This window comes from Salmo salar, chromosome ssa01 (assembly GCF_905237065.1).
Source record: "Salmo salar chromosome ssa01, Ssal_v3.1, whole genome shotgun sequence".
Classification (NCBI taxonomy): domain Eukaryota; kingdom Metazoa; phylum Chordata; class Actinopteri; order Salmoniformes; family Salmonidae; genus Salmo; species Salmo salar.
The window spans coordinates 76903267-76975355 of record NC_059442.1 but is presented as its reverse complement, the minus strand read 5'-3'; the positions used below and the strand labels follow the sequence as shown (position 1 = coordinate 76975355).

Genomic DNA, 72089 nt, shown 5'->3' with positions numbered 1-72089 from the left:
TCCACTTCGCTCACCCTCAACACTGGGGCCCCACAAGGGTGCGTGCTCAGCCCCCTCCTGTACTCCCTGTTCACCCATGACTGCGTGGCCACGCACGCCTCCAACTCAATCATCAAGTTTGCAGACGACACAACAGTATAGGGCTTGATTACCAACAACGACGAGACAGTCTACAGGGAGGAGGTGAGGGCACTCAGAGTGTGGTGTCAGGAAACAACCTCTCACTCAACGTTAACAAAACAAAGGAGATGATCGTGGACTTCAGGAAACAGAAGAGGGAGCACCACCCTATCCACATCAATGGGACAGTAGTGGAGAAGGTGGAACATTTTAATTTCCTCTTGGTACACATCACAGACAAACTGAAATCATCCACCCACACAGACAGTGTGGTGAAGAAGGCACAACAGCTCCCCTTCAACCTCAGGAGGCTGAAGAAATTTGGCTTGTCACCTAAAACCCTGACAAACTTTTACAGATGCACAATCGAGAGCATCCTGTCGGGCTGTATCACCGCCTGGTACTGCAACTGCACCACCCTCAACCGCAAGGCTCTCCAGAGGATGGTGCGGGCTGCACAACGCATTACACGGGATGCAAACTACCTGCCGTCCAAGACACCTACAGCACCCAATGTCACAGGAAGGCCAAAAAGATCAGCAACGACAACAGCCACCTGAGCCACTGCCTGTTCACCACGTTACCATCCAGAAGGTGAGGTCAGTACAGGTGCATCAAAGCTGGGACCAAGAGACTGAAAAACAGCTTCTATCTCAAGGCCATCAAACTGCTAAATAGCAATCACTAACTCAGAGAGGCTGCTGCCTACATATCACTCATATCACTGGCCACTTTAATAAATGGATCACTCTTCACTTTAAACAATGCCACTTTAATAATGTTTACATATCTTACATTACTCATCTCATATGTATATACTGTACCTTATACCATCTATTGCACCATGCCTATGCCACTCATCCATATATGTATATGTACATTGTCACGTCCTGACCAGTATAAGGTTAATTGGTATTGTAGTTTGGTCAGGACGTGGCAGAGGGTATTCGTTTTATGTGGTTCGGGGTGGTGTGTTTTGTTGAAGGGGCATTTGGTTTAAGTATTCCGGGGTTTTTGGGCACTGTTTGGTTTTCAGGTATTCTATGATTTTGTCTAGTATGTCTGTTTCTATGTTTGGTTAATTGGGGTTGGGACTCTCAGTTGAAGACAGGTGTTGTCTATCTGCCTTTGATTGAGAGTCCCATATATGAGGGTGTGTTTGTGTTTGTTATTTGTGGGTGATTATTCTGTGTTTAGTCTTGTGCCTTACCAGACTGTTTTTGTTGATCGTTCGTTCTTTGTTATTTTGGTGTTCATTTTGTATTTATTAAAAAAGCAAGATGAGCATACACATACCTGCTGCGTTTTGGTCCTTCACCGACGACAACCGTGACATACATATTCTTATTCCTCCCTTAAGATTTGTGTGTAGTAGGTAGTTGTTGGGAAATTGTTCGATTACTTGTTAGATATTACTGCACTGTCGGAACTAGAAGCACCAAGTATTTCGCTACACTCGCATTAACATCTGCTAACCATGTGTATGTGACCAATAACATTTGATTTGATTTGAATTTGATTTGATTTGAATGAGGGCGTGCTTGGCCTTCCCTTTCCTGTAGTCCACAATCAGCTCCTTTGTCTTGCTGACTTTGAGGGAGAGGTTGTTGTCCTGGCACCACACTGCCAGGTGTCTGACCCCCTGACCCCCTCCCTATACAGTGGGAGGGAAAAGTATTTGATCCCCTGCTGATTTTGTACGTTTGCCCACTTACAAAGAAATGATCAGTCTATAATTTTAATGGTAGGTTTATTTGAACAGTGAGAGACAGAATAACAACAACAAAAAATCCAGAAAAACGCATGTCAAAAATGTTATAAAATGATTTGCATTTTAATGAGGGAAATAAGTATTTGACCCCTCTGCAAAACATGACTTAGTACTTGGTGGCAAAACCCTTGTTGGCAATCACAGAGGTCAGACATTTCTTGTAGTTGGCCACCAGGTTTGCACACATCTCAGGAGGGATTTTGTCCCACTCCTCTTTGCAGATCTTCTCCAAGTCATTAAGGTTTTGAGGCTGACGTTTGGCAACTCGACCTTCAGCTCCCTCCACAGATTTTCTATGGGATTAAGGTCTGGAGACTGGCTAGGCCACTCCAGGACCTTAATGTGCTTCTTCTTGAGCCACTCCTTTGTTGCCTTGGCCGTGTGTTTTGGGTCATTGTCATGCTGGAATACCCATTTTCAATGCCCTGGCTGAGGGAAGGAGGTTCTCACCCAAGATTTGACGGTACATGGCCCCGTCCATCGTCCCTTTGATGCGGTGAAGTTGTCCTGTCCCCTTAGCAGAAAAACAACCCCAAAGCATAATGTTTCCACCTCCATGTTTGACGGTGGAGATGGTGTTCTTGGGGTCATAGGCAGCGCTCCACCTCCTCCAAACACGGCGAGTTGAGTTAATGTCAAAGAGCTCCATTTTGGTCTCATCTGACCACAACACGTTCACCAGATGTCCTCTGAGTCATTCAGATGTTCATTGACAAACTTCAGACGGGCAAGTATATGTATTCTTGAGCAGGGGGACCTTGCGGGCGCTGCAGGATTTCAGTCCTTCACGGCGTAGTGTGTTACCAATTGTTTTCTTGGTGACTATGGTCCCAGCTGCCTTGAGATCATTGACAAGATCCTCCCATGTAGTTCTGGGCTGATTCCTCACCATTCTCATGATCATTGCAACTCCACAAGGTGAGATCTTGCAAGGAGCCCCAGTCCGAGGGATAGTGACAGTTCTTTTGTGTCTCTTCCATTTGCGAATAATCACACCAAATGTTGTCACTTTCTCACCAAGCTGCTTGGCGATGGTCTTGTAGCCCATTCCAGCCTTGTGTAGGTCTACAATCTTGTCCCTGACATCCTTGGAGAGCTCTTTGGTCTTAGCCATGGTGGAGAGTTTGGAATCTGATTGATTGATTGCTTCTGTGGACAGGTGTCTTTTTTACAGGTAACAAGCTGCGGTTAGGAGCACTCCCTTTAAGAGTGTGCTCCTAATCTCAGCTCGTTACCTGTATAAAAAACACCTGGGAGCTAAGCACGCACCCCTGAGGGGCCCCTGTGCTGAGGGTCAACATGGCAGATGTGTTGTTACCTACCATCACCACCTGAGTGTGGTTTGTCAAGAAGTCCAGGATCCAGTTTACAGAGGGAAGTGTTCAGTCCCAGGGTCCTTAGCTTAGTGATTAGCTTGGAGGGCACTATGGTGTTGAACACTGAGCTGTAGTCTGTGAACAGCATTCTCACATATGTGCTCCTCATGTCCAGGTGGGAGAGGACAGTGTGGAGTGTAGTAGAGATTGCATCATCTGTGGATTTGTTGGGGAGGTATGTTCATTTTTTTGAAACATTTTTTATTTCACCTTTATTTAACTAGGTAGGCCAGTTGAGAACAAGTTCTCAAGTTTTCATTTTCAACTGCAACCTGGCCAAGATTAAGCATGTGAATTGAAGTGGGTCCAGGGTGTCTGGGATGATGGTGTTGATGTGAGAAATTACCAACATTTCAAAGCATTTCATGGCTACAGATGTGAGTGTTACGGGGCAATAGTCATTTAGACAGGTTACCTTGACATTCTTGGGCACAGGGACTATGGTGGTCTGCTTGAAACATGTAGGTATTACAACCACGGTCAGGGAAAGGAGTGAAAATGACACATTCTGTTAATCCGTCTGGCCTTGTGAATGTTTACCTGTTTAAAGGTCTTACTCACATTGGCTTTGGAGGGCGTGATCACACAGTCGTACGGAACAGCTGGTGCTCTCATGTATGGTTCAGTGTTGCTTGCCTCGAAGCATAGAAGGAATTTAAGCTGCTTGGTTGGTCAGAGTCACTGGGCAGCCTGCTGCTGGGTTTCCCTTTGTAATCCATGATAGATTGCAAGCACTGCCTCATTGGACTAGCGTCAGAGCTGGGGTAGTAGCATTTGATTTTAGTCCTGTATTGATGTCTATGAAGCCGGTGACTGATATGATGAACTCCTCAACGCCATTGGATAAATCCTGGAACATAATACAGTCTGTGCTAGCAAAACAGTAGCTTAGCATGCGCTTCATCGGGCCACTTCTGTATTGAGCACGTCACTGGTACTTCCAGTTTCAGTTTTTGCTTGTAAGTAGGAATCAGGAGTATAGAGCTATGGACAGATTTGCCAAATGGAGGACGAGGGAGATCTTTATATGTGTTTATGTGTGTGGAGTAAAGGTGATTTAGAGTATGGTCGCCTCTAGTTGCACAGGTCACATGCTGGTAGAAATGAGGTAAGACTGATTTCAGTTTCCTTGCATTAAAATTGCCGACCACCCTATTAGTTCCGCCGCTGATTGAGCATGTTTGCTTATGGCGCTATACAGCTCGATGAGTGTGGTCTTAGTGTCAGCATCGGTTTCTGATGGTGAATAAACAGCTACGAAAAATATAGATGACACACGCACATACACACACATAGACGGACACATACACAGACGGACAGACGGACGCACAAGCACTCACATGTACACACACGGAAAATGACATATCCACACACTAACATGTAGACACACACACACACACACACACACACACACACACACACACACACACACACACACACACACACACACACACACACACACACACACACACACACACACACACACACACACACACACAGACACTTTCTCTCTCTTTCTCTCCCCATCTCCACTGATTAGGGACTGAAAGGGGCCTGACAGGAAAGAGTACAGGCATTATATCAATTAGTGTTCTCACAGTGACACAACACCCCCTTCGCTGTCATGGCCTCACGGGTCAAAGTTGACGACAATCATAGAGGTCACTCCTAATGACCTCCCACTGTGTGTCTTTGTGTGTGTGTGTGTGTGTGCATGTGTTTATTTGTGTGTGTGTGTGCATTTGTTTCTGTGTGTGTTTATTTGTTTGTGTGTGTGTGTGTGTATGTGTGTGTGTGTTTGTGCGTGTTTATTTGTGTGTATGTGTTTGTTTGTGTGTGTGTGTGTGTTTATTTGTGTGTGTGTATGTGTGTGTGTGTGTGTGTTTATTTGTGCGTATTTCTCTCTCTAGATTGGACCTTTCAATCTCCCTTCTCTTCCTATCCACCTTGACATGGAATATGACTTTGTCTGCGGCCAGCAACCAAGCTGGAACATACTTGTGTGTGTGTGTGTATACATGCGTGTGCTTGTTTTCTGACTCTTGTGTCTGGATTGGAATACATTTACTATCCTTTCCCTGGGCCTTTCAAATTGGCTTTGTTATACATCCAGGACTCAATGCAAACACAGTCATCTCTCTCTAGATCAAGTTGTAATACAAGTTTGCTGTGTGTGTGTGTGTGTGTGTGTGTGTGTGTGTGTGTGTGTGTGTGTGTGTGTGTGTGTGTGTGTGTGTGTGTGTGTGTGTGTGTGTGTGTGTGTGTGTGTGTGTGTTTGTAGACAGACACAAGCAGAAAGAAAGGCTCTAATCAACTGTGAAAAATGTTCCCCTTATCACTGCACATCAATAAAGGCATAACGGACCTATTCTCATGCTGTGTGTATGTGTGTGTTTGTGTGGGTAGGTGTGTGCGTGCACATGTGTGTGTGCGTGTGAGTTTGCGTGTGCTTCAGACCTGGGTAGAAAATACACTGCTCAAAAAAATAAAGGGAACACTTAAACAACACAATGTAACTCCAAGTCAATCACACTTCTGTGAAATCAAACTGTCCACTTAGGAAGCAACACTGATTGACAATAAATTTCACATGCTGTTGTGCAAATGGAATAGACAGCAGGTGGAAATTACAGGCAATTAGCAAGACACCCCCAATAAAGGAGTGGTTCTGCAGGTGGTGACCACAGACCACTTCTCAGTTCCTATGCTTCCTGGCTGATGTTTTGGTCACTTTTGAATGCTGGCGGTGCTTTCACTCTAGTGGTAGCATGAGACGGAGTCTACAACCCACACAAGTGGCTCAGGTAGTGCAGCTCATCCAGGATGGCACATCAATGTGAGCTGTGGCAAGAAGGTTTGCTGTGTCTGTCAGTGTAGTGTCCAGAGCATGGAGGTGCTACCAGGAGACAGGCCAGTACATCAGGAAACATGGAGGAGGCCGTAGGAGGGCAACAACCCAGCAGCAGGACCGCTACCTCAGCCTTTGTGCAAGGAGGAGCAGGAGGAGCACTGCCGGAGCCCTGCAAAATGACCTCCAGCAGGCCACAAATGTGCATGTGTCTGCTCAAACGGTCAGAAACAGACTCCATGAGGGTGGTATGAGGGCGGGTATGAGGTGGGGGTTGTGCTTACAGCCCAACACCGTGCAGGATGTTTGGCATTTGCCAGAGAACACCAAGATTGGCAAATTCGCCACGGGCGCCCTGTGCTCTTCACAGATGAAAGCAGGTTCACACTGAGCACATGTGACAGACGTGACAGAGTCTGGAGACGCCGTGGAGAACGTTCTGCTGCCTGCAACATCTTCCAGCATGACCGGTTTGGCGGTGGGTCAGTCATGGTGTGGGGTGGCATTTCTTTGGGGGGCCGCACAGCCCTCCATGTGCTCGCCAGAGGTAGCCTGACTGCCATTAGGTACCGAGATGAGATCCCCAGACCCCTTGTGAGACCATATGCTGGTGCGGTTGGCCCTGGGTTCCTCCTAATGCAAGACAATGCTAGACCTCATGTGGCTGGAGTGTATCAGCAGTTCCTGCAAGAGGAAGGCATTGATGCTATGGACTGGCCCGCCCGTTCCCCAGACCTGAATCAAATTGAGCACATCTGGGACATCATGTCTCGCTCCATCCACCAACGCCACGTTACACCACAGACTGTCCAGGAGTTGGCGGATGCTTTAGTCCAGGTCTGGGAGGAGATCCCTCAGGAGACCATCCGCCACCTCATCAGGAGCATGCCCAGGTGTTGTAGGGAGGTCATATAGGCACGTAGAGGCCACACACACTACTGAGCCTCATTTTAACTTGTTTTAAGGACATTACATCAAAGTTGGATCAGCCTGTAGTGTGGTTTTCCACTTTAATTTTGAGTGTGACTCCAAATCCAGACCTCCATGGGTTGATAAATTGGATTTCCATTGATTATTTTTGTGTGATTTTGTTGTCAGCACATTCAACTATGTAAAGAAAAAAGTATTTAATAAGATTATTTCATTCATTCAGACCTAGGATGTGTTGTTTTAGTGTTTCCTTAATTTTTTTGAGCAGTGTATTTGTATTTTTTAGTTTATTTGAAAACATCACATTTTCAAATACTCAAGGTAGTCAAAAGGTAGTGGAACGTGTAGAGAATCCACTGAAAGCAAGTATTTCCTTTGATATTCATATACACGTCTCTGAAAAACAAATAATATTTGAAAGCAGAAATAATGGCATTTTAATGAATTGGTCCTCTTTCTTTAAAATATTTTAACGTATTTTGAATACCTCTCAGAAAAACATTATATATTTATTTGATGACTGCGAAATATTTGATGAAGAACCCAAAAACTACAACAATTAGTTTAGGTATTCTAGATACATGATCATTATCACATGGTTTATATGGCTTTCAGGTAGGAATCTTAATATATAGCCTATAATTAAATAGTTCATGATTGAAGAAAATAAAACATGGCAAACATTCACATTTATCAATCGAAATAATGGAAAGGGATACAAATGTAAATCAATCAGGCATGTAGGTACATCTAGGCAATTGTTCGTGAGGGACATGGACTCATCTCAACATTGGAGTTGGAACACTTGTCTAAAATACATTTTGTTAAGGAGTGAAACATAAGGTACAGTAACACTTGACATCAAGTTCATATAATGTACATATACAATATACCATATATGTAGTAACCTTGTGATTACTACAATAGCAACATGGTTATTAAATAAGACTTTAGATATTGGTTTATAATTGTAAAATAAGGGAGTTATTACACAAGTGGAATAAGGTACAATCACTAATCTTGTGCACAGTAGTTTCAAAATCTCTCGGCTCATTGCTATGCAATTTAATTACCCAAGTATTATGTATTATGCATACTAATACAATTCTGCTCTAAAAGTAATTAGGCACAATAACTGTTACTGAGAACACTAACAGTAACCGTTAAAATATAGCTATTAAGTGTTTAAGGGAACTAAATATAAAACTTCCTTCTTGACAGCCAAGGTGGGTCGAAAATCATGTTCATTTGTCTTATTAAACCATCCCTTTAAATATGGTTTATTGTGTGTTTGAAATAAGAACACTCAGATAGACAAAGAAGTTCTAAATTGTTTTTGTCGAGCATCCAACTCCCTGTCTGCAATGTTTGTAAATTTCTTTGAATTTCTCTGCAGTATTTTCAGGTATCATAAAATGTATTACAGTGGCATGTTGAAAGAGGCATACAGTAGTTTAGTGTCAAAACTTATTTATACTTATCTGTAAAAATATCATTGGTTGATTGGTTTGACTTGATTATCGACACCCACGCGATCGCTGTTCAGGAGAAAGGAAATATACATAATATTCAGATAGAAATGTATTGTGTCGATCAAATTTGATCTCCTGTTAGATAGATTGGAATAGTACAGGAGATTGTGTTTGGTTTCTTCATTATATCTGCAACATGCAGATCCTGAGTCTTTTGTTTTGTTTGTTTTAACCCTATCCAAATCCTCAACCCTTATCGTAACCATTCAGAATTAATGCCTAAACTTAACTGTCAAAATTGAATGATTATCCCCCGTCTGAACAAACTTTGAATACTGAAGTCAAACCATTTCAGTGTGAGATCTTGTTGGGAAAGCAGGGTGGAGGACAACAGCCAGGCTTGACAGTCTGACAGAAGCTGATGGAGGATCTGAATTAGTTTGATATTGGCCATGTCTCTCTGTGTGTTTGTGTGTGTGTGTGTGTGTGTGTGTGTGTGTGTGTGTGTGTGTGTGTGTGTGTGTGTGTGTGTGTGTGTGTGTGTGTGTGTGTGTGTGTGTGTGTGTGTGTGTGTGTGTGTGTGTCTACGTGCGTGTGGATATGCATCCTTGTGAGTGTGTGTCTTTGTGTGTATGCACGTGCACATGTGCTTGTGTGCATGTGTGTGTCAAGGGGACCAGGGGACAAAGCTGGCTCCTGTCTGTGTCCTGGGTCCCTCATCAGGCCCTCATTAGTCACGCTAAGTGACCTTTAAGGAGGTGAAGATAGACAGGAGATGGGACACAGCCAGAAAGTCTATCTCCCTCTCCTTCTCCCGCTCTCTCTTGTCCCTCTCCCTTGCTAGCTCTCTGTCTGTCTGTCTGTCTGTCTGTCTGTCTGTCTGTCTGTCTGTCTGTCTGTCTGTCTGTCTGTCTGTCTGTCTGTCTGTCTGTCTGTCTGTCTGTCTGTCTGTCTGTCTGTCTGTCTGTCTGTCTGTCTGTCTGTCTGTCTGTCTGTCTGTCTGTCTGTCTGTCTGTCTCTGTCTGTCTGTCCCTCTCTCTCAATCCCTTCTCTCTCTCTTTTCTCTATCCTGTCTGTCTGTCTCTCTCACTCTCACTCTTTCTCTCCCCCCTCTCCCTCCCTTCTCTCTCTTTCTCCCTCTCTTTATCGCTCTCTCCTCCGTCACTCTCTGTCTCTTCCTCCCCTCCTGGGTGGTTCAGTGGTTCCAGAGACGGTTCAACAGAGGAAGGTTTTTATATCTCATACAAATACAGTACAGCATTGTCTAAGAATGCATTTGGAGAAAGTGTGAACTATGAACTAATTTGACATCCTTTTATACCGTTTTGACATCAACCCTATTATAAAGATCTGAAAGATATTTCACTATACTCAGAATAGAGTGTTTGTTATTGGATGTGTATTTGTGTGTTCGCTTTAGTGTGTCAGAAATGCAGCCTCTGTCTGTTGGAATCATATCTCTCTCTCCCTTTTTCCTTCTCTCGCTTTCCCTCTCTCTCTCTTTATTTATTTATTTCTCTCTCTATCTCGCACTCTGTATCTCTCTCTCTCTCTCTCTCTCTCTCTCTCTCCCTCCCTCCCCTTGACCCGGGTAGCAGCTCCAGCCCGGGGGGACTAGTCTCTGTGTGTAGCCTGATTAGAGGCAGTGTGGGCTGGGGAGAGCTGGGCGGTGTGCTGGGCTGTCTGGAGCTCCTCCAGACATATTCAGACCTGCTACTGAGGAGACAGGCTGGAACGTGGGAGGAAACGCACACACACACACACACACACACACACACACACACACACACACACACACACACACACACACACACACACACACACACACACACACACACACACACACACACACACACACACACACACACACACACAAGGACCGGAGAAGGAGGACACCCACGCGATCGCTAGCGCTGCCTGGAGAAAGGGCACTTAGAAAAGGTGACTTAGCCCTCTGAGACAGAGGCTGTTGTGTGTGCGCGTGTGTGTGGTCCCTTGTTTTACTATCTTATCCCTTCTTAGACTTGAGTTAGTATTAGAAAGAGAAGCAAACAAAAATGCCTAAAAGTTCCATAGAGTAAACAATGTTAGATAGTGAATGCCAAAATCACAAATATCTTTTGGTTTGAAAATAAATGCCACCATTAAGATAGTTATCTTTATAAAAATGTCAACTATATTTTATTTATTTACTTTTGCAAAACAATAAAAAGTGGTTCAGTAACAGAACTACTTACAGTTTTAAAGGGTTAAAAACATAACAGCCTAAGTTAAATTAATCTTTTCATGAATTCAGGTGCTATGTCTGTATTTATGATTCCTGGTGTACCGTACCATAAAATATAATTCAAGCAAATTATAACAAATTCATCGTTTTAAAGTTGAACGCTGTCACTTTACAGCCCTTTTACGACTGGAATTGTCATATGGTATGTAATGTGACATTTCTTCTAACAAAAAGTACTCTCTGGTCTATATTACACTCAATTCCCAAATGAACCGATATGTTCTCACAATATATTTTAATACATAGGTAAATACCTGTTAACTAGAGAGCCGTAAAATCAAGCGTTACTAAAAAGTGACATATTTCAATAGTGATAGTGAAACATAGTGAGAACCAGAGAGTTCACCACCCAATGGGTAGTTGTATTCCTTAATATGAGTCTCTCTCTCTCTGGCCTCTCTTCTTTTTCTTTCTGTTCTCAGATTTAGTATCCTTCTCTCTCTATCTCTTTCTGAGGAGTAGGCCTATGGTCCCAATGCAGGCTGCTCTGTACGATAGTCAGTGGCAGCATCAATCCATCAATCCATCCATCCATATCTTCTTCTTCTTTCTAGGAATTCATACATCCATCTTCTTTTGGATTTTTTTCATATCAACAACCTATTATTATATTTTTTTCATTGAATTAACTTTTTCATTCTTATCTACACAAAATGAGAAACAAAACAAGGAATGGGAACACATTACTTGAATATTCCATAATATTTCTGTGTAGGCCTGCAAAATTCCGATAACTTTCCCAAAATTCCTTGTTTTTCTAGAAATCCTGGTTGAAAAATTCCTGGAATCAGGAGGGAATAGAAAGGACATGTGGATATCCTCCAATCAGGTTTTAGGAAAAACCTTGGAATTTTGCAACGTCTGTGTTTTCAGGAAAAACTTGATCCAGCTCAGTCATGATTTGAGCGTATGACAGAACATTCAAATAAGGTGTCATCAGTAGCTAACTAACTTTCTATATCCACTCTGGACAGACAGGTAGCTTGTCTATTTCAGTGTCTACTGAAGACACAAACGGCTTGCTAAGGGCACAACCTTTAACTCAAACTTTACACATGCATTTTCTCTTACCTCTTTTTCTCAAAAGCATAAACTCTCCCTTTCGTCTATTAATACATCTTGAAGCTTGCTTTACTCGAATGTCTGCATTCTTTCGAAGAATTTCAAAATCATTCAAAGCACCAAAAGCATTGTCCTTACTGCAATCTGTGCAAGTCTTACCATACTTTTTACTAACCCCCTCTGCTAACGTCATAATGATAAGGGGACATCTGTAAAATATACATGTGATTGTTTTATTTATAGGATCTAACAATCTAATAGTGTCTTGGAGGATCCCGTCACCTTGTGTCTGTGATAAAAGCTGACTCCAATATGGCGGGTTAGTAACACCACCACCTCTGTATCAAAAATCTGTAGTAACCATCTCAAAAACAGGAAAGTCTGGGTTTCTTTGGGGCTCTCAGGTCAGGTATAAAATAGTGCTACTGTAGGGTAGTGACTAGGGTAGGGGCTAGAGAAAGGGTAGGGGGTAGAGAAAGTGCTACTGTAGGGTAGTGACTAGGGTAGGGGCTAGAGAAACAGTAGGGGCTAGAGAAAGGGTAGAGGATAGAGAAAGGGTAGGGGGTAGAGAAAGAGTAGGGGATAGAGAAAGTGCTACTGTAGGGTAGGGCCTAGGGTAGGGGAAGAGAAAGAGTAGGGGATAGAGAAAGAGTAGGGGATAGAGAAAGTGCTACTGTAGGGTAGGGCCTGAGGTAGGGGATAGAGAAAGGGTAGGGGGAAGAGAAAGAGTAGGGGATAGAGAAAGTGCTACTGTAGGGTAGGGCCTGAGGTAGGGGATAGAGAAAGGGTAGGGGGAAGAGAAAGAGTAGGGGATAGAGAAAGTGCTACTGTAGGGTAGGGCCTGAGGTAGGGGTAGAGAAATGGGGATAGAGAAAGTGCTACTGTAGTAGGGCCTGAGGTAGGGGATAGAGAAAGAGTAGGGGATAGAGAAAGAGTAGGGGATAGAGAAAGTGCTACTGTAGGGTAGGGCCTGAGGTAGGGGATAGAGAAAGGGTAGGGGGAAGAGAAAGAGTAGGGGATAGAGAAAGTGCTACTGTAGGGTAGGGCCTGAGGTAGGGGATAGAGAAAGGGTAGGGGGAAGAGAAAGGGTAGGAGGTAGAGAAAAAGTAGGGGACTGAGAAAGCGCTAATGTAGGGTAGGGCCTAGGGTAGGGGCTAGAGAAAGGGTAGGGTGTGGAGAAAGTGCTACTGTAGGGTAGGGGTTAGGGTAGGGAATAGTGAAAGTGCTACTGTAGGATAGGGATGAGAGAAAGGGTAGGGGATAGAGAAAGTACTACTGTAGGGTAGGGTTAGGGTAGGGACAGAGAAAGGGTAGGGGGGAGAGAAAGTGCAACTGTAGGGTAGGGTAGGGTGTAGGGGTTAGAGAAAGGGTAGGGGCTAGGGAGTGAGTGAGTTATCACAATAGTCTACAGAGGGTGGGTGGATAGCACAAAGGAGTTTGGGCCACAAAAAGGTTCAATGTTTCAACTAGTGGCCTGGAGGGGTCTGGAGGGTCTGGAGGGGTCTGGAGGGTCTGGAGGGGTCTAGAGGGTCTGGAGGGGTCTGGAGGGTCTGGAGGGGTCTGGAGGGTCTGGAGGAGTCTAGAGGGTCTGGAGGGGTCTGGAGGGTGTAAGGTCTGGAGGGGTCTGGGGGTCTGGAGGGGTCTGAGGATCTGGAGGGGTCTGGAGGGGTCTGGAGGGTCTGGAGGAGTCTAGAGGGTCTGGAGGGGTCTGGAGGGTCTGGAGGGTCTGGAGGGGTCTAGAGGGTCTGGAGGGGTCTAGAGGGTCTGGAGGGTCTGGAGGGGTCTGGAGGGTTTGGCGGGTCTAGAGGGTCTGGAGGGGTCTAGAGGGTCTGGAGGGGTCTGGAGGGATCTAGAGGGGTCTAGAGGGGTCTGGAGGGTCTGGAGGGGTCTGGAGGGGTCTAGAGGGTCTGGAGGGGTCTGGAGGGTCTGGAGGGGTCTGGAGGGGTCTAGAGGGTCTGGAGGGGTCTAGAGGGTCTGGAGGAGTCTGGAGGGGGTCTAGAGGGGTCTGGAGGGGTCTAGAGGGTCTGGAGGGGTCTGGAGGGGTCTAGAGGGTCTGGAGGGGTCTAGAGGGTCTGGAAGGGTCTGGAGGGGTCTAGAGGGGTCTAGAGGGTCTGGAGGGGTCTGGAGGGTCTGGAGGAGTCTAGAGGGTCTGGAGGGGTCTGGAGGGGTGTAGAGGGTCTGGAGGGTTCTGGGGGGTCTGGAGGGGTCTATAGGGTCTGGAGGGGTGTAGAGGGTCTGGAGGGGTCTGGGGGGGTCTGGAGGGGTCTAGAGGGTCTGGAGGGGTCTGGAGGGGTCTGGAGGGTCTAGAGGGTCTGGAGGGGTCTAGAGGGTCTGGAGGGGTCTGGAGGGGTCTAGAGGGTCTGGAGGGGTCTGGAGGGGTCTGGAGGGGTCTAGAGGGTCTGGAGGGGTCTAGAGGGTCTGCAGGGTCTGGAGGGGTCTGGAGGGGTCTAGAGGGTCTGGAGGAGTCTGGAGGGGTCTGGAGGGGTCTAGAGGGTCTGGAGGGTCTGGAGGGGTCTGGAGGGGTCTAGAGGGGTCTGGAGGGGTCTGGAGGGTCTGGAGGGGTCTAGAGGGTCTGGAGGGGCCTGGAGGTTCTGGAGGGGTCTGGAGGGGTCTAGAGGGTCTGGAGGGTCTGGAGGGGTCTAGAGGGTCTGGAGGGTCTGGAGGGACTGGAGGGTCTAGAGGGTCTGGAGGGGTCTAGAGGGTCTGGAGGGGTCTAGAGGGTCTGGAGGGGTCTGGAGGGTCTGGAGGGGTCTGGAGGGATCCAGAGGTTCTAGAGGGTCTGGAGGGGTCTAGATGGTCTGGAGGGGTCTGGAGGGGTCTAGAGGGTCTGGAGGGGTCTGGAGGGGTCTAGAGGGTCTGGAGGGGTCTAGAGGGTCTGGAGGGGTCTGGAGGGGTCTAGAGGGTCTGGAGGGGTCTAGAGGGTCTGGAGGGGTCTGGAGGGGTCTAGAGGGTCTGGAGGGGTCTGGAGGGTCTGGAGGGGTCTAGAGGGTCTGGAGGGGTCTGGAGGGGTCTAGAGGGTCTGGAGGGGTCTGGAGGGTCTGGAGGGGTCTAGAGGGGTCTGGAGGGGTCTGGAGGGGTCTAGAGGGTCTGGAGGGGTCTGGAGGGGTCTGGAGGGTTATGGAGGGTCTGGAGGGGTCTAGAGGGTCTGGAGGGGTCTAGAGGGGTCCGGAGGGTCTGGAGGGGTCTGGAGCCGAGGGGCATGGAGGGTGTTTTCTAGAGCATGGTAGGATATGTGGGAGACTGAGGTGAGACTGGGCGAGACTTGGGAGAAAGACTGGGGAGACTTGGGTGAGACTGAGGGATAGATAGCCAGGTGAGAAGTAGCCTGAGTGCCAGTCTGTTTCTGCTATCATGCCCAACTCCCTGTCACTCATTGTCATTTTGGCTTGACAAGGACAGAAATGGAGTTCGCAAGAGCACCAAGAGATCTGGGACCAGACTAGATGGGAATACTAATCCGATACTAATAGGATATGAGAGGTATTTGTGAGATATGAACAGTGGCGTAGTGGAGGGTATACCCAGGTATACACCGTAAACCCCCAAAAATGTCAATGGAAGTATACTCACTTCTTAATCCCCCGCGGGCACTGCGTAAACTCACTTCTTAACGATTGTACTTCTAGTGTAATGGCGGTATACATCGGATCAATTATGTAGTACAATAAAGAAATCATGCACAAAGTATCCTTCACAAACGCAAAGCACATGAAATACATTACATGACCAAAAGTATGTGGACACCTGCTCGTCAAACATCTCATTCCAAAATCATGTGCATTAATATGGAGTTGGTCCCCCCTTTGCTGCTATAACAGCCTCCACTCTTCTGGGAAGGCTTTCCACTAGATGTTGGAACATTGCTGCTGGGACTTCCTTCCATTAAGTCACAAGAGTATTAATGAGGTTGGGCACTGATGTTGGATGACTAGGCCTGGCTCACAGCCATTCCAATTCATCCCAAAGGTGTTTGATGGGGTTGAGGTCAGGGCTTTGTGCAGGCCAGTCAAGTTCTTCCACACCGATCTCGACAAACCATTTGCGTATGGACCTCGCTTTGTGCAGGGGGGCATAGTCATGTTGAAACAGAAAAGGGCCTTCCCCAAACTGTTGCCACAAAGTTGGAAGCACAGAGACATCTAGAATGTCATTGTATGTTGTAGTGTTAAGATTTCCCTTACTAAGGGGCCTAGACCAAACCATGAAAAACATCCTCAGACCTTTATTCCTCCTCCACCAAACTTTACAGTTGGCACTATGCATGGGGGCAAGTAGCGTTCTCCTGGCATCCACCAAACCAAGATTAGTCCGTCGGACTGCCAGTTGTTGAAGCGTGATTCATCACTCCAGAGAACGCATTTCCACTGCTCCAGAGCCCAATGGCTGCAAGCTTTATACCACTCCCGCCGACGCTTGGATCTTAGGCTTGTGTGTGGCTGCTCGGCCATGGAAACCCATTTCATGAAGCTCCCGAAGAACAATTCTTGTGCTGATGTTGCTTCCAGAGGCAGTTTGGAACTCGGTAGTGAGTGTTACAACCGAGGAAAGACATTTTTTTTGTTACGTGCTACGTGCTTCAGCACTCAGCAGTCCCATTATGTGAGCTTGTGTGGCCGACCACTTCGCGGCTAAGCCATTGTTGCTCCTAGATGTTTCCACTTCACAATTACAGCACTTACAGTTGACCAGGTTAGCTCGAGCAGGGCAGAAATTTAACAAACTGACTTGTTGGAAAGGTAGCATCCTATGACCGTGCCACGTTGAAAGTCACTGAGCTCTTCAGTAAGGCCCTTCTACTGCCAATGTTTGTCTATGGAGATTGCGTGGCTGTGTGCTCGATTTTATACACCTGTCAGCAATGGGTGTGGCTGAAATACCCAAATCCACTCATTTGAAGGGGTGTCCAAATACTTTTGTAAATATGGTGTATATTCACATGCGAGCTGCACACACAGCCTAGTTTCAGAACAGACAGCAAGAGTGCGCAGCTCTCAACTGGTTGTTTCATGGAGCAGCTCACAGAAGAACGACATCGGTTAGTAGGGTACGTAGGAAAGATGTTTCAACTTTTGATATCTATCAGTAAATGCTAACTAAGGCAACAATGGGTATACAAACCAGGTATAGAAAAATTGTGGTCCAAAATCAGTGTGCAATTCAGTCATCATGCGCTGTTTGAATGAAAATGTCTGGCAAAAAACCTTTCCAATTAAATGTTGACTACAAAGTAGGCCTACCTGGTAGAATGATATCATGATGATTTGTATCAATTGGGAGGGCATTTGATTTACAAACTCTGCCATCACATGTAGGACATTGTACAGTACAGAAACACCACTAGCCAAATCCGCCCTACAAAGGCAAAATGCAGTAACTACGAATTTGGTCAAAAGTCTTGGATCAATTCTAATGACTAAGTATATTATCTGATTAATGTGGAATTAAGTTTCCTGACACAAGAACAAACCAGATGATCAGAAGATATCATTGAGTATCAGAGAATGCTGTCTGTCTAGACAGAAAAATACTTTGAAGACAGATCATGCAGTCAAAAAATATGTAGTTACTGTATTTTGCATTTGTAGTGCATAAATGGTATCTTGCTAGGTGCACAATTGAATTAATGGGCAACTACTACCTGCCAAAAATATTTTATTACGATTTTTCCCAGGCCTCAAAAATGGTCCCCTGATGTGGTTTAAGCATTATTATTGCGGACTTAGAACATACATTTGTTATCGTTTTTCAATATATAAAAAAGTGTGATTCTGAGAGTGAAAACCTGAAAAATCTTTAGAAAAATACATAGAAACGATAGGAAAATATATTTTTTGCCTTTCCTTTGACGGGCCATTTGGGATTATTTTTGGCAGAATTAGAGTATACCCACTTCTACAGGCATGACAACACCACTGGATATGAAGGATACATCTCCACAGTGTCACAGCAAAACAGTATGATAGGTAGGACAATGGAAGGATAGACGGGAGAGGGGGGGACAACTGGGGAAGACTGGGAGTAGGGATGGGATTGTTGTATCACTAAGGTCACTGGAAGACAGTATGATAGGTGGGACACTGATGACTCTTCATGTACTTGATGGCGAACTTCAACTCCTTGCTCTTCTTCTCCCATTTGTGGATGGACATGAGCAGCAGCTGCTGGTCCACCTTACGTCCCATGATCAGGAAGTTACTGCCAAGACTGTCGAGCTGAGCACAGGGGCAGTTGGCTCCGTTTTTTATGTACAGTGTCAGCTTCTTCAAGTCCTTCTTACGCAGGACACCCATCTTGAGCACTTTCTTCTTCTTCTGGGCAGCGATGAGTTTACGGTCACCCTTCTCTTTCTTCACTTCTTTGATCTTCATCTTGATAGCTATGGGAGAAGGGAGAGAGAGAGAGGACGTAGAGAGGGAGTGAGGAGAGAAGAGGAGAGGGAGGGAGGAGGGAGAGAGAAAGGAGAGAGAGAGGGGAAAGTGACAGAGAGACAAAGATGGAGAGGGAAGAAATATGAAGAGATATACAAAATTGGATCAATGACTTCAATTTTATTTCAGATGAACATCCTAATGATTGTGTTGCCTTTAAACAACATATTTAACTTATTTGAATCTATGGTAGGGTAAACAGAGACAGCTTAAATCCATGATCTAAACAAAAAAACATATAATCCATTCTTTAGCAAATCAAATCAGCCTAACATTGGACTTGATCATTCAAAGACTACAGTATATGAAAGCTAATCATGTGTTTTATGTTGTGACTTGGCCATTGCTTTGACAGCACACAAACGCATGCACGCACAGACACACACACACACACAGATGCACACACACGCGGTTAGATCCCGCCACAGGTACAGGGGTACTCTACACCTCTCTAGATCAGGGTTTCCCGGTCCTGGGGCCCCTCCCATGGGTGCCTTTGGTTTTTACCCTTGCAGTACACAGCTGATTCAAATAATCAAAGCTTGATGAGTTGGTTATTGTCTGAATTAGCTGTGTAGTGCTAGGGCAAAAACCAAAAGGTGCACCCAGGACCGAGTTTGGGAAACCCTGCTCTATAGGGTCATCATTTACCCCTGACACAACTAATCGCTATTACAGTTTTTAACAATCACTTTGGCACTAATTTCAGAACCTTGTGGTCATTTTTCAAAACTCTAGACATAAAACACAAAACGGTCATCACTTGTAACACAGGCTGTCCAATGTTCAAAACATTGCATTGTGCATTCATATCTTTAAAGAAACCTTGCACTTGCAGAACCATTGGTTCAAATAACTTATTTATCATGAAATACCATGAAATCCAAAATATGAAATTTATTGATGAAATACAATAAAATCACAATATAGGTTTCTTTGAATCAAAGCTAAAATGAGCTACAAAAAAAGAAAAAAGAGTTAAAGGTCAACGCAGTGTTCCTCACCTGGCTTACTGTAAAAAGCAAAACAAAAGATTGATTACTGTACTTCTACTGTACTTCCATCAACCCTGTCTTGTGGATTTGGCCACAGGTTTTCATCCACATCACAATGGATGTTTTCATTAGCCTGTCACGTTCGTCGTAATAATTGGACCAAGGCGCAGCGTGAGTAGCGTTCCACATCTTTATTAAAATGTGAAACTTAGCAAAATAGAAAAGCAATAAATGAACAAACGAAACGTGAAGACAGTGAAGTGCAAATAGGCACCTACACAAAAACAAGATCCCACAAACACAGGTGGGAAAAATAACTACTTAAATATGATCCCTAATTAGAGACAACGATTACCAACTGCCTCTAATTGGGAATCATACAAATCACCAACATAGAAATAATAACCTAGAACCCCACATAGAAATAATAAACTAGAATACCCCCCAGTCCCGCCCTGACCTACTTCACCATAGAGAAACAATGGCTCTCTATGGTCAGGGTGTGACATAGCCAAACATCTTGGGAAGAATCTTCGGGCATGGTGAATCCAGGCCTGACACTGGTCTGCCGTGATGTCATTGCATGCGTCATCTATGGCCTGGAGAAGGGTGGCTTGTTCGTGAGGGCGCCTATCATATACCTTCCGCCTCCATGTGGAAAAAAATTCCTCAATCGGGTTAAGGAAAGGAGAATATGGGGCTAAGTACAGGGGGGTAAATTGTGGATGGGCCTGAAACCATGCTTGGACTGTTTGAGCATGGTGGAACCTGACATTATCCCACACAATGACATAGGTCATGCCATCAGATCTACAGACCTGATTTAGCTCATCATGGAAGGTTACATTCGAACAGCGAATCAGGTGGCTGCCTGCAACTCAATATATAGAGTATATAGAGTAGAGAGCTTTAGATGTTGTTCGTCCAAACATTAGAACGGGCAAGATAAGTAATCTAAGCAACTTTGACCGTGGTATGATTGTTGATGCCACACATGTTGATTCCAGCATCTCAGAAACAGCTGCTGCCTTGGGATTTTTACACACTACAGTCTCTAGAGTTTACAGATGTAACGGCTGTCTGAAGGAGTAGACCAAGGCGCAGCGTGTTGTGTGCTCATATTTCATTGTAATCGAGACACTTTGAACAAAATAAGAAAATGACAGCCAAACAGTTCTGTCAGGTATAACTAAACACTAAACAGAAAATAACTACCCACAAACCCCAAAGGAAAACAGGCTGCCTAAGTATGACTCCTAATCAGTGACAACGATGTACAGCTGTCCCTGATTGAGAGCCATTCCAGGCCAAAACAAATAAATGCAAAGCATAGAAAAAAGGACATAGAATGCCCACCCAAATCACACCCTGACCAAACCTAAATAGAGACATAAAAAAGGCTCTCTCAGGTCAGGGCGTGACAACAGAGAATGGTGCGATAAACAAAACACATTCAGTGAGCGGCAATTCTGTGGGCAAAACACCTTGTTAATGAGAGAGGTTAGAGGAGAATGTCCAGACTCATACAAGCTAACAGAAAGGCCACAAATGCTCAAATAACAGCTGTTTAAAACAGTGGTGTGCATAAGGGCATCTCTTAGCGTACAACACCGTGAATAATTCAGGTTGTTGTGGAGGCAAAAGGGGGTCCTACCCAGTACTAGATATGTGTACCTAATAAAGTGGCCGGTGTGTGTACAGTAATGTCAAATCTGAAAACATGGTCTGGAAAAGTGATACATGGAACCATAGAAACAGTGTCTGATAAAGAATGATGATGAGATATTACATCCATAGATAATGTAGTCCAATTGGTTCATATTCCATGGAAATTGGTGTTAATGGATCTCGTTATCCTGAAACTTTCATGATCTCAACATGGAATATTGTTTGTCAGTTTCCATAAAACTATCATTAAGAGTAATGCAACAGTTGTTTATCATTTTGATCAGTTGTATCAATTGATAGTTAGATCATTGTAATGAAATGAATAGACAGTCATCTCAGATGTAATGTGTGAATTGCATTTTGAAATGGTAATACTTTGATGTTAAGTTGTGTCATTTTGAACAGGTGATCTTAGTTCAATGAACAAATGATCTTAGCTTTATGTGTATTGTATCCAAGCAATTGGAAAAAGTGTTAGAGTTTTGCAAAATTTGCATTTTGATCATTGGTTGTGAGTTTTGTGTCTAGAGTTTTGAAAAATTACATCAAGGTTCCGAAATTAGTGCCAAAGTGATTGCAAAAAACTGTACCTTGGGACTGCCTCAAGACTACATCCTCTGTGTGTGTGTGTGTGTGTGTGTGTGTGTGTGTGTGTGTGTGTGTGTGTGTGTGTGTGTGTGTGTGTGTGTGTGTGTCCGCCCTAATCGTTGTCCCTCAACTGAGCACCTAAACACTACAATGGAAAGTTACACTGGCGGATGTGTCCCAAAATGGCATACACAATAACACACTATAAAGGGAAAAGGATGCCATTTTAAACGCAGCCCATGACAAACGTTTTTATTCTCTTACTTACTGAAACCCAGTTATGAAGCATTTATAATGTAAATATTCCTACATGTGGCACTGTATATTCCTCTATATGGTTGTTTACATTCTGGTGAATCACAAATAGATAGCAACAGCGTAGATCCGTATATGCTATGACAAACAGAGCATTAAGCTAGCGACAATACATTCATTTATACAGCTTAATGTATACACGTGAAGGCGGGTTAAATGGGACTGCCCTGTGTGTGTGTGTGTGTGTGTGTGTGTGTGTGTGTGTGTGTGTGTGTGTGTGTGTGTGTGTGTGTGTAACAGAGAGGAATTCTCCATGCGAACACACCCTGACAGGCAAAATGAATCATGTTGAGGGTAAGGACCAACGTTGGTATGAAACATTGCTATGTTTCCAAACCGCCTGGAAGATTGCCATTTCACTTCTCGCCTGCTGTTTTATAAACATACATTTCATAAGTTTCATACACACATATGCACACATGGTCTTAGTATGTTCAGGGGGATATGTGTCTGTTTAGTGTTTGTGTGTCCCACTGGCTAGGATTTGACCTGAGACATTGCACAAAATAATGCAAGTAACATACAATAAAATGGCTATGGAAAGAGTTGTCTCACACAGTTTTCAGTGAGGAAACTGCAGATTGGATGGCTAGGTGAGCCTAGTTCACACACACACACACACACACACACACACACACACACACACACACACACACACACACACACACACACACACACACACACACACACACACACACACACACACACACACACACACACACACACACACACACACACACACACAAAATGATGAAAGCTTCAAAAGGGGTCAGCTGTAAGTAAAATGCCCTGTGTGCCCACCTAGAGATATGTCATAAGTAATGTTCTGGGAGTCTGTGTGTGAGTGAGTCTGGCCTTTGTCCTGATGACAAGCTCAACCTGCTTTATACAATGAAAATGAAAGGAGAGAGAGAACAAGGGAGACAGACAGATAGAGACCGAGAGAGACCGAGAGAGACCGAGAGAGACAGAGAGAAACCAAGAGAGAGGCAGAGGAGGAGAAAGTGATGGAGAGAGAGTGAGAGAGGGGCCTGTCATTTTGAGCAGAAACAGCACTTCCTGGGGCGAGAGCACGTCAGCCTCACTAACACGCAGGTGTTGGGTATTTACAGGACCACACCTGTAAATGAGTTATACCTAGCAGGTCCACAGCCAGGTCTCTCTGGGACTGCTTTGCTTGGTCAGCAGTTTATTGCCAGTGACTGACTGGATATCCAGCTGCCCAGTGGGTAAAAACCTGACAACATCAAATCAACGTCCAATTTTGGTTGCCTGATTGACTTTCAACTTGAAATCATGTCTGAGTTATTGTCATCCTCCTCTGGGTAAATTAAATGCAATACCGAACCTAGGAGGCTCGCGGTTCTCACGCCCTTCCATAGACTTACACAGTAATTATTACAACTTCCGAAGGACGTCCTCCAACCAATCAGAGCTCTTGCAACATGTTGTCCACCCAATCAAAGAATCAGAGAATGAATCTAGTACTGAAAGGATACGCTACAGCTAGCTAGCACTGCAGTGTATAAAATGTGGTAAGTAGTTGACTCAAAGAGAGAGAATGTCACATGGAATGACGCTGGAGAGAAAGCAGGTACGGGGAGTAAAACATTTAAGAAATAACAGACATGGAACGAGAGAGTAACAGTGTCAGCAAACAGGTAACACAAACAAAAAATAATTAATGCATCAGCGGGGAACAGAGCAAGGGAACTGACAAATATAGGGGAGGTAATAAACAGATGAGTGAGTCCAGTGAGTCTAATATCGCTGATGCATGTGAAGAGGGAAGGCAGGTGTGCGTAATTGATGACAGGAGTGCATGATGCAGGGCAGCCTGGCGTCCTCAAGCGCCAGGGGGGGAAGAGCGGGAGCAGACGTGACAGTACCCCCCACTCTTGGGGCGCCACCCGGTGTCCCACCTGGGTGAACCGGCCGAGACATGGGTGCTGGGCAAGCCGGTTGGTGTGTGAGAGCCTGGCGAGCCGGCTGAGGCATGGAAGCCAGACAATCTGACTGAGGCAAGATGCCTGTCGATCCTGCTGCAGCGAGGGAGCCCGAAGATCCAGTGGAGAGTGATATGGGATGGGAAGCCGCCGAGCCAACCGAGGCAAGGAAACCTCTTGAGCCATCCAGGGCGTGAAAGCCCGACGGCCTGGCTTAGGCACCCCAGGTTCCATTGGTGGCGACCCAGAGCCGATGCCACCATACCAACCAGAACGCCAGTACTCCCCGATGCTTCGTGTGATGGCTGATGCATTCTGTCACATGGAATGATGCTGGAGAGACGAAGCAGGTACGGGGAGTCAAACATTTAATAAGGAATGGACATGGAACGAGACAGGAACAGCGTCAGCATACAAGAAAACAAAGACAAAAAACAATGAATGCAGAAGCGGTGAACCGAGCTGGGGAACTGACAAATATAGGGGAGGTAATAACAGGTGAGTCCAATATCACTGATGCACGTGACGAGGGAAGGCAGGTGTGCGTAATGGATGACAGGAGTGTGTGATGCAGGGCAGCCTGGCGCCCTCAAGCGCCATGGGGGCGAAGAGCGGGAGCAGACGTGACAGTACCTCCCCCCCTTGGGGCGCCACTCGGCGTCCCACAGGGGCTTACTGGCCGAGACATGGGCGCTGGGCAAGCCGGTTGGGGCGTGGAAGCCCAACGAACCGGCAGGAGCATGAGAGCCTGGCGAGCAAGCTGAGGCATGGAAGCCCGACAATCCGGCTGAGGCAAGACGCCTGTCGATCCCGCTGCAGAGAGGGAGCCTGAAGATCCGGTAGAGTGTGATGCGGGATGGGAAGCCGCCGAGCCAACAGAGGTAAGGAAACCTCTCCAGCCAGCCAGGGCGTGAAAGCCTGATGGGCTGGCTTAGGCACCCCCGGTTCCATCGGCAGCGGAATCCACCCCGACGTCACCAACAAAACAAAAAACAAACAAAAAAACTCCTGGACCGGCTGGGCGAACAAGACCTGATGATCCGGCTGAGGCCCAACGTGGGATGGTTGCCTTCCAAGCCAACCAGGGCAAGGAAACCTCTCGAGCCAGCTAGGGCGTGGAAGCCCGACGAGCTGGCTAGGCACCCCCGATTCCATCGACGGCGACCCAGAGACGACATCACAACCAACCGGAACGCCAGTACTCCCCGATGCTTCGTATGCCGGCTGATGCATTCTGTCACATGAATTGAAGCTGGAGAGATGAAGCACGTACGGGGAGTAAAACATTTAATAAATAACGGACATGGAATGAGACAGTAACAGCGTCAGCAAACAGGTAACACAAACAAAAAACATGCATCAGCAGGGAACAGAGCAGGGGAACTGACAAATATAGGGGAGGTAATAAACAGATGATGAGTGAGTCCAGGTGAGTCCAATATCTCTGATGCGCGTGACTAGGGAAGGCAGGTGTGCGTAATTGATGACAGGAGTGCATGATGCAGGGCAGCCTGGCGTCCTCAAGCGCCAGGGGGGAAGAGCGGGAGCAGACGTGACAGAGAAAGACAATAGTTGAAAAGTTTTGAATAAATTAATTTCTTAAAATATTGAGGAGAAGAGAGAGCGAGAGAGAGAGAGCGAGAGAGAGAGCGAGAGAGCGAGAGAGAGAGAGAGAGAGAGAGAGAGAGAGAGAGAGAGAGAGAGAGAGAGAGAGAGAGAGAGAGAGAGCTATAATTGATTTAATTTCTTTCTTTTTCACTTTCACTTAGTTAGGTAGCGAATGCAGCTAGCTAATTTAGCCTACTCAAACACCCGGCTCAAACAGAGAGGGATGCTATGTTAGCTAGCTGGCTATAGCTATCCAACACTGGACCTCTTCCAAGTCAAGTTAAACTTTTGGTTTTATTAATTTATTTCCACCGAAGAGAGTAGTGCTTTCGGCCCAGTACATCACTGGAGCCAAGCATCCTGCCATCCAGGACCTCTATACCAGGCGGTGTCAGGCCCTAAAAATTGTCAAAGATTCCAGCCACCCAAGTCATAGACTGTTCTCTCTTCTACTGCACGGCAAGCGGTACCGGAGCGCCAAGTCTCGGTCCAAAAGGCTTCTCAACAGCTTCTACCCCCAAGCCATAAGACTCCTGAACAGCTAATCAAATGGCTACCCAGACTATTTGCATTGCCCCCCCCCCTCTTTTACGCTGCTGCTATTCTCTGTTTATTAACTATGCATAGTCACTTTAACTCTACCTACATGTACATGTTACCTCAATTACCTCAACTAACCGTTGCCCCTGCACATTGACTCTGTACTGGTGCCCCCTGTATATAGCCTCGCTATTGTTATTTTACTGCTGCTCTACTTTTATTTCTTATTTTTTACTTATCAATTTTTTACTTAACACATCTTTCTCTTAAAACTGCATTGTTGGCCTCGCTATTGTTATTTTACTGCTGCTCTACTTTTATTTCTTATTATTTACTTATCAATTTTTTACTTAACACATCTTTCTCTTAAAACTGCATTGTTGGTTAAAGGCTTGTAAGTAAGCATTGCACTGTAAGGTCTACACCTGTTGTATTCGACGCATGTGACACACAACATTTGATTTGTGGCAGTGAAGTCCACAAGCAATGGGAAGAGGTGAGAGGAGGAAAACGCGTTGATGTGAGTAAGAATTATACAACAATCAATGTGATCATGCTGTTTGTATGTTGGCTGCTATGAAAGTGAATTGTGTTTGTGTGTGATCAGGGGTGTATTCATTCCGTCGATTCTGTTGAAAAACATTTCTTAAACTGAAGCAAACGGAACGAAACTGGGATAAACATACCTGAATTTGTCTAGTTTGCAAATGTTGGACTAATGATTACACCCTAGATCAGCTAGATGCAGGCAAGATTGTGCAAGGCGGTATTGAATGTGTCAATGTCTGTCACCTTGATTACTCAAATTTCTCTTGACCTGTGCACCTATGTTGTAAACTTTCATTCACAGGTTAGGTTGTAATTCTATTTGGGAAACCTCATGATGCTTATAGGGGAAATGTTTGTATCATGTAGTAGCCTAAACCTATCAATATTACATTGAGCTGGGTGAATGGGATATGAATGACAGTCATCCAATATGCTGTAATAGAAGTAAGGCCATGCTCATAAAAAAAAGTATTGTCCTCCCTCATCTTAAACGGCACCGACCGCACCTGGTGTGTGTGCATTTGCATGTGTGTTTCTGTGTGTCTTCAAATGGCTATCTGCCATCATACGCAATCATATTACATTCTAATAACAGAGTTATTGCGTCATGCTTTTTCAAGCTATATTCCCCTATTATTATTTTTCATTCCCACTGGACTCCACAATATACCATTATTCAATCTCACAACTAAACAGACAAATACATATATCTAGATGAGTTTCTGACCTCATGTTAGATGACAAGAGATTGTGGTGTGTGTGTGTGTGTGTGTGTGTGTGTGTGTGTGTGTGTGTGTGTGTGTGTGTGTGTGTGTGTGTGTGTGTGTGTGTGTGTGTGTGTGTATGTGTCTGTGACCTCATGCTAGATGACAAAGGATAGGACGGCAGTGTTGGCTGCTACTCTAAATGTGAAAGAGAATGAAGACATTGGATGTGTCCCAAATTGCATCCTATTCCCTGTATGTGACTGACCGCCTTGATTCGGTCTTATGTAGCAAAATTTGAAATTGTGTTTTTTACATTGTATAAAAGCAGAGACACAGAGCTACAAAATGGTATATCATACACTACATTTGAGGAACAATGGGAAAGTAATTCTGCTTTGAAAGTTGATAATCTTGTAACCTCACTTTTGAGTACGCATCCAATAATCCAGAGTTCGCGATCAGAGAATTCATGCAATCCATCTTGAAACTTCCTCTAGAGACTGTAAACAAGGTGGCTTTCCACCAAGTACACAGACTTGGAGCTCAGAGCGACAAGACCAAGGATCCCCAATCGATCATCGCAAAATTTGAACACTACCAACAAAAGGAGCTGATCAAAAGCAGGGGAAGGGAGCTTAAAGGGACCAAATGTTTAGTCTCAGTGACCAATTTCCAAGGGAGATAAACGAACGTCGTAAGAGACTGTATCCGGTACAAAGGCAACAAAGGGAGAAGGGTAAGCGTGCCTTTATCATTGTGGACAAACTCTTTATAGATGGACAGCTATTCTGAGACAGCTCCATAACACCATGGCTGTACTAAATTCTACAGGGACTTCTACAGAAACATCACAAATGGTCCTTTTGTTTGATAATGTCCTTCTTTATATCCCCAAAATGTCAATTTATTTGGCGCGTTTGATTCAGAAATACACCGGTTCCAACTCGCCCAACATGACTACAAAATATCTAATTAATTACCTGTAAACTTGGTCCAAACATTTCAAACAATGTTCCTAATCCAACCTCAGGTATCCTAAAACGTAAATAATCAATAAAATTTACGACGGGATAAACTGTTTCCAATACTAGATAAAAACAACGTGAATCGTGTTCCAGTTCACGCACACCAAACAGTAGAGTCCACATGGAGTGACACTTACAAAGAACAGCCATACTTCTTCATTTCTCAAAAGAAAAACATCAACCAATTTCTAAAGACTGTTGACATCTAGTGGAAGCCATAGAAACTGCAACTAGGTTCCTATTAAATAGGGCTTCCCATAGAAAACCAGTGGGAAATACTATGACCTCAACAACAAAAAATCCCTGGATGGTTTGTCCTCTGGGTTTCGCCTGCCAAATCAGTTCTGTTATACTCACAGACATTATTTTAGCAGTTTTAGAGTTAAAGTGTTTTCTATCCAAATCTACCGATTATATGCATAGCCTAGCTTCTGGGCCTGAGTAACAGGCAGTTTACTTTGGGCATGCTTTTCATCTGGATGTGAAAATACTGCCCCCTAACCCTAAGAAGTTAATATAAATGCATTCTAGGTGACTACCTCATGAAGCTGGTTGAGAGAATGCCATGAGTGTGCAAAGCTGTCATCAAGGCAAAGGGTTTCTACTTTGAAGAATCTAAAATCTAAAATATATTTTAATTTGTTTAACACTTTTTTGGTTACTACATGATTCCATATGTGTTATTTCATAGTTTTGATAGTTTCACTATTATTCTACAATGTAGAAAATAGTAAAAATAAAGAAAAACCCTGGAATGAGTAGGTGTGTCCAAAGTTTTGACTGGTACTGTATGTACACCTTTCTATTTTCGATTGAATTTTAAAGCTGCAATATGTACGTTTTTGGGCGACCTGATCAAATTCACATAGAATGTGAGTCATAGATCTGTCATTCTCATTCTCAAGTAAGTCTAAGAAGCTATGTTCTATGTGCGCTATTTCTAAGCTTTCCGTTCATCATTTTTGGTTTTGTACACCAGCTTCAAACAGCTGAAAATACAATATTTTTGGTGATTGAAAATATATATCTTACAGCGGTTTAGATGCTACAATGGTTATCTACACTTGTATTGTCACATATACAAAACTTTGATGTACAATAAGAATTTTAGCAACCAGGAAATGGCAGAGCGATTTCTGCACATTGCACCTTTAAGTTTATTCCACCTGAGTGAGTATATCTGTCTTCTAATGCCTTTTAAGGGGAAAGTAATCCAAAAGGAAGTAATGAGATTACGTTGCTGAATTTGGGTAAGCCAAAAGTTACGTTACCGATTACAATTTTGGACATGTAACTGTAACGGATTACATTTAGGAAGTAACCTACCCAACCTTGATTGTAATGGAATCATTATTATGGTGTGGTTCTCCTCACAATTTACATGTGGTGATGTAGCGGTTAGATGAGTGAGGGAGAGATTTGTGTGTGTAGGGCTGGCACAGTAATTGTATAATTCTGTAACCAACGATTATGGATGAAGACCGTCATGAAAAGAAAACAACCATCATAATACATTTTTTTCTTGATATTCCAGTCGACAAATTTTACCCAATAGCAGCAAATGAAAGTAAATCTGGTTTACATCTAAAAGCCTGAGAGACGAGTGAATTTTAGAATTTTGTGTTGCGGAACGAAGAGTTGAACAGCAAGGTCTTAGCTAGGAACTACCTCCGCAGCAGGAACACGCAGTTTTAAGAGTGGATTTTATTTATTTATTTTTCGCTATTCATACTATGTGTTTCTCATTACTGTCATCGTCTCTGAAGTGAGTTTTGTGTTTGTGTATGTGTGTATCTGTCTGTGTGTGTGTGTGTGTGTCTGCGTGTGTGTGTCTGCGTGTGTGTAGTACTTACCAAAGTCACTAGCACAGTAATGTTCCATAATGGTGTCAGCTTTCAGTTCGTTGTCACATGGAGGGCAGGCTTTAGATGCTGGGGAGAAATAGAGAGAGAGAGAAGAATGATTGATATTGTGGCAAAGGCAGAGGGCAGTCCCAACCTGAACTTGAACCTTGGACCTTCCGACTTTCAGCCCAACACCTTAGATTTCACACCAAGACATTCAAACCTCTTCACGACAAAGCTCTGTGTTGGGTTAAGGTCGCTACAATATAATGAATTATTACTGAAAATAAATGTATTAATTTCAGCTAGTGTAGGCAGTTGCTTATATACAACAGCCAGAATACAGTAGAGTAGAGTGGACTAAAGTAGAGTAGAAGGCTACAGTAGAGCAGAGAATCAGCTTGTTCATACAGTGCATTCGGAAAGTATTCCTCCCCCTTCACTTTTTCCACACTTTGTTACGTTACAGCCTTATTCTAAAATGGATTATTATAATAACAACACCCCAAAATGACGATTCATTAAAACAAAAAAACTGAAATACCTTATTTACATAAGTATTCAGACCCTTTGCTATGAGATATGAAATTGATCTCAGGTGCATCTTGTTTCCATTGATCATCCTTGAAATGTTTCTACAACTTGAGTGGAGTCCACCTGTGGTAAATTCAATTAATAGGACATGATTTGGAAAGACACACCTGTCTATATAAGGTCCCACAGTTGACAGTATATGTCAGTGCAAAAACCAAGCCATGAGGTCGAAGGAATTGTCTGTAGAGCTCCTAGACAGGATTGTGTCGAGGCACAGATCTGGGGAATTGTACAAAAACATTTCTGCAGCATTGAAGGTCTCCAAGAACACAGATGTTTGGAAACACCAAGACTCTTCCTAGAGCTGGCCGCCCAGCCAAACTGAGCAACCGGGAGAGAAGGTCATGGAAGTGACCAAGAACCCGATGGTCACTCTGACAGAGCTCCAGAGTTCCTCTGTGAAGATGGGAGAACCTTCCAGAAGGACAACCATCTCTGCAGCACTCCACAAATTAGGCCTTTATTGTTGAGTGGCCAGGTGGAAGCTACTCCTCAGTAAAAGGTACATAACAGCCTGATTGGAGTTTGGTAAAAGGCACCTAAAGGTCTGATGAAACCAAGATTGAACTCTTTGGCCAGAATGCCAAGCGTCACATCTGGAGGAAACCTGGCACCATCACCATCACCATGTGAAGCATGGTGGTGGCAGCATCATGCTGTGGGGATGTTTTTCAGTGGCAGGGACTGGGAGACTAGTCAGGATCAAGGGAAAGATGAACAGAGCAAAGTACAGAGAGCTCGTTGATGAAAACATGCTCCAGGGTGCTCAGGACCTCAGACTGGGGCGAAGGTTCACCTTCCAACAGGACAATGATCCTACTGTAAGCACACAGCCAAGACAACACAGGAGTGGCTTCAGATGTCCTTGAGTGGCCCAGCCAGAGCCTGGACTTGAACCCGATTGAACCTCTCTGGAGAGAACTGAAAATAGGTGTGCATCGACGCTCCCCATCTAACCTGAAAGAGCTTGAGAGAATCTGCAGAGAAGAATGGGTGAAACTCCCCAAATACAGGTGTGCCATGCTTGTAGAGTCATACCCAAGAAGACTCAAGGCTGTAATCGCTGCCAAAGGTGCTTCAACAAAGTTCTGAGTCTGAATACTTATGTAACCTGTTTTTGCTTTGTCATTATATGGTATTATTGTGTGTAGATTGATGAGGAAAATTAAACAATTTAATACATTTTAGAATAAGGTGTAATGTAATAAAATGTGGAAAAAGTCAAGGGTTCTGAATACTTTCTGAATGCACTATATATAGATCAGCCTGTGCTGTTTTATGCCCTAGTCTAGACTGAAGCACTTGTTTAGAAGCAGCCTGTCAGAAGTTATTTGCTGAAGAGGGAATATATAGCGCAGGATCTTGAGTGATGTTTTCACTGCAATTACTCTGGAGAAAATGTTTTAATTTGAGAAGTTGTATATTTTGGTGTTGAGGCGTGGCATGTGTGTTCGTGTGAGTGTTTTTCTCATTACTGTGTGTGTGTGTTGGGGGTGGGGGGTTAGATTGTGTGTGTGCATGCGTGCATCTGTGTCTGTGTTCGTGTTTGTGTGCGCGTGTGTGTGTCTGTGTGTGAAAAGTAAATGCATACAGTAACAGCTAAGTTTAATGAACAGTGATTTTGTGTGCAGAAGCAGAGAACCAGTCATACAGTATGTCCAAACATGAAACACATATGTGTAGTTTGATAGGCTACAGTGGAAAATCAAGGGAAAAGCAAGGCAAATTACAAAGATTAGGCCTCTCGTCTCAGTTTAATAACTAACTCTGATACCCCTGTGTGTGTGTGTGTGTGTGTGTGTGTGTGTGTGTGTGTGTGTGTGTGTGTGTGTGTGTGTGTGTGTGCACGTGGGTGTGTGTGCACGTGGGTGTGTTAAATCACATGGTTTTATTAAGAATGTCTTTGCAGTTGTCTTATGCCATTTCCTATAGAGACCGAAATTAGTTAATTGATCCACAAACAAACATTTAGGGAAGAGAGAAAGAGAGCAAGAGGGGAGACAGCGGGGGTAAGGATGTGGTTGCCGATAATAGTATGTTTACCACTGTAACATACACTGAGTGTACAAAACATTAGGAACATTTACATTTTACAGATGCTCTTATCCAGAGCGACTTACAGTAGTGAATGCCTCCATTTCATACAGTGGGGGAAAAAAGTATTTGATCCCCTGCTGATTTTGTACGTGTGCCCACTGACAAAGAAAGGATCAGTCTATAATTTTAATGGTAGGTTTATTTGAACAGTGAGAGACAGAATAACAACAAAAATATCCAGAAAAACGCATGTCAGAAATGTTATAAATTGACTTGCATTTTAATGAGGGAAATAAGTATTTGACCCCCTTTCAATCAGAAAGATTTCTGGCTCCCAGGTGTCTTTTATACAGGTAAAGAGCTGAGATTAGGAGCACACTCTTAAAGGGAGTGCTCCTAATCTCAGCTTGTTACCTGTAAAAAAGACACCTGTCCACAGAAGCAATCAATCAATCAGATTCCAAACTCTCCACCATGGCCAAGACCAAAGAGCTCTCCAAGGATGTCAGGGACAAGATTGTAGACCTACACAAGGCTGGAATGGGCTACAAGACCATCGACAAGCAGCTTGGTGAGAAGGTGACAACATTTGGTGCGATTATTCGCAAATGGAAGAAACACAAAAGAACTGTCAATATCCCTCGGCCTGGGGCTCCATGCAAGATCTCACCTCGTGGAGTTGCAATGATCATGAGAACGGTGAGGAATCAGCCCAGAACTACACGGGAGGATCTTGTCAATGATCCTAAGGCAGCTGGGACCATAGTCACCAAGAAAACAATTGGTAACACACTACGCCGTGAAGGACTGAAATCCTGCAGCGCCCGCAAGGTCCCCCTGCTCAAGAATACATATACATGCCCGTCTGAAGTTTGCCAATGAACATCTGAATGACTCAGAGGACAACTGGTGAAAGTGTTGTGGTCAGATGAGACCAAAATGGAGCTCTTTGGCATCAACTCAACTCGCCGTGTTTGGAGGAGGAGGAATGCTGCCTATGACCCCAAGAACACCATCTCCACCGTCAAACATGGAGGTGGAAACATTATGCTTTGGGGGTGTTTTTCTGCTAAGGGGACAGGACAACTTCACCGCATCAAAGGGACGATGGACATGGCCATGTACCGTCAAATCTTGGGTGAGAACCTCCTTCCCTCAGCCAGGGCATTGAAAATCGGTCGTGGATGGGTATTCCAGCATGACAATGACCCAAAACACCCGGCCAAGGCAACAAAGGAGTGGCTCAAGAAGAAGCACATTAAGGTCCTGGAGTGGCCTAGCCAGTCTCCAAACCTTAATCCCATAGAAAATCTGTGGAGAGAGCGGAAGGTTCGAGTTGCCAAACGTCAGCCGCGAAACCTTAATGACTTGGAGAACATCTGCAAAGAGGAGTGGGACAAAATCCCTCCTGAGATGTGTGCAAACCTGGTGGTCAACTACAAGAAACGTCTGACCTCTGTGATTGCCAACAGGGGTTTTGCCACCAAGTACTAAGTCATGTTTTGCAGAGGGGTCAAATACTTATTTCCCTCATTAAAATGCAAATCATTTTATAACATTTTTGACATTCGTTTTTCTGGATTTTTTTGTTGTTATTCTGTCTCTCACTGTTCATATAAACCTACTATTAAAATTAGAGACTGATCATTTCTTTGTAAGTGGGCAAACATACAAAATCAGCAGGGGATCAAATACTTTTTTCCCCCACTGTACATTTCTTTCCCGTACTGGTCCCCAGCGGGAATCAAACCCACAACCCTGGCGTTGCAAACACCATGCTCTACCAACTGAGCCACACACCTAATGTTGAGTTGCACCCACTTTTGCCCTCAGAACACCCTCAATTCGTCAGACATAGACTTTATAAGGTGTCGAAAGTGTGCCACAGGGATGCTGGCCCAAGTTGACTCCAATGCTTCCCACAGTTGTGTCAAGTTGGCTGGATTTCCTTTGGGTGTTGGACCATTCTTAATGCACACAGGAAACTGTTGAGCATGAAAAACCCAGCAGCGTTGCAGTTCTTGACACACTCAAACCGGTACCTACTATCATACCCCGTTCAAAGGCACTTAAATATTTTGTCTTGCCCATGGCACACACAATACATGTCTCAATTGTCTCAAAGCTTAAAAATCGTTCTTTAACCTGTCTTCTCTGCTTCATCTACACCAGTGGTTCCCAAACTTTTTATAGTCCCGTACCCCTTCAACATTCAACCTCCAGCTGCGTACCCCCTCTAGCACCAGGGTCAGTGCACTCTCAAATGTTGTTTTTTGCCATCATTGTAAGCCTGCCACACACACTGTACAATACATTTATTAAATATAAGAATGAGTGTGAGTTTCTGTCACAACCCGGCTCGTCAGAAGTCACAAAGAGTTCTTATTGGACCAGGGCACAAATAATAATACAATAATAATCCATAATTTTGCTCTTTATTTAACCATCTTAAATATAAAACCTTATTTGTTAATCAAAAATTGTGAATATTTCACCACAGGTTAATGAGAAGGGTGTGCTTGAAAGGATGCACATAACTCTGCAATGTTGGATTGTATTGGAGAGAGTCTTAAATCATTTTCCGCACGCAGTCTGTGCCTGTATTTAGTTTTCATGCTAGTGAGGGCCGAGAATCCACTCTCACATAGGTACATGTTTGCAAAGGGCATCAGTGTCTTATCAGCGCGATTTGCCAAGGCAGGATAATCTGAGCACAGCACAATCTTGAAATGTGGCAGTGGCTTCTGATTAAACTCAATTTTCACAGAACCGCTTGTTGCAATTTTGATGAGGCTCACTTGTTCAGATATCGGTAAGTGGACTGGAGGCAGGGCATGAAAGGGAAAACGAATCCAGTTGTTTGTGTCATCCGTTTTGGGAAAGTACCTGCGTAATTGTGCACCCAACTCACTCAGGTGCTTCGACAATATCACATTTGACACTGTCTGTAAGCTTGAGTTCATTTGCACACAAAAAAATCATACAATGATGGAAAGACCTGTGTGTTGTCCTTGTTAATGCAGACAGAGAAGAGCTCCCACTTCTTAATCATAGCCTCAATTCTTTCCCACACATTGAATATAGTTGCTGTAATCCTAGATTCAGATCATTCAGGCGAGAAAAAACATCACCCATTAGGCCAGTCGTGTGAGAAACTCGTCATCAGGCAAGAGGTCATACAAGTGAAAATGATGGTCAGTAAAGAAAACTTTACACTCCTCACTCAATAAAAAAAAACGAGTCAATACTTTGCCCCTTGATAACCAGCGCACTTCTGTATGTTGTAAAAGTGTTACATGGTCGCTGCCCATATCATTGCATAGTGCAGAAAATACATGAGAGTTCAGGGGCCTTGCTATAACAAAGTTAACCATTTTCACTGTGGTGTCCAAATCGTCTTTCAAGCTGTCAGGCATTCCCTTGGCAGCAAGAGCCTCTCGGTGTATGCTGCAGTGCACCCAAGTGGCGTCGGGAGCAACTGCTTGCATGTGCGTTACCACTCAACTATGTCTCCCTGTCATGTCTGTTGCGCCATCAGTACAGATACCAACATGAGCAGCAGCTATGTTTGGCAACATACGGACCATTAGTGGAATTCCCATGAGAGAGTAACGGTTAATGTGATTGGATGTTAATTATTTGACTAGGCTACCTGTATTTGACATTGTGTTGTTATTTCGCTGAACACTAGATGGTTTAATTTTATTTTTGGCAGTGAAACGAGGCTACTCAGGTGAGAAAAAAACCTCACCCAAATGTATAACCCTTTGGAAAATATAAATGTACTGTTTGAAAATGTGAAGAAACCCCCACCCCAAAAGATAAAAATAAATAAATAAATACATTTGAATCACATTTTTATTTTGGGTACCTCCGACGGCATTGCACACACCCCTGGGGGTTGTACTTTTCAAACAAAGCTGGGTCTTTGCTTTCAGTTGCAGTAAATACTTCTTTGTCATCATTCTCTCCCCATAAAACATCCCACTAGCCTCTCTCACTATAATATCGAAGCATTTGGAAATGTTGAATGTAGACAAGGGTTTTAGAAGCAGATATGCTGACGCACAGTAACTTAATTTTTAAGGTTTTTCCACATTTTATTATGTTACAGTCTTATTCTAAAATTAATTAAATAGTTTTTTTTCTTCATTAATCTACACACAACACCCCATAATGAAAAAGCAAATGCAGGTTTTTAGATATTTTTGCTAATAAATACAAATAACAATTTAAGAAATATGACATTTACATAAGTATTCAGATCCTTAAAGCAGGACTTTGTTGAAGCACCTTTGGCAGTGATTACAGCCTAGAGTATTCTTGCGTATGATTCTACAAGCTTGGCATACCTGTATTTGGGGAGTTGCTCCTATTCTTCTCTGCAGATCCTCTCAAGTGCTGTCAGGTTAGTTCGGGAGCGTTGCTGCGCAGCTAATTTCAGGTCTCTTCTGAGATTTTCGATCGGGTTCAAGTCCGGGATCTGGGGCTGGGCCACTCAAGGACATTCAGAGACTCGTCCCAAAGCCACTCCTGCCTTGTCTTGACTGTGTGCCTAGGTTTGTTATCCTGTTGGAAGGTGAACCTTCACCCCAGTCTGAGGTCCTGAGCGCTCTGGAGCAGGTTTTCATCAAGGATCTCTCTGTACTTTGCTCTGTTCATCTTTCCCTCGATCCTGACTAGTCTCCCAGTACATGCTGCTGCAAAACATCCACACAGCATGATGCTGCCACCACCGTGGGGATGGTGCCAGGTGTCCTCTAGATGTGACGCTTGGCATTCAGGCTAAAGAGTTCAATCTTGATTTCATCACACCAGAGAATCTTGTTTCTCATGGTCTGAGAGTCTTTAGGTGCCTTTTGGCAAACTCCAAGCAGGCTGTCATGTGCCTTTTACTGAGGAGTGGCTTCCGTCTGGCCACTCTACCATAAAGGCCTGATTGGTGGAATGCTGCAAAGACAGTTGTCCTTCTGGAAGGTTCTCCCATCTCCACAGAAGAACTCTAGAGCTCTGTCAGAGTGACCATCGAGTTCATGGTCACATCCCTGACCAAGGCCCTTCTCCCCAAAATTGCTCAGTTTCAGCTCTAGGAAGAGTATTGGTGGTTCCAAACTTCTTCCATTTTAGAATGATAGAGGCCCCTGTGTTCTTTGGGACCTTTAATGCTGCAGACATTTTTTGGTACCCTTCCCCAGATCTGTGCCTCGACACAATCCTGTCTAGGAGCTCTACAGACAATTTCTTCCAACTCATGGCCCTTCCAAATCATGTCCAATCAATTTAATGTACCACAGGTGGACTCCAATCAAGTTGTAGAAACCTCTCAAGGACGATCAATGGAAACAGGATGTACCTGAGATCAATTTCATATCTCATAGCAAAGGGTCTGAATACTTACATAAAAATTGCAAAAATGTCTAAAAAACTTTTCGGAGGGAAAACATTTATTTAATTCATTTTAGAATAAGGCTGTAATTTAACAAAATGTGGAAAAAGTCAAGGGGTCTGAATACTTTCCCAAAGGCACTGTATATTACCTGATTGTTAATTTAAATGCATAATAACAGAGTATCTTTGGACCAAAAAATCACAACTCAAATGTCTTTAAATTCATGATTGCTATGGGAATATCTAATTAAAAGTAAATTCTTCAATTCACTTACATCACAAGACAATATAGTATGGGCCCTGGTCAAAAGTAGCGCACTATATAGCGATTAGGGTGCCATTTGGGACCTATTCACTGACTGCAGCGAGCCCAGTCTAATTGATTTCCCCTGTTAATGAATAAACAGGACAGAGCGTTGGTTGTGCTGTATAGAAGGAATGCATTCTCCTGACACAAACCCTGGCACTGAGACAACTGGGCAGCCAGCCAACACACCACAACCCCAGAGAAATCACAATCTATTACTCTATGGGATGAATAAGATGCAACAGCCTCCAAGTGAATCGTTCAAAACAGGCAGAGCAGAGAGGGAGAGAGAGAAGGGGGGAAGAAGAGAGAGAGGCTGTTTGTGTGTGTATGTGTATGTGTGTGTGTGTGTGTGCGTGTGTGTGAGAGAGAGAGAGAGAGAGAGAGAGAGAGAGAAAGAGAGAGAGAAAGATAGAGAAAGAAGTAGAGGGAGGAGAGAGAGAGAGAGAGAGAGAGAGAGAAAGAGAGAGAGAGAAAGATAGAGAAAGAGAAGTAGAGGGAGGAGAGAGAGAGAGAGAAACTGTCTTTCCACCGTGAGAGTTCCCATACATTAACACAGTGAGGCCTGCTATACAGAGGGGGTCAGGGCTTTAATTGTGTGTTGCTGACAATAAGACAAGGGCATGCACACACACACACACACTGAGGGTTTCTGTGTGACTAAAGAGTTCACCTCGATGCGACCCAGTGGTAGTGAGGCATGTTGAACTCTGACCCCTGTCATTATCAGGCCAGACGGCTAGTTAGGACCAGGTGATAACCTCCAACCTTTGACTTTTAACCTTTGGAGGAGAACGGGCTGGCCTAATAATGAATGGGCTCTCTCTCACTCCCTCTTACTTTCTCTCTCCTCCCTCTCTCTCTTTATTTAGTTCTATGAGTACATGTTTGCATGCATAAGTATCTCTACATGGCAGTACAAACTGGACAGGGGTCATGTAAATACACTAGCCTCTAATCATTTCGTTAAAGTGGTCAATGTATGTTCTAAACATCGACAGACAGTCAGCACTGTCATAGCCAGTTCCCAGATCTATTTGTGTTGTATAGGTCCTAAGGTTGCTGTCTGACCAGTGACCATAGGAGTTGGCAGGACTGATCTGGAACCAGTCTAACGCTGTCAGGTCACCAATAGCACAATGACCACTAGTCATACTGCTGGGCTGATGTTAAAAGGGAACGTCAGATCCAACGCTCTGTACACGGAACACTGGCCATGCCTTTGGAGAATATTATTTCTGTTCTGTAGAGGACACACACTCACACACACACATACACACTGTGGGTATAGGAATCCTACAGATGCGAGAAGCGTGCTGTATTTTACTGGTCCCAGGGGTCGGCCTGCGGGGCGATGTTTAAACTCTTTTCTGTCTGTTAGCATGGTGCATTTAACCAGATGTTAGCCTCACTGACATAAATCACACGCTGTATTTCATGTGTGTGTGTATTTCATCCCTGCCCCAGCAGCGTTTTATGTCAGAAGTGTCTCTGCTCGTAAGTTAAAGGGCCCAAATGAGCCGTGAGATTGTGACCTGTGCATAGTTTATTCATAAAAGCCCCTCTGATACATGTGAGTGTGTGTGCAAATATGAGTGTGTCTATGAGTGTGTCTATGTGTGTGTGTGCATGTGTATGCATGTGTGTTTATATGTGTGTGTGTGTGTGCGTGCGTGTTTGTGTGGGTGCGTGTGTGTGTATGCATGGGCTCGTGTGTGTGTGTGTGTGATACTGCACACTCTGTTTAGAATCAGTGTTATTCAATCTGACAGTAGACAGCAGGCCAGTCATCACACACTCAGTGACCAACAAGATGTCACTGTCTCACTTCAGTATCCAACGTTTGGGGGGGATAAACATCACATTTTGACTGGTTAAGGTAAAGGTAAAGGTTAAGGTTGGGGATAGGTTTAAAACAGGAAAAACTTGACGGTTAAGTTTAGGCATTAATTCCGACTGGCTAAGACAAGGGTTAAGGGTTGGGACAGGGTTAAAGTTAAAACAGAAAAAACTTGACGGTTAAGTTTAGGCATTGGGCCTCTCGAGTGGCACAGCGGTCTAATGCACTGCATCGCAGTGCTTGAGGCGTCACTATAAAAGCTGGTTTGATCACAGGCTGTGTCACAGCCAGCCGTGATCGGGAGACCCATATGGCGGCGCACAATTGGCCCAGTGTCGTCCGGGTTAGGTGAGGGTTTGGCCGACCGGGATTTCCTTATCCCATCACACTCTTGCGACTACTTGTTGCGGTCCAGGCGCCTGGAAGCTGACTTCGGTCGCCAGCTGGACGGTGTTTCCTCCGACACATTGTGTCAAGAAGCAGTGCGGCTTGGCAGGGTCGTGTTTCGGAGGACGCACGGCTCTCGACCTTCGCCTCTCCAGAGTACATAGAGCAGTTTCAGTGATGGGACAATTGGAAATTACGAAATTGGGGAGAAATAGGGGTAAAAAAAAAAATATAATAATATGTTTAGTCATTAGTTCCAACTGGCTAAGGTAAGGGTTAAGGTTTGGGATTGGGTTAAAACAGAAAATAATAAAAACAAGTGTTCTCACAGACTCACGTCAGAGTTAGACGTTCATCCATGTTTCTCAAACGTCAAATTTCAAAGTTGTTCAAAGTGTTTAAGGTTAAGTTTAGACATCACCCTGAATTTTTAAGGTTAGGATGACAGGGCTTCCCAGATTTCACTTATATCTTTCTCTTCTCTCTCTATCTCTCTTTCTCTCTCTCTCTCCTACACCTCCTTTTCACCTCACCTCATCTCTCTCTCTCTCTCTCCACCCTCTAGACCCCCTCATCCCATTTCTCGAGTGAGCTGAGTACGTCCCACAAAGTGGCTATCAAATCCTGCAGAGGCTCTGCACCACCACTGAGTAACACCCTACAACACAGTACAAATACACACTTGCACTGTCAGTCCAATCCTCTTCTGCTTGTTATGCTTCCCTGTTCCGCTCTCTCCTATAACAACCCCAAAACCCATGGTCCTGCCAGGTACTGCTGCTTGTTTGTGTTGCCTTGCTATCTCTAGGTGTCAGTTTCATGTAATCGCACACCCAGTGCCCAAACACACACACACACACGTACATGTGCACACACATAGCACACAAACACCACAAGCACACAGACACACAGTTGGACATTGGTAGTGCTCCTCTCTCTCTATCTCTCTTGCACTCTCTCTCTCTGAAGCGAGAGGTGGAAAGTGAATCTCACTCTGTTGTGCTAGTTTCTACACCAGCTCCCTAACCGTGTTCTCTTCTCCCTCTCTTTCCCTCTTTCTCTTGCTCCCTCTCGCTCTCTCTTTCCTCTCTCTATCTATCTATATTTCCTCTCTCTCTCTTTCTTTGTCTCTCTCTCTCTGTCTTTCCTCACTCTTCCTTTTTCTCTTGTGTGTGTTTGTGGGTGCGTGTCTGTGAATGAACGTGCACGTGTGTGTGTGTGTGTGTGTGTGTGTGTGTGTGTGTGTGTGTGTGTGTGTGTGTAGCTGTGCTATATCATGTAATTGCAGAATAGCCTGTATCTGGTTCTTGCAGACAGACAGGAGAGATCCCTCTGAGTGATAAAAAATCAGAAAGACTATACAGGGAAGAATGATCTAGAGGTTTCTAAAGACCAACCATTCATTACACTTTGAAGTGATTTTAGAGCTCTGAGTAGAGGCACAGAGGCTATGAAAAAAAAGTTTAACAAATAATCACTACCTAAAAATATAAATAATGTGCTTTGATTTGTTCCATTAAGGCCACCGGTTTATGTGCTTAGATTTTAAAACTCTGAAGTTCCCCCTCAGTTCTCCAGCTACAATCAAGGGCATCCCTAGACCAGACCAAGTAGTGTATGTGTGAGATACCTCTAGGCTGGTACTCTACCATGTGGAAAGAATGTGACTTCACCAGTGGCCAAAACATTTCAAAGATTTTACTGAGTTTTACAGTTCATATAAAGAAATCAGTCAATTGAAATAAATTCATTAGGCCCAAATCTATGAATTTCACATGACTGGGAATACAGATACTGTATGCAGCTGTTGGTAACAGATACCTTAAAAAAAGGTAGGGGCGTGGATCAGCAAACCAGTTAGTATCTGGTGTGACCACCATTTTCCTCATGCAGCACAACACACCTCCTTCGCCTAGATTTGATCAGGCTGTTGATTGTGGCCTGTGGAATGTTTTCCTACTCCTCTTCAATGGCTGTGCGAAGTTTCTGGATATTGGCAGGAACTGGAACACACTGTCGTATATGTCGATCCAGAGCATCCCAAACTTGCTCAATGGGTGACATGTCTGGTGAGTATGCAGGCCATGAAAGAACTGTGACATTTTCAGCTTCCAGGAATTGTGTACAGATCCTTGAGACATGGGGCCGTGCATTATCATGCAGAAACATGAGGTGATGGAGGCGGATGAATGGTACGACATTGGGCCTCAGGATCTCGGCAAGGTATCTCTGTGCATTCAAATGGCCCTCGATAAAATGCAATTATTTCCGTTTTCCATAGCTTATTCCTGCCAATACCATAATCCCACCGACCACAATGGGGCACTCTGTTCACAACGTGGACATCGGCAAACCACGCGCCCACACATGCCAAATACGTGGTCTGCAGTTGTGAGGCCGGCTGGACGTAATGCTAAATTCTCTAAAACGATGTTGGAGGTGGCTTATGTTAGAGAAAGGAACATTTAATTCTCTGGCAACAGCTCTGGTGGACATTCCTGCAGTCAGCATGCCAAATACACATTCCCTCAAAACTTGAGACATATGTGGCATTGTGTTGTTTGACAAAACTGCACATTTTAGAGTGGCCTTTTATTGCCCCCAGCACGAGGTGCACTTGTGTAATGATCATGCTGTTTAATCACCTTCTTGACATGCCACACCTGTCTGGTGGATGGACTAACTTGTCAAAGGAGAAATGCTCACTAACAGGGATGTAAACAAATTTGTGAACAATATTTGCGAGAAATAAGCTTTTTGTGCTTATGGAACATTTATGGAATACTTTTTTTCAGCTCATGAAACATGGGACCAACACTTTACATGTTGCGTTTATACTGTATGTTTTTTCAGTGTAGATTGAGTCTTTAGAGGAGTTTGGTAGCAGTTGTGTGTTAGAAGGATTATTATGGTGTGTCTGAAACGTTGCAGTGTTAGGTGTAGTATCAGACTAGGAGGCTCTCAGGACATGGAGCCGGTACATCAGAGAAGCTCTGGATCTTAACAGCATGTCAGCAGCCTCTAACCCGCCAGGCTAGAACTGATAAGGGTTCAATCTGTTTCACACACACACACACACACACACACACACACACACACACACACACACACACACACACACACACACACACACACACACACACACACACACACACACACACACACACACACACACACACACACACACAAAGACACAGACACATGTACGTTTGCCAAGTGTAAATCTCAAATGCTTCACTCTAACAGGATGGAGACACACACCGGAAGCCATAGTCAATCAAAAGCTGTAACCAGGTTTCCAGAAAAAAGTCTAAATTGTTCTTGAAATCGTTGTTTTTTTATGACACTGACCCTGTGATCAGTGTTTTAAAAAATGCATTAATCCGAACATAACAGAGTAAAATATTTAAATAAAGCATTTATTTTATTTGTACCAACATTTGGGTATTTCAAGAGCAGCATATGTTGGAATATCACATTGTGTGCTTGGACTTTGCAACTTTATTGTAACTATTTGACCATGAACCAGTCATTGAAATTAAATGTACACTCTGAAGTAACCTATATATTATCATTTGAATAGATAAACATGTGGTTTTCCATATAAAAAGATAAAGTTCAGGTACAATTCATGCCGTCTACTTTCCAAGGACCATGTAAAAGAGTGAGTTATGGCTCAGGGAAGTGAATATGTCACATAGTTGATTCTAGTCCTATAAAAACACAACATATATTTTCATAATGGAATATGATCTGCATCCAAAATGGCACCCTATTCGCCATATCGTGCACGGTTTTTCAAAAGCAGTGCACTACATATGGAATAGGGTGCTATTTGGGACACATTTTCTCTCCTCTGCATGAGCTCAATGAAACAGCTTCTATGAATCTCTGTCTTCCAATGCTATCAACGTAGACATGTGCACACATGTTGAGTGTGTGTGTGTGAGAGAGAGAGAGAGAGAGAGAGAGAGAGAGAGAGAGAGAGAGAGAGAGAGAGTGTGTGTGTGTGTTCGTAGACACTTGCTGAATGAGTTTTCCCTGAACACTTCATATTTCCTGATGAAACATGAAAGGTTTGCAGACTTGTGTTATCATTCAGAGTGTCTGGACTGATTAAAACTGACACATGTTTTCCTAGATTAAGTCGGCCATATGTCTCTTTCATCCTTCTCCTATCCACACTTTACATTGTCCTCCTGTCCTTCTCGGCCAAGTTTGTCTGACTCTATTAAGCCAGTTTCTTGTCTTTGTACTGTTTTAAATAGAATGTTCAGTCTGAAGCATAGAACCAGAAGGATTCTAGTATTACATAGACCGATTCTATTCATACTGCCTGAGATGGTGCACTGTAGATGAAAACCTGGGCCCAGATTCACAAAACCTTCTTAAGAAGACATTTCTTATTAACTGCCATTTTCTCCTTAACTATAGACTTATGAAGAAAGATAAGCTATGTTGCTATTTCTCAAAAAGGTTCTTATGTTTATCCTTAAGCAAAAAGTAAAGAAGAAATGTGATTCTTGAAAATAAAGTTATTGGAAATGTTTTTAATTTCAAGATAGATAAACCCTTGTCTTAAACTCTGGGCAGTGATAAACAAATCTCATGAAAGCAAAGATGTTTAATTCACTCACAAACTTCAGCTGAAAGTTTCAGTATTGACTATTTTAAACCCAATAACATGTTTTACAACAGTAATCTCAGTAAGAAATATGCTAACATGATTGCCATTGCTAGCTAGATAGCTAGGAAAAACGGTTGCCTAGCAACGGACATCTTAAGAAGATTTGTAAGAAGATATTTGAGAAGTTCGTAAGAGAATCATCAAATCTTAAGATATTGTTGAGGAATTGCACTTAAGAACTATTTTATGAACTTCTTATTTTTTTTCTTAAGATGTTTCTTAAGTTTTTGCAGAACAAGTGTTTTGTGAATCTGGGCCCTGGTTCTAAATTGACCAACCTGAGTAGCAAAGTAAAAAACAAAACATAAATGAAGGAATGAATGAATGAAACGTTCTCTTTCCCATCCTCACTGAAACTGGAAGGGAACCACTCTCTTTTCTTTACTTTGTTCTTTCACTTTACTTCCCTCACAACCTCCCCTCTCTCACTAAACTCTCTTTCCCCTCTTTCTCCTCCCTCTTGTCCCAGCTTTTTCATTCTCTCTCTAAAGCCCACTCGTTCTCTCCTTCTTTCCATCACTCGCTCACCTCCCTTTTTTCTCTCTCCTTTCTCCCTCATTCTCTCTCTTACACCCCATTCTCCCTCACCCCCTCTCTCTAACTGCCCCCTCCCTCCCTCCCTCTCTCCTTTTCTCTCTGTAGACTAATTCGCCCTCAGTAATTAGTTGGCTAGTTAATTGGCTGTCTAACTGGTCGACCAGACAAAAGACAGAGCAGGCTTGGACAACAGAGACACAGAGGAGAGTGTCCCCTCCACATTCTATAGACTCTAGACTCACATTGACTCTCTCTCTCTCTCTCTCTCTCTCTCTCTCTCTCTCTCTCTCTCTCTCTCTTTCTCTTCTTTCTCCTCTAACCTTCTCTTTTTCTCTCGCTAGTTGCCGTGCACACACACACACACACTCACTCTAAGTTTCACACACACACAAACACACACATCAGGGGTCATACAGTAGTTGATTTGGGAAAAGTGTGTATTGCTCTGTCCTGCACTCGAGTCATAGCCGGAGAGCCCTCCACGCTGTCTGTCTCTCTGTACTTAAACTACTCCTGGCTAGTTTCTCACTAGACTCACTGTCTGTTGTCAGCACATCACTCCTACCACATGAGATTTATTGCCATTTTCTGTGTTACATTCGCAAAAATATAACTAATATGTCACTGTCAGGAAAATATATCTCAAATCGTTAAATATCACTATTTGTACATATACTAATGAGACCATGTTGAAATTAACATTGTGAATGATGATAATCTATTCATCACTTACTGCATTATGATTTTATGAAGATTTTCTTATAGAATAGCTCCCTGATCAGCCCAGTCACTGATAATGTTCAAGAAATGTTGCTCGCTAAAATCAGTTAAAATATTAAAAGTCAAATATGGTTTCAATCAGCATCTGATTTTGATATTTTCTTCTTCTTTTGTTTTAACTGAGAATTTGTTTGGAAGCACATTTAAGTTTAGGGTCGGTTTCCCTGACCCAGAATAAACCTACTCCTGGAGTTAAAAGCATGCTGAATGCAGAATCTCTGAAAGTGTTTTCAGAGATTCAGGAATAGCCTTAGACTGTGCCTGGTATAAGGGTTTATCTGAAAAGCTGCTGTCACTGAGATCAGTCTGAAACTGTCAACTTGTTCTTTTTACGCACACTAGCAGTTCTACTGTAGTCTGATACATAAACTGAAAATGTTTCCCTTGTCTACAGTAACTTTTATTTTAATCTCTGCCATTGCAATAACAATAAATCGTTGCAATATTTGACATGAAACATCCCCTTGGTCTTTCCTTTAATGTCACTCTGTTTTATAGTAGAAGTTATATTGAACACATGGACATTTCATTATGGTCTATCTATTATTTCCAGCTTTCTCATACAGTAGAATAAACACTGACTTGCATATTAACTGACCTAATGGAATATAATACATTCTAATATCTAACCTGGAACATTACTATACTTTCTTCCCTAGCTACAGTATATCTTATAGCAGTTGCATTAACTTAAAAGGTGTATATTTGTATCTATAACTATCAAAATTGTTTCAGTGTTTTGTTCTTTCCTATCCAAAGATTATTCCTTCCATTACTTAAAATGAAACATAAATCTTGTTCTACAATATCTTCTGTTCAAAGCTCTGAAGCAGGAGTAAGAGTTAACCTGCATTGGGGCTTGTGCTCTCTCCCATCTAGAGCCAGTGTGATGTGTGGAGGCACAAACAACATTCAACCTGACAAACAGTCAACTAAACAAGTTATTACTATAGGGAAGGGACAATTACCATGTAATTTAGGGGCTATCTTTTACACAAGTTAGTATACAGTCTCTAAACATGCAAGAAAAAAGAAGGTTGTGAATAAGTGTGTGATCTTACCTGGAGCCGGGGTGGCCTGGTTCCCAGCAAACTGCATGGGGATACACAGATCATTATCAATAGGAAACTTATCACAGGTCAACATCTCTGGCCAAGGGAACCCATAGGTTTCCATAACGGGGGCACAGCTATCCCTCACGGCCTCACACAGCGAGCGGCACGGGTAGATGGGCCTGTCCAGACACACTGGGGCGAAAAGGGAACACAGGAACACCTGTGTATCTGCGTGGCACCGCTTGGCGAGGAGCGGCACCCAGCTACCCGCCTGCTGTTTGACCTCCGGCATGGTCTCGTGGTCCAGCAGGTTGGGGAGGCGCATCTTCTTGTAGCCCACGTTGTGACAGAGGCGTAAATCGGCAGAGATGTCCACACACTGCGGCTGCTTCGTGTAGAAACGACCGTTGTGGAAGTTGTCTGATTGCCAGCTGTAGTAGTCGTATTCGTCGGCGGTCGAGACAGGGGAGGTGAGGAAGAGGAGGAGGAGGAAGAAGGACATGGAGAGGGACAGTGCCATGGTGGAGAAGGGGGTAGTGAGTAGTTGTGCCCGCTGCTGCCTGCTGTTGCTGTGGTTCTTTTGTCCCTGTGCCATGTTGCTCTGAGCTCTGGGAGGGAGAAAGAAAAGAGGAACGTATCCAAATTGTCCAACGTGACTCGGGGCTTTTGGTGAATAAAGACTGTGCTGAAGAAATGAACTGTAATCCTTTTTTTCCTGTCCAAGAACGAGAGCAAGAGCTGAGATAGAAAACAAAAAGAAAGTGTGTATTCTGGTCTTCTTTCAACAGAGAGAAAATGTGTGTGTTAGTGTGTGTCCAGTCATCTCATCTCTGCGCTGGTAGAGCTGTGTGTCTCTGCCTCAGGATGTTGTAAGTGAGGAGATAAGGGTAAGACGAGGGGTCAGTGGAGGGTGAGTGCTGTGTGTGCCTCCTTTCCCTCTAATTCTCTGTCAAATTCTAAATCTCTCTATCTCTCTCTTGCTCTCTTCCTGAAGTTCTCTCTATCTCACTCCACAGCTGTCTCTTCCTCTGTCTCTGCCTTCACCTCTCTCCTTCTCTCTCTGTCTGTGTCTAACAGTGTGTGTGGAGCAACTACAGTATATCAGCTAGTGGGATAGTTTCTCCCTGTATTCTGTCAGGTCCCCTAGCAGACTCCCAGAACACTTTCCCTCCCACTGGCCCCACACAGCTCTGGCTCAGCCTATCACAGGCCTCACACAGTGCTACCTCAACCAATCAGAGACCAGGGGGAGGTCTTGAGGGGGGATGAGATTCTCCCCCCTCATCACCCTCTCTGGTAGACACTCCCTGAGGCAGAGAGAGGCAGGCTGAGGAGAGAGAGAGAGAGTAGCACTACCAATGTCCAACTGTGTGTGTGTGTCTGTGTGCTGAGTGTGCACATGTGGAGCGAGAGAGACAGATAAAGAAGGAGAGTTCGAGAGGTAGTGGGGAGTGAGAGGGAGAACGAGAGAAAGCGGGAGAGATAGGAGAGGGAGAGGAAGAAGTGAGAGAGAAGGAAAGCCCAATATGTCGAGACTTTTCTACTTTCCCTGCTCTCTCTCTCTCACACACACACACACACACACACACACACGACACACACACACACACATGCACACACACGCACACACACACGCACAGAGTCGGGTGGCAGTGAAATGTTTGTGCACTATATTGAGAGTCAGGCAGGCTACAGCAGCTACAGGTGGCTAGGTCATTTGGTTACGCTCTGTGAGATATGCTAATGTCTATGGTGGTGTTGAATAGAGGCACGCTGCCTTTCTGTCTCTTTCCATCAGTAACACTGACACACACAACACACAGAGGGGCCCAGCAATAGCATCAAAATGAATCCAATTCTCATTCAACTCTCATTCAAAGCACTCTAACTTAGTGGGTGGACTGGTATGTTGGATTCATATGGATGCCCTCAATTAGGTGATTTCTCAGTGTTCTACACATTCCTCAAATTCTGTTGTGTCACCATATTGGGAGGACAAAGACAGTACCAATGGATTTTAGAGCTATGTCCACTAATTAGGGGGGTCAAACACACACACAGCATTTAACCCAGCGACCATGCAGCTTTGCTGAAACCTCCCCGCTGCCAGGACATATGGGCTCATGTCACTGTCCAGACATTCACATCAATACCACAATAAAGCAGGGCTAGAGATTGGGAATTTGTCAATTGATTGACTTATTCCCTTTAGCTTCATGTGGAGCGAAGGGGCCTCAATCAGACACATTTTAGTGGATTTGTGTTTGCATGTTCTTTGCATGCTAAAGCTGGTGTAAATCTTATAAATAGGGGTTCACAGCGAAGCTTACCTTTCAGTCAGTCAACTTCGGTATAATATACTATGGGGAGTTGCACTCTCGCGACTTCGGTTGAAGGATGTACAATCACACCTGACAAGGCCAATGAATTCCGTGGCTCGCTGGAAGCCCCGCCTTCCACAGGTAATACGCCTGAGACTCAGATTCATTCATTAAATTATTCTGCTCTTCACCTCAGTGTGAAGAGGAACAATTCACGCTACTTAAACAAACAATTATGTTGTGCTAACTAAACTGTCTCTTAGTGCTAGAGTGTGCTCACCCCTACGACATTGTGTGTTGAAGGTTGTGCTTGTTCTCATAAGTTTTCTAATCACAAACAATTAGTTATTCTTCAATTTGCTGGTGCAATAGGTAAGATGGCTAAAAAATCGACCGAGACGACGATGGCCGAGCTGTTTTCGGGGTCGAGATCATGCCGCCAGTCATGTGGTTATAGCATTTCTCTGAAAGATACTCACAGTCTATGCTATGTGTAGTGTGTCTTGGCTTGGAGCATGCTTCGGCGGCCCTCGCTCGAACCAGTCCGTGTGCGCATTGCCATGTACTGTGTACAAACGTCCTGGAAAGACGTGTAGCATTTCTGAGGAAGCTTGGAATTACCGATGACGACGTTCCCTTCCCGGATGCCAGTACCTCGGCTGGGACCGAGGTGCTGGAAGCGGAGATGGATTGGGTGGTCGGAGAAAATGTCTAGTCTGCCTTGTCTGCCTGCGCCCACCCCGACTCCTGTGTGCTCTGTCGCCGGTTACGGGAGGCTACTCAAAGAGAGAGGGTGGCCAGGTTTGGTGGGTACACCCCGCCGCCTGTGTCAGACTTGGTCAAGCACTGCTTGCCTCTTTTCCCAGACTTGTTGATGAAGGGTCTGGTCCCACCTCAGTGATCCGGTCCAATGTGAAGTTTTGAGACCGGGCTAGCTAAATGAGCGCTGCATAGTGTTTTAACCAGGTTGGCTAACTCGCTGAGGCAAGCTAGCTATTACTAGCTATTCCTGCCTCCCCACGGTGGAGTTTCTGAGGTAGCTCTCTTGTTTAGCCTATGTTCAGTCCCTGGGGTAACTCCCGGAACAAGGGGCCTTGGCACGGGTCTGAGTGACCAGTGTGCCTCTCCACAAAAACATTACTGTGATTCCTGCCTGTAGCTCACTAGTCCATATGAGGTACAGACTATGGGCTCTACAGGCGATTAGTTGTTGGTAGCAGAGTCGTGCGGTCCAGCGCTGGGTGACAACCGGTTCCCGGAACCCATCTTACTGCCTAAACCTAAACCGAGGGAGACTCGTTGTGACAACAGTACCCCCAAGTGGCACTGCCAATTGGAATACGTCACTGATCGCTGGAGCCAGTGTACCCAGAGTGGGCCGTGCTTTAGGGAAACCTTGGCACATTAACACTGTTTTTTCAACTGAGTTCCAGTGTTCACGGGTGAAAAAAGTGTTGTCTCCTGTATGTGAGTTCGATAAAAAGTGTTCCCCATGTTCAGACACACGGTTGTTAAAAGTGGTGAAAATAGAAGAAAAAACAATCTCTCCCAGTTCACAAGGCGGCGTCCAGCCCCTTCAGATGGCACTTCACGGGAGTCTCGCTGTCTGCTCCGACAAATGGTGCGCATGCGCAGTGTCTCCCTGCGAACATTGACGTCAGGGTACAGGCTACAATTTTTTGTGCGTCCCACACGCTTCTGCAGGGCATCACGTTGACTGGTCCCGTGGCCTCAGTGGCCATTTTGAGGGGGGAAATATCCTCTCGTTTCCAGAAGCATGCAATCCGAGTGGTTCCTATGTCGAAGACCCGGGACTGCTGGTAGAGCCGGTGTTCCTTGTTACGAAAAGGGAAGGGACTTTATGTCCCATTCTAGACCAAGCACCTCAGAGTCTACAAACTCATGAGCCGCTGACTATTACAGCTATTGGCTGTTGGCGGCTGTGTCGAGGGGCCAAGCAGTGTTACACACATCCATGCTACCATATTCAGTCTCTAGGCTTCATAAAAAAACAGAAAAGGAGCTGTCTGACTCCATCCCAGCGCATTCCGTTTCTGAGTCTCAAGCTAGTATCATGCTTTTCTACCCTTTTACTCTTTTGGGACCCTCTCTCCTTCCGCCCCGTGGAAATCTAATTAGCGTAAATAAAAAATCCCCATTAAAATCTATCAGTTTAAGCTAGAGATATTTTTTGCATTGGATTAATCTCAATATACGCCATCCGCCTATGTCACACTTCCGCATCCGCATTTCTCATAAAATCATATGTAGCGTCCGAATGGTTTGGCCTATAAACTATTACTATTACAAACCACCCATCTATGGAAAGATGAGACTTACACAAACACGATAGTGTTCTCCGTATTGTTCTACAACTCCCACAAGCATCTTGGAACTCTTCTGAAGGTCCCCCAGTACCAGTTGAAAACATTAATGTAAGTACAATATATATATATAGTCACTGTGTAGTGTCAAAAATAAGGGGTTAAATACATTTAAAAAATAAATAAAATGTTTCCTGATCTTTCTTATATCTTGTCAGATATAGGACCGACACTTCAGAACAAACTTCCTTTGTTTTTTGTAGTGAATCTGTTATTCACTGTGTTTGTATGTTCTAATAGCACTAATAGCACTAAGGACAATTACACATTTTCATTAAATCATTTAGAATTAAAAAAATAATACTTCACAGGGTCTGAATTTTTTTTATGAAATAGTAAAACAATCCTTGGTATGACCTTTTATTTATTAATTTATAAAATGCATTTTCTAGGGGTGGATAGGCTTTAATACTGCAAATAGATTGTGGCTTCTATCGATATAATTGTCTGCATCATTTTCAATCCCCCATATATTTGTTTTGTAAATATATATATTATTTTAAATATATACAGTACCAGTCAAAAGTTTGTAAACACCGACTCACATCTTTATTTTTACTATTTTCTACATTGTGCACGGAAAACCCAGCCAACTATATATTATCCCTGTCGTCGTTCAAATCAAATCAAATTTATTTATATATCCCTTCTTACATCAGCTGATATCTCAAAGTGCTGTACAGAAACCCAGCCTAAAACCCCAAACAGCAAGCAATGCAGGTGTAGAAGCACGGTGGCTAGGAAAAACTCCCTAGAAAGGACAAAACCTAGGAAGAAACCTAGAGAGGAAACAGGCTATGAGGGGTGGCCAATCCTCTTCTGGCTGTGCTGGGGGGAGATTATAATAGAACATGGCCAAGATGTTCAAATGTTCATAAATGACCAGCATGGTCAGATAATAATAATCACAGTAGTTGTCGAGGGTGCAACAGTTCAGCACTTCAGGAATAAATGTCAGTTGGCTTTTCATAGCTGATCATTGAGAGTATCTCTAGCGCTCCTGCTGTCTCTAGAGAGTTGAAAACAGCAGGTCTGGGACAGGTAGCACGTCCGGTGAAAAGGTCAGGGTTCCATAGCCGCAGGCAGAACAGTTCAAACTGGAGCAGCAGCACGGCCAGGTGGACTGGGAACAGCAAGGAGTCATTAGACCAGGTAGTCCTGAGGCATGGTCCTAGGGGTCAGGTCCCCACAAGAGAGTGAGAGAGAAAGAAAGAAAGAATTAGAGAGAGCATACTTAAATTCACACAGGACACTGGAGAAATACTCCAGATATAACAGACTGACCCTAGCCCCCCGACACATAAACTACTGCAGCATAAATACTGGAGGCTGAGACAGGAGGGGTCAGGAGACACTGTGGCCCCCTCCGATGATACCCCCGGACAGGGCCAAACAGGCAGGATATAACCCCACCCACTTTGCCAAAGCACAGCCCCCACACCACCTGAGGGATATATTCATCCAACAACTTACTATCCTGAGACAAGGCCGAGTATAGCCCACAAAGATCTCCGCCACGGCACAACCCAAGGGGGTGCCAACACAGACAGGAAGACCACGTCAGTGACTCAACCCACTCAAGTGACGCAACCCTCCTAGAGACGGCATGGAAGAACACCAGTAAGCCAGTGACTCAGCCCCTGTAATAGGGTTAGAGGCAGAGAATCCCAGTGGAGAGAGGGGAACCGGCCAGGCAGAGAGAGCAAGGGTGCCTTTCTGTTCACCTTCACACTCCTGGGCCAGACTACACTCAATCATAGAACCTACTGAAGAGATGAGTCTTCAATAAAGACTTAAAGGTTGAGACGAGTCTGCGCCTCTCACATGGGTAGGCAGACCATTCCATAAAAATGGAGCTCTATAGGAGAAAGCCCTGCCTCCAGCTGTTTGCTTAGAAATTCTAGGGACAATTAGGAGGCCTGTGTCTTGTGACCGTAGCGTACGTGTAGGTATGTACGGCAGGACCAAATCGGAAAGATAGGTAGGAGCAAGACCATGTAGTGCTTTGTAGGTTAGCAGTAAAACCTTGAAATCAGCCCTTGCCATAACAGGAAGCCAGTGTAGGGTGGCTAGCACTGGAGTAATATGATCCAATTTTTGGGTTCTAGTCAGGATTCTAGCAGCCGTATTTAGCACTAACTGAAGTTTATTTAGTGCTTTATCCGGGTAGCTGGAAAGTAGAGCATTGCAGTAGTCTAACGTAGAAGTAACAAAAGCATGGATTAATATTTCTGCATCAATTTTGGGCAGAACATTTCTGATCTTTGCAATGTTGTGTAGATGGAAAAAAAGCTATCCTTGAAACAATCTTGATATGTTCGTCAAAAGAGAGATCAGGGTCCAGAGTAACGCCGAAGTCCTTCACAGTTTTATTTGAGACGACTGTACAACCATCAAGATTAATTGTCAGATTCAACAGAAGAACTCTTTGTTTCTTGGGACCTAGAACAAGCATCTCTGTTTTGTCCGAGTTTAAAAGTAGAAAGTTTGCAGCCATCCACTTCCTTATGTCTGAAACACAGGCTTCCAGCAAGGGCAATTTTGGGGCTTCACCATGTTTCATTGAAATGTACAGCTGTGTGTCATCCGCATAGCAGTGAAAGTTTACATTATGTTTTCGAATGACATCCCCAAGAGGTAAAATATATAGTGAAAACAATAGTGGTCCTAAAACGGAACCTTGAGGAACACCGAAATTTACAGTTGATTTGTCAAACAACAAACCATTCACAGAGACAAATTTTGGTTTCCAATCTCCAAAAGAATGTGGTGATCGAGGACAGATGCAGAGCCTCGGTCTGACGCCATTAAAAGGTCATTTACCACCATCACAAGTGCAGGCTCAGTGCTATGATGGGGTCTAAAACCAGACTGAAGCATTTCGTATACATTTTTTGTCTTCAGGAAGGCAGTGAGTAGCTGCACAACAGCTTTTTCAAAACATTTTGAGAGGAATGGGAGATTCGATATAGGCCGATAGTTTTTTTATATTTTCTGGGTCATGGTTTCGCTTTTTCAAGAGAGGCTTTATTACTGCCACTTTTAGTGAGTGTGGTACACATCCAGTGGATAGTGAGCCATTTATTATGTTCGACATAGGAGGGCCACGCACAGGAAGCAGCTCTTTCAATAGTTTAGTTGGAATAGTGTCCAGTATGCAGCTTGAGGGTTTAGAGGCCATGATTATTTTCATCATTGTGTCGTTCAGTCACGACTTCGTGAAACTTAAGATATTACAGTTTTTAATGTCCCATTGGTGGTATAGTTTTGAACTGAGATCATCCAGTTTATTTTCCAGTGATTGCACGTTGGCCAATAGAACGAATGGTAGAGGTGGGTTACCCACTCGCCGACAAATTCTCACAAGGATCCCCGATCTCCGCCCCCTGTATTTCCGTCTTTTCTTCATGAGAATGATGGGGATTTGGAGAAGCAGTAATCTCTGTTCTGATATCCAGAAACTCTTTTTGGTCATAAGAGACGGTAGCAGCAACATTATGTACAAAATCAGTAAAAAACTATGCGAAAAAACACACAAAATAGCACAGTTGGTTAGGAGCCTGTAAAATGGCTCCCCTCCAGTGCCATTCAGAAGAGTGTGTGTATGTACCCCACATCTGTTGCTAAGGGGTAATGATGTTAGGGACAGAAGTAGATTAACAGACAAAAGCATTTCCAACTCCCTCTCCTCGATTGAATTCTATACTGTTATTTTTTGTTATTTTTGTATTATTAAAAAATCTTGCATATCTTCCACAACTAAAGAATAATATGCATAATAATGTAGGCACTCATACAAAGGATTGTTACCTATAAACAGGACTGGCATTACAAATGTGATTCATCCAATACTGTCCCTAACATCATTACCCCTTAGCAACAGATGTGTGGTACATACACACACTCTCCCCTCAATTCCCCCACAAACAACCACAAGCTCAGGTGTTCAACAGTTGTTCCATCCACGAACCCAACTCAAGAGAAGACTTGATGTGCGAATGCATATGCAGTTGTAGCTGTTTGAGGCATGCAACATTTTGCAAGAATGGGGAGAGTTACTTAACTAATGTCAAGTCCTAGCTGATGGAGCTCAGATACACCCTTTTCGCCTGAAACACACACACACTGGTCCACCGTTGTGACCATTTCCCAAGCATCTCTGAGCAGTCAGACCTTTTGATTATTTTGTGCCACCAGATCCACAATAATTTGCCCCCTCTCTGATTGTCCGAGTGTGTCCCCCTCCCCATGGGTTACTGCAGCTAGTGTTGCCAGCACTGCCACTACCTTGGTGGGGGTCTCCACTGGAATTCCCACCGGCTAGGTACAAGGTCATCAAGGTTCTCGTTAGCAGCTTTGAGAAATTCCTTGTATATTATGCTCACCCACCCGGGGGCTTTGGCTTTGTTGGACCAACACTTCCAGGCAGGCTCAGACTCTTGAGAGGGCGGTGCTGCTTTAGTGAGTCTCTGACCGCATTTATCTTTCTGTCTTGGCTGCATATAAGCTACTTGCAGTAGGCCTATAAAACAGATAAGGACTTCTCATTTGTGTGTGGGTTGCTCAGGTGGGTTTCTAGGGTATAGGGTTGGGGACCGGTCCATCATGAAAGGAAATAGACTATATTTGTAATTTATTTTGAAATGTATATCCTATATCTGCACAACATTTAAACCATTTTCCCTTTTCACTCACTTAACTCACCACACTTTTACAATCATAAAAACACACACCCCATTTTCCATCACAACCACACTCACCCTATACACCCACACATACCCACATACTGTGCCTTCTATGTCCACTAGTATGACCTTCTTTAAAAAAAAATCCATATAGCTTAGTAGAACCCCTCTCCCGGCTTAGACAGGGCATAGACTCTTATGGGTTAAAGGGTTGAGTATAGGAGATATTTGTGCTGCGGCAAGTTGGGCATCACCACACTTTTGTGAGGTTTTATCGCTTGGATGTCACTGCTCCCATTATAGCACACAGTGTGTTTACTGCTGGGACAGGGTAAAGTCACTAGGCAGCATGCCATGTGTGTAATACCCAGACTGCCACATCTGGGTGGGCTGCCATGGGTCGTTTCATTTAGTGTCCGTTGGAGTCAGCTTGGTGCATGATTATATTTCCTCATAGTATGTTATACCGATGTCGACTGACTGAAAGGGAACGTAACATTATGACTTTAACTACTGTTCCCCGAAGAAGAGAAATGAGGTACAACACCTGTTTGCCCCTGCTCCGCCTATTCCTGGGCTCGGGGAAGAGCGGTATTAAATTGAGGGAATGAATCTGAGCCTCACGCTTATCACCTGTGTAAGGTGGGTCTTCCAGCAAGGTGTAGATTTCATTGGCCTTGTCATGCGTGATTGTAGAGCCGTCAACCCAGGTTGCGAGTGTGTGACTTCCCATAGTATGTTGTACCTCATTTCCCTCCTTCAGGGAACATTAGTTATATTCATCAAATTACTGTATTCTTGGATCACTTTCTTTTCTCCTTGACATGGTCAAATAACTTAAGCAAATATTGGTAGCTTTTTTTCTAATTTGCCACAAACTAAAGGCCATGAGTAACTTGGTCAAAAAGAATGGCACCGGTTGGCCTGTAAGTGGCACTGATATAAGCAGTCTCACTTAAGCCCTCATATCGACCGTCCAGTTTGACCTAGAGGTGTCTTTGCTCATGCTGAAAAACATTTGCCTCAAGGAACGATAAGGCCTGTCAGGATAGATTTTCCTCTATCTTGGACATTTTGGAAAACCTTTGAAAAACAAATTCTAATGAAGTCAGAATTACACCAATTCGGCCCATGATACATCTCTTAACTTAGTTTGAGAAAAGCTAAGGGATTGGTTAATAAGAGATGGCTGTGTTATTGATAAATCAGGAAATCAGATTTTACGTGTCCATTTAAATTCTTTGTAAATCCCCTCCACAATGGCCTATCAACATGAAACTGTTTAGGGTCATCAAATACATTACCATGATAAACCATGTAAAGTTTGTCATCGATACCTTAAAAACTAAGGAAACTATTTTGACTAAGTAATGTAATGCTTAAAGATAGTTGCTACATTATAGAGTGCTTGTTTTGTTATCCAACTGATCCTTTGTGTCCTTTCTGTCATCCTGTGAACCCCGTTCATTGCTGCTCGCAGATATATTTAGGATACAATTCCTGCCAGCTTTGGTTTTGTAGCATCTTAACTATTTCCCAGTTGTATGGTCAGGTGCTGCAAAAAAGGATCTAGAAAAGCTGTAGCTGGCCCAAATCAGAACAGCACGTCTGACCCTCAAATGTACACAGAGGGAAAATGTCAATCAGTGGTCTCTTCGCAGTCCTCAAGTCCAAAACAGAAACGATAAAACAACACCTCAAGGAACAACACAGACTGTAAAGAGACACACACACACTCCAACACACACATACACACACATTATTTTTGAATGTTTGACATTAAAATAGTCGTATTGTTCTTTAGTCACAGTGTTCTAAGTTTAGTTTAGTTTGTGTTGCTGCTCTTGTCCATTTAATGAGGTGTATTTTTTCATGTTCTATGTTTTATGTCGACCCCAGGAAGAATAGCTGCTGTTTTCTTCAACAGCTAAATGGGATAAAAAAAAATGTTAAAAAAATATGAGCATTTTATAGGGTTTTTACTCTATTTTACTTTATTCTGGTATGACTTCCAGCACTGCTATAAACACATCTACATTTCTCCTATTTCAGGGAGATATGAAACACGCCAAGGAGATTATGTGATCATGTGATGGTTGGCAGTGGTGGAAAAGTACCCAATTGTCATACTTGAGTAAAAGTACAGATACCATATTAGGAAATGACTCAAGTAAAAGTGAAAGTCATCCAGTAAAATACTATTTGAGTAAATGTATTTGGTTTTAAATATACTTAAGTATCAAAAGTAAATGTAATTGCAAAAATGTACTTAATTATCAAAGTAAAAGTAAAAGTATAAATCATTTAAAATTCCTTATATTAAGTAAACCAGATGGTACCATTGTTGATGTTTTTTAAATTACGGATAGCCATTGGCACACTCCAACACTCAGAAGTCATTCAGAAATAAAGCGTTTGTGTATAGTGAGTCCGCCAGATCAAAGGCAGTAGAGATGACCAGGGATGTTCTCTTGATAAGTGTGTGAATTGGACCATTTCTGTCCTGCTAAGCATTCAAAATGTAACAAGTACTTTTGGGTGTTGGGGAAAATGTATGGAGTAAAAAGTAAATCATTTTCTTTAGGAATGTAATGAAGTAAAAGTAAAAGTTGTCAAAAATATAAATAGTAAAGTACAGTACAGATACCCCCAAAAACAAAGTACTTTACACCATTGACGGTTGGTTTATGTCATACCATTATGTGATGATAAACAGGAGAAATTGACCAGGACTACTGTCACTAGCTGCATTGTTCTCCCACAGACCACAACTATTAGAAACACGTCTACAACTATAAAACAGGTCGACCTGTACAGTTAAACAGATAAGCCAATAATGGATTGGCAGATATTGTTAGTGTTGTATGATTGTTGTTATATGAGAGGTCGACAGATATTGTTTTAGTCGAAGTCGATTGTTACATTATAAGAAGCTGGATGGCGCTGACTTTAATATGTACTGTAATATAGCATAAATGCAAAATTATGTCCAATGTTTATCAAACTTCAAATAAGAAGTGAGAGTATGGACCTTTTTTAGTTAAAATCTACAGTTTATTATCAGATATCTCCAGGGATTATAACCCATTATAACACTCCTCTGGCAATAATGTTCATTGTAGAAAATAGATTTGAGAAGGTTCCAACTTCCACCCTTATCTGTCAAAGTCGTAGTTAAAGTCCCTGTTGAGTTGCTACCTTGCTCATGTGTTGAGACATTGCAGAATGATATAATGTGTAACAGTCTCTGCCAGCAGAGTAAACAGTCACTTAGCTCTATGATGAGTGTTGATTCTGAACTATAGTAAAAATATGTGAAATTATGGCAAACTATAGGGTCCACTGAAAGAAGACCCAATGGAAATTCATGCATGTTTTATTTGCCAAATATACAGTTACATTTTGGGAAATGTGTTTGTGTCACGCCCTGGCCGTAGAGAGGGTTTTGTTCTCTATTTTGGTTAGGCCAGGGTGTGACTAGGGTGGGCGTTCTATGTTCCTTTTTCTATGTTTTTGTATTTCTTTGTTTTGGGCCGAGTATGGTTCCTAATCAGAGGCAGCTGTCTATCGTTGTCTCTGATTAGGAATCATACTTAGGCAGCCTTTTCCCACCTGTGCTTTGTGGGATCTTGTTTTTGTGTAGCTGCCTGTGAGCAGCACAGAACGTCAAGTTTGGTTTTCTTCTGTATTGTTTTGGTGAGTTTCATATTTATTAAACATGTGTAACTCTAGGTACGCTGCGCCTTGGTCTACTCCTTTAGACGATCGTGACAGTTTGCACAAGGATTGTATTTTTAGAGTTAGTTCGATGGAAGATATGTTGACATAAATACTAAACTTGTATTCAGATATTTTTATCTTCACCTGTCTGACTCAATCGTGTCGTGAATTATTTTTGTCCCGAACCTTCGTGATCAGTGTAACTCAATGTAGCTTCCAAACAGAGGACCTTGGTGCAATACTTAGTGCTTCTAGTTGGTAAACGCTTCATCAGTTACACCCCCTCTCTCCAATCCTCCAGTCCTTCATTGATCCGTTGTGCCACTCCACACCTTCATTTCCTCCATATCTCCACACTCTGTCCAGATTGGCTAATTATACTGATTGAGAGAGGCCTTCTGATCTTTGAACCAGAGCTAATCAATATTAGGAGCCAATATAGGAGCTAATGGTCGGGAGACATTATTCTCTACTGATAAGGTACGCAGATGGTGTCAGAAAACACATTTACACACGCTGGAATGCACTCACACACTCATGCACACACACACATAAACACACACGCACATAGAGACGATGTAAACGAGAAATGAACGCCTGTGTTACAGTACTCTATACTGCTTGTGCTGAGATTTGCATTGAGATTTGTGATTGTATTTTTTATTTCTAATCCAGCATCTCCCCAAAAATTATTTTGAGAAAACACTGGATCACTTTCAATTCTTTGGACATTTCAATTAGTTATTGACAAGGAAGGGGGTATCCAATGTGCATTGTATAGTGATCATTCCTAAATAGCTGTCTTCATGTTATTTTCCCTCATCTCTGTCTTTCTCTACTATTGGCCACTCAGCCACACGTGCCGGAGTTTCCTGCTTTGTGATTGGAGGAAGGACTAGAGATTAAAGGTCCAGGCAGCATTGAAAAGGCCAGAGGTTCAGTGTGGTTTGAAAAGACACACACACACACACCTCAAACAGTTACAATAGAGATTTGCGGGCAGAGCTGTCAAAACAAGAGTAACGGCTCCTCCACTAATATTACACTGCAAACCAATATTCAGTTCAAGTATCCCTTTTAAAATATGAAATATCTGTTTAGCTCAACTCTCTGAAAAATACTCTGTACGTGCCAATGGGAAAGTCATTTATATTGTTTTTCTGTAAACTTTAACCTCATTAGCAAACTAATCTGCCTCTTAACTCTGGATGTTTGCAAACACTGTAAGAGGTCAGTCAGTCCATACAGTGAGAGGGTAAAGATTCTGATCCTGAAACACAGATCACGCACGCACACACACACACACACACACTCCATTCACTCACTGCCTGACAAATGTGTGGGTTTTACAGTTAAATCCAGCATTTACTTGAGTTGATTCAACGTTTCAATGTTCTCCACCCTCATTGCTTTGACTCTCTACCAGTGGTTCCCAATTTTTTTTATAGCCCCGCTTCAAACATTCAACCTCCAGCTGCGTACCCCCTCTATCACCAGGGTCGGCTCACTCTCAAATGTTTTTTTTTGCCATCATTGTAAGCCTACCACACACACACTATACGATACATTTATTGAACATAATGAGTGTGAGTTTTTGTCACAACCCGGCTCGAGGGAAGTCACAAAGAGTTCTTATTGGACCAGGGCACAAATAATAAAGCTCTTTATTTAACCTCTATGGGCTAGGCGGGACGAATTCGTCCCACCTACGTAACAGCCAGTCTAATCCAGTGGCGCGATTTTTGAATCGTTTGAAATACTATTACTTCAATTTCTCAAACATATGACTATTTTACAGCTATTTAAAGACAAGACTCTCGTTTATCTAACCACACTGTCCGATTTCAAAAAGGCTTTACAACGAAAGCAAAACATTAGATTATGTCAGGAGAGTGCCCAGCCAGAAATAATCAGACACCCATTTTTCAAGCTAGCATATAATGTCACCAAAAACCCAAACCACAGCTAAATGCAGCACTAACCTTTTATGATCTTCATCAGATGACACACCTAGGACATTATGTTATACAATACATGCATGTCTGTTCAATCAAGTTCATATTTATATCAAAAAACAGCTTTTTACATTAGCATGTGACATACCCCCCGTAAACTTCCGGGGAATTTACTAACAGTTTGCTAAATTACTCACGATAAACATTCACAAAAAGCATAACAATTATTTTAAGAATTATAGATACATTACTCCTCTATGCACTCGATATGTCCGATTTTAAAATAGCTATTCGGATGAAGCACATTTTGCAATATTCTAAGTACATAGCCCAGCCATCACGGCTAGCTATTTAGACACCCGGCAAGATTAGCCTTCACCATAATCACATTTCCTATAAGAAAAATGTTCTTACCTTTCCTGTTCTTCGTCAGAATGCACTCCCAGGACTTCTACTTCAATAACAAATGTAGGTTTGGTCCCAAATAATCCATAGTTATATCCAAATAGCGTCGTTTTGTTCGTGCGTTCTAGACACTATCAGAATGGTAATCCACGGTCGCGCGCATGGCGCATGGCGTGACAAAAAATGTCTAAATATTCCATTACCGTACTTCGAAGCATGTCAACCGCTGTTTAAAACCAATTTTTATGCCATTTATCTCGTAGAAAAGCGATAATATTCCGACCGGGAATCTGCAATAAACTAAACAGCCGAATTAAAATACTCCACGGGGGCTAATCGCGCACGCGCCTCATTCCATTGTCACCTAATGGGACACTTGAATAAGGTGATAATCTGTTTCAGCCTGAGGCTGCCTCGTCAACCTTCATGATTTTCCCGGCTTCTGAGAGCCTATTGGAGCCCTGGGAATTGTCACGTTACAGCTAAGATCCTTACTCTTCAATAAACAGATGCAGGACGCACGACTCCTTGTCAGACAGGCCACTTCCTGCATGAAACCTTGTCAGGTTTTTGCCTGCCATAGGAGTTCTGTTATACTCACAGACACCATTCAAACAGTTTTAGAAACTTTAGGGTGTTTTCTATCCAAACCTGAACAATAATATGCATATTCTAGCTTCTGAGTTGGTGTAGGAGGCAGTTAAAAATGGGCACATATTTTTTCCAAAATTCTCAATACTGCCCCCTAGCCCAAACAGGTTTTAACCATCTTACATATACAACTTAATTTGTTCATCGAAAAGTGTGAACAACTCACCACAGGTTAATGAGAAGGGCATGCTTGAAAGGATGCACATAACTCTGCAATGTTGGATTGTATTGGAGTGAGTCTCAGTCTTAAATCATTTTCCACACAGAGTCTGTGCCTGTATTTAGTTTTCATGCTAGTGAGGGCCGAGAATCCACTCTCACATAGGTACGTGGTTAAAAAGGGCATCAGTGTCTTAACAGCGCAATTTGCCAAGGCAGGATAATCTGAGCGCAGCCCAATCCAGAAATCTGGCAGCGGCTTCTGATAAAAATACATTTTCACAGAACCGCTTGTTTCAATTTCGAGGAGGCTCACTTGTTCAGATATCGGTAAGTGGACTGGAGGCAGGGCATGAAAGGGATAATGAATCCAGTTGTTTGTGTCATCCATATTGGGAAAGTACCTGCATAATTGTGCACCCAACTCACTCAGGTGCTTCGCTATATCACATTTGACATTGACAAGCTTGAGTTAATTTGCACACAAAAAATCATACAATGATGGAAAGACCTGTGTGTTGTCCTTATTAATGCAGACAGAGAAGAGCACCAACTTCTTAATCATAGCTTGAATTTTGTCCCACACATTGAATATAGTTGCGGAGAGTCCCTGTAATCCTAGATTCAGGCGAGACCCAGATAGGCCAGTCGTGTAAGAAACTCGTCATCATGCAAGCGGTAAGACAAGTGAAAATGATGGTCAGTAAAGAAAACTTTAAGCTCGTCTCTCATTTAAAAAAAAAAACGTGTCAATACTTTGCCCCTTGATAACCAGCGTTAAAAGTTGTAAAAGCGTTACATGTTTGCTGCCCACATCATTGCATAGTGCAGAAAATACACGAGAGTTCAGGGGCCTTGCTTTAACAAAGTTAACCATTTTCACTGTAGTGGCCAAAACGTCTTTCACGCTGTCAGGCATTCCTTTGGCAGCAAGAGCCTCTCGGTGGATGCTGCAGTGTACACAAGTAGCATCGGGAGCAACTGCTTGCACATGCATTACCACTCCACTATGTCTCCCTTTCATGGCTTTTGCGCCATCAGTACAGATACAAACACATCTTCTCCACCAAAGTCCATTTGATGTCACAAAGCTGTCCAGTACTTTAGAAATGTCCTCTCATGTTGTCCTGGTTTCCAGTGGTTTACAGAAGAGGATGTCTTCCTTAATTGACCCCACATAAACGTAACGGACATATACTAGGAGCTGTGCCAGGCCCGCCACGTCTGTTGACTCATCCAGCTGTAACGCATAGAATTCACTGGCTTGTATGCAAAGCAGTAATTGTTTCAAAACATCTCCTGCCATGTCACTGATGCGTCGGGAAACAGTGTGGTTTGATGAAGACATTGTCTGTAAAGTTTTTTTGGCCTTTTCCCCCAGCATTGTCCCAGCCATATCCGCGGCAGCAGGAATAATTAAGTCCTCCACAATAGTATGGGGCTTGCCTGTCCTAGTCACTCGGTAGCTCACCATATACGACTCTGCTAGCCCCTTCTTATTAATGGTATCTGTTGCTTTTATACGTCTTACTACTCAAAAGTTGTCTTAATTCTCGCTCAAAAAACACCTGTGGCTTATTTTTCAAATTGGCATGTTTTGTTTCTAAATGTCTGCACAAGAGTCAAGTTGTGAGATAGTACTTTTGCACAAAAGGCACTACTCCCAATATAAGTGAACCCCAATAGTTCTCATCATATTTGCGCCTCTTCAATGGTCCAATGTCCCTGTCTGTTGTTCGGTGCTTTCCTGGGTAAGGGGGCAGTAGCTCTTCGGCTGCATCAGATTCACAACTGTCAGTGTCCATGCTAGCCGGCCTAACAACAAATGTAGAATTATTGATGACAGCATTGGATGTGCTAATGGAAGCAGAACAACTTGTGTCGTCGACAGGTGCAGGTGTAGTACTGCTGGTAGTAGCAGTACTACCAGTAGAGCTGGTACGTGTCTATGGACGCGGGCCTTACTTTTTTTTAACCATTTATCAATTTTCAAGTAAACGGAATGAGCAGCAGCTACATTTGGCTACATATGGGCCGTTAGTGGAATTCCCGTGAGAGAGTAACGGTTAATGTGATTGGATGTTCATTATTTGACTAGGCTACCTGTATTTTACATTGTGTTGTTATTTCGCTGAACACTATATGGTTTCATTTTATTTTTGGCAGTGAAACAAGGCTACTCAGGCAAGAAAAAAAACTCACCCAAATATATAGCCCTGTTGGAAAATATAAATGGACTGAATGTGAAGAATGTATACTTAAAAAAAAAATGTCAATCACATTTTCATTTGGCGTACCACCGACAGCATTGCGCGTACCCCAGTTTGGGAATACCTGCTCTATGCTGGAGTCTCTCTCGAGGAGTGACTGTTGCATGTACTTGTTAAAATGTGAGGAAATCATGTAGGAGAATTTTCTCATTGAGACGGTGATAAACCTGCTATCTGTCACACTGGACAGCGGACAGAAGAGCAGGCAGCCAACCATTTACACTACTTTTCTCTCTCTCTCTCTCTCTCTCTCTTATTTATATATATAAAGAAGAGTTTAGGCCACCAAGAAGGGGTCAAAAGGTACACAGATACAAAATCACAGGCACTCCCACTCGTGGACCTGTCCACTGGAGGCACGGCCCTCACGTTTGGCTCGAGTTTGTCCAATCAGAGGGTGGCTGTGTGAAAAGGCCATTGTGAATGGATCAGCGTCATTGAGCCTATGTAAAGAGACAGATCAGAGGAAGAGAGATTGCCTAAACCCAGCAAGGGGTGTGTGTGCACATCCTGACAAACAGACACACACACACACACACACACACACACATTGCTCTGCCCCAAGGAACAAAATGGCATATACAAACATCAATGCAAGGATGCACATCAGCCAGATCGTTCAAGATTGACATCAAAATTGGATGTCTACCCATGTCCTGAGGACATCAGGAAACGTCTTTAAAACCAACCACTAGAGGCAATAGTGAGCACTATTACCAACACGTCGGATTTGGGTTTTGCTAAGGTATTGTTGACAGGGGTGTTGGATGGAGTCTGATCCAGGATTCTGGATCAGAAGGTTGCTGGTTTTTTATTTTAACCCTATCTAAACACGAACCCTTACCTTTACCATTTGGAATGAGTGCCTAAACTTAACTCTTAACTTTGAAATTTGACGTTTGGAGAAATGGAACGATACAGAGCAGCAGGAGCAACAAAACACTTCAATGAACACACACACACACACACACACTAATTGGAAATGGTCATCACTGTTTGCCTGCAGTGTTTCTCATAACAGATAGTGACGTGGAAATTAAAGAATAGAAAAGACCAGACAGGTGGCTTCCTTACTAAGAGCTGTGACTATCTGTCAACATTTTGTCTCAGAGTTTAACCATGGTGATAAAATTCACTCGGCTGGGATGTGTGTGTGTTTTACAGTGTGTGTCTATGAAAAAGTGTGTGTCCTTTCTAAATCTTTCTAAATAGTGAATGCACCAATTTGTAAGTCGCTCTGGATAAGAGCGTCTGCTAAATGACGTAAATGTAAATGTAAATCTCCATCTTATCCAGCTGTGTCTAAGCTACAATATAAAACCTGAAGGCACAGACCATTCACTTATTCCACATACACTTTTAGACAAATCTGAAGAACACACTTCAAGATAAACTTTGAGACACACTCTCAGACACACTTTGGCTTATCAGGATTGGCTTAAACTCTTCATCCCTGTTTCACCACCGGGATGCTATCTCTCTCTCTCCCTCCCTCCTTCCCTCCCTCTTTCTCTCTTTCCCTCTTCTCTCTCTCTTTCTCTGCCTCTGTATGCCCTTGTCTTATAGAAGATGTAAAGCAGCTGTGACGTTTTAAACCATCATTAATCTTGTCAGGACTCTTCTCACCTGACTCACAGTTTTCCCAGCACAGTAACATAGTTACAAGGCACAGAAGAGCAAATATACACATTTTATCTGACAACCTGTAGCCAATCTCTCTCTCTCCCTCCCCCTCGTTCTCTCTCCCTCTCACTCTCTCCCCCTTGCTCTCTCTCGTTCTTTCCCTCTCGTTCTCTCTCGCTCTCTTCCCCTCCCCCTCCCTCCCGCTCTCCCCCTCAATCTCTCTCGCTCTCTCCCATCTCTGTATTTCTCACTATCTTGCTCTCTCTTGCTCTCTCTCTCTCTTTTTGTCTGTCTCGTGCTATCTCTAAGCTTCTGCACTACGGATCATGTAGGTCGAATTAAGGTTAGTGTCGGTATTCACAGAACTCTCTTTGGAAAGGCTCTAATTAGGAATCTGAATAGCTGAACTCCTTTTCTTCCCTTTTTCCCCTTTATGAAGAAAAGTTATCTTTCAATTCCCCTGTGTTACAAAAATGTAAACTTTATCCATTGCTCTCTTTCTCTTTCCCTTTTTCTCTTTCTTTCTCTCTTTCTCTGTTGTGCTTCCAATGTCATTAGCATTAGCGGTATACCTGTCATTAGCGGTATACCTGTTTTTCCTGTTTCCGGTCACAACTTGCAGACTTGTTTATGTGCTGCTGTGCATTTTGTTGCCGCTCTTACTTTGCTACCTGACTACTTCACGGTTTTTACTTTTTCATTACCGTATATTTTTCGTTTTTCCCTCACTCAACTTTTTTCGTTCAACTTTTTCACCCCGGAGGTTTTATCTGGACATGGTTCGTCAGGACTTCAAACAGCCGAAGCTAAGTAACATTAACACGATGCCTTCTAATTGCAGTCGTTGTACTTATAATATACAGGAGAACGATCGGGCCTTACGGCGAGGATAGCTGTGCTGCAAGCCCAACTTCAGACGCAATCGTTAGGCAAGGGTAATTTTAGTGTAGGAAAGGATGAAACAGCGTCTGTGCCACCAGTAAGTACAGATAGTAACGTTAGTATATACCCCCTCGCACGGTCCCCGCAGCCGGACAACTTTCTCATGGCTTCTGGAGGGAAACGCTGTAGGAATGCTCAACCGGTGTCACTTATTCAGCCGACAGAAACTGTCAACCGGTTCTCCCCATTAAGCGAGTCGGAGGCCGAAACTTCTCTGGTCTCTGATCCTCCCGTTGTGGGGTCTGAGACTGTCACGTCCTGACCAGTATAAGGGTTATTTGTTATTGTAGTTTGTTCAGGACATGGCAGAGGGTATTTGTTTTATGTGGTTCGGGGTGGTGTTTTTGTAGAAGGGTATTTGATTTATGTATTCCGGGGTTTTTGGGCACTGTTACTTGTTTATGTATTTCTATGTTTAGTCTAGTTGGTTGTATTTCTATGTTTAGGTTAATGGGGGGTTGGACTCTCAATTGGAGGCAGGTGCTTTCTCGTTGCCTCTGATTGAGAGTCCTATATATGGGTATGTGTTTGGTTTAGTGTTTGTGGGAGATTGTTTCTTGTTTTGCGTGTGTGAGCCTTTCAAGACTTTTTAGTTGATCGGTCGTTCTTTGTTTGTTATTTTGGTGTTCTCTTTGAGTTAAAATAAACATCAAGATGAGCATCCACATTCCTGCTGCATTTTGGTCCTCCATTCCAGACGACAACCGTGACAGAGATGCCGAAGCCTCTCACCATTAGCTCTGACAAATTGAAAACCCTAGTCATTGGCGACTCCATTACCCGCAGTATTAGACTAAAAATCATCCAGCGATCATACACTGTTTACCAGGGGGCAGGGCTACCGACGTTAAGGCTAATCTAAAGACGGTGCTGGCTAAAGCTAAAACTGGCGAGTGTAGAGAGTATAGAGATATTGTTATCCACGTCGGCACCAACGATGTTAGGATGAATCAGTCAGAGGTCACCAAGCGCAACATAGCTTCAGCGTGTAAATCAGCTAGAAAGATGTGTCGGCATCGACTAATTGTCTCTGGCCCCCTCCCAGTTAGGGGAGTGATGAGCTCTACAGCAGTCTCACAACTCAATCGCTGGTTGAAAACAGTTTTCTGCCCCTCCCAAAAGATAGAATTTGTAGATAATTGGCCCTCTTTCTGGGACTCACACACAAACAGGACCAAGCCTGGCCTGTTGAGGAGTGACGGACTCCATCCTAGCTGGAGGGGTGCTCTCATCTTATCTACGAACATAGACAGGGCTCTAACTCCTCTAGCTCCACAATGAAATAGGGTGCAGGCCAGGCAGCAGGCTGTTAGCCAGCCTGCCAGCTTAGTGGAGTCTGCCACTAGCACAGTGAGTGTAGTCAGCTCAGCTATCCCCATTGAGACCGTGTCTGTGCCTCGACCTAGGTTGGGCAAAATTAAAGATGGCGGTGTTCGCTTTAGCAATCTCACTAGTATAAAGACCTCCTCCATCCCTGCCATTATTGAAAGAGATTGTGATACCTCACATCTCAAAATAGGACTACTTAATGTTAGATCCCTCACTTCAAAGGCAGTTATAGTCAATGAACTAATCACAGATCATAATCTTGATGTGATTGGCCTGACTGAAACATGGCTTAAGCCTGATGAATTTACTGTGTTAAATGAGGCCTCACACCCTGGTTACACTAGTGACCATATCCCCCGCGCATCCCGCAAAGGCGGAGGTGTTGCTAACATTTATGATAGCAAATTTAAATTTACCCCCAAAAAAAACAACAACGATGTTTTCATCTTTTCAGCTTCTAGTCATGAAATCTATGCAGCCTACTCAATCACTTTTTATAGCTACTGTTTACAGGCCTCCTGGGCCATATGCAGCGTTCCTCACTGAGTTCCCTGAATTCCTATCGGACCTTGTAGTCATCGCAGATAATATTCAAATTTTTGGTGACTTTAATATTCACATGGAAAAGTCCACAGACCCACTCCAAAAGGCTTTCGGAGCCATCATCGACTCAGTGGGTTTTGTCCAACATGTCTCTGGACCTACTCACTGCCACAGTCATACTCTGGACCTAGTTTTGTCCCATGGAATAAATGTTGTGGATCTTAATGTTTATCCTCATAATCGTGGACTATCGGACCACCATTTTATTACGTTCGCAATCACAACAAATAATCTGCTCAGACCCCAACCAAGAAGCATTAAAAGTCGTGCTATAAATTCTCAGACAACCCAAAGATTCCTTGATGCCCTTCCAGACTACCTCTGCCTACCCAAGGATGTCAGAAGACAAAAATCTGTTAACCACCTAACCGAGGAACTCAATTTAACCTTGCGCAATACCCTAGATGCAGTTGCACCCTTAAAAACTAAAAACATTTGTCATAAGAAACTAGCTCCCTGGTATACAGAAAATACACCAGCTCTGAAGCAAACTTCCAGAAAATTGGAACGGAAATGGCGCCACACCAAACTGGAAGTCTTCCGACTAGCTTGGAAAGACAGTACCGTGCAGTATCAAAGAGCCCTCACTGCTGCTCGATCATCCTATTTTTCCAACTTAATTGAGGAAAATAAGAACAATCCAAAATTTATTTTTGATACTGTCGCAAAGTTAACTAAAAAGCAGCATTCCCCAAGAGAGGATGGCTCTCACTTCAGCAGTGATGAATTCATGAACTTCTTTGAGGAAAAGATCATGATCATTAGAAAGCAAATTACGGACTCCTCTTTAAATCTGCGTATTCCTCCAAAGCTCCGTTGTCCTGAGTCTGCACAACCCTGCCAGGACCTAGGATCATGGGAGACACTAAAGTGTTTTAGTACTATATCTCTTGACACAATTATGAAAATAATCATGGCCTCTAAACCTTCAAGCTGCATACTGGACCCTATTCCAACTAAACTACTGAAAGAGCTGCTTTCTGTGCTTGGCCCTCCTATGTTGAACATAATAAACGGCTCTCTATCCACCGGATGTGTACCAAACTCACTAAAAGTGGCAGTAATAAAGCCTCTCTTGAAAAAGCCAAATCTTGACCCAGAAATTATAAAAAACTATCAGCCTATGTCGAATCTTCCATTCCTCTCAAAATTTTTGGAAAAAACTGTTGTGCAGCAACTCACCGCCTTCCTGAAGACAAACAATGTATACGAAACGCTTCAGTCTGGTTTTAGACCCCATCATAGCACTGAGACTGCACTTGTGAAGGTGGTAAATGACCTTTTAATGACGTCAGACCGAGGTTCTGCGTCTGTCCTCGTGCTCCTAGATCTTAGTGCTGCTTTTGATACC

General features: G+C 43.6%; 1 protein-coding gene across 1 annotated transcript; it reads right to left on the bottom strand.

The window, feature by feature from the left end:
* Nucleotides 1-17501: 17501 nt before the first annotated feature.
* Nucleotides 17502-48831, bottom strand: LOC106612985 (secreted frizzled-related protein 5). The gene is made up of 3 exons (XM_014214766.2): nt 47698-48831; nt 30089-30166; nt 17502-18242 (listed from the first exon to the last, which is right to left on the bottom strand). Exons 1-3 carry the CDS (start codon nt 48284-48286, stop codon nt 17914-17916), a joined length of 996 nt encoding a protein of 331 aa, XP_014070241.1. The 5' UTR covers nt 48287-48831; the 3' UTR covers nt 17502-17913.
* Between the last annotated feature and the right edge of the window lie 23258 nt (nt 48832-72089).

Coding starts and splice junctions, on each gene's coding strand:
- LOC106612985 (XM_014214766.2), bottom strand. CDS start 48,286: ATGGCACAGGGACAAAAGAACCACAGCAACAGCAGGCAGCAGCGGGCA. Junction 30,167..47,697: donor CCAGGCCACCCCGGCTCCAG/GTAAGATCACAC, acceptor ATTTCTCCCCAG/CATCTAAAGCCTGCCCTCCA. Junction 18,243..30,088: donor TTACTGTGCTAGTGACTTTG/GTAAGTACTACA, acceptor CTTCTCCCATAG/CTATCAAGATGAAGATCAAA.